The sequence below is a fragment of the Cricetulus griseus genome, chromosome 6 (assembly GCF_003668045.3).
Source record: "Cricetulus griseus strain 17A/GY chromosome 6, alternate assembly CriGri-PICRH-1.0, whole genome shotgun sequence".
NCBI classification, from domain to species: domain Eukaryota; kingdom Metazoa; phylum Chordata; class Mammalia; order Rodentia; family Cricetidae; genus Cricetulus; species Cricetulus griseus.
The window spans coordinates 96,374,187-96,446,275 of NC_048599.1; the positions used below are offsets into that span (position 1 = coordinate 96,374,187).

General features: G+C 38.6%; 1 protein-coding gene across 1 annotated transcript; it reads left to right on the forward strand.

Moving 5' to 3' along the window:
- The first annotated feature begins 37,370 nt into the window (after positions 1-37,370).
- Positions 37,371-55,126, forward strand: LOC100763768 (ribose-5-phosphate isomerase-like). Its single transcript, XM_027420402.1, is given in 5 exon segments — positions 37,371-37,452; positions 39,178-39,260; positions 54,129-54,275; positions 54,277-54,423; positions 54,596-55,126. Coding segments are annotated over 5 exon segments (990 nt in total).
- Positions 55,127-72,089: the final 16,963 nt, after the last annotated feature.

The following is a 72,089-nucleotide window of genomic DNA, read 5'->3' on the forward strand; positions in this document are numbered from 1 at the left end:
TAACATAAATGGAGGTGTCTGATCTAAGTTCACCTATGTGGTATCTCTTATTGAAAGACCCCCGAAGAGGCACTTTCGTAGAGGGAGACCCACACACCCAGGAATCAGCGAGGCCACGAACTGGATGCAAAAAACAAGAGGCTTTATTGGAGACGCGGGTACCCGGGGCGACCTAGCCTTTGTGTGGCTAAGCGCCCCGAGCCAAGGGAAAGGGGTCCCTATATAGGGAAAAAGGCGCAAGCTAGGAGCAGGGATTCTATTGGATAATTCTAATGAGGCATTATACAGAGCTATTCCCATTGGTCAATGTATATGAGGCGCTATACAGGGTTATTCAAATAAGGCAAAGTACAGAGTTATTCAAATGAGGTGAAACACAGAGTCTTTCAAATGAGGCGAAATACAGAATCATTTCTATTGGATGGTTCAAATAAGACATAGAGCCATTCCAGATCAGCATATTCTCAAGGTCTGGTGTCTGGTGTCTGGTACAGCAGACTCAATTCCCCCCCCCCTTCCTGATGGCTGACCTTGGGGGCGGAGACCTTGGGACGGAGTGTTTCTCTTCGGGCGGGGCGGGGGCTCAGGGGCAGGGCTCCAGGCCGGCTCACTCGGTGTTTGTTCTCGTGCTGACCCACCTGGTGCTCGCCCTCGTGCCGGCCCACCCGGTGCTCGTTCTCGGGCTGGCCCACCTGGTGCTCATTCTCGGGCCGGCCCACCTGGTGCTCATTCTCGGGCCGGCCCCACCTGGTGCTCATTCTCGGGCTGGCCCCACCTGGTGCTCATTCTCGGGCCGGCCCCACCTGGTGCTCATTCTCGGGCCGGCCCCACCCGGTGCTTGTTCTCGGGCCGGGCGGGGAAAGGCCACCGGGGGTGGGGATCGGGGAAGCCGCCGACAGGAGGAAGAGGAGACAAACTTGAGAAAGAAAGGGCTAAGGGACAGGGGTCTTTCATTATTACTATTCTACCAACTTGTACCAATTGTTTTTATTCTTTTGCTTTGCATTTCAACTTGTTTATATTATTTCAAGTTCCAAATTTTCTTGGATTTTTCTGAAAGGAAGAGCATATTGCCATGTGAAGAGATAATGGATTTGTGCATCTGCAAAGCACTCTCGTTCTCACGCAGCATCTTATGTACCAGGAAAATAATTCATCATAAAGTCTGTGCTTTTCTTCCCACCATTTCCCTCATTTGTCATATTTCTTTAAATCTAGCTTTATAGAAACATCTAGCAATGAATAAGGTGATTTTAGGAGGCTTTCAAATAAATTTCACAATTCTTTGTGAAACATTAAAAGTTTGCATGACAGGTGATAACTGCTTATGAGAACACTCATGTAGTGGCACTAATGGGCTTCTCTAGAATGACAGCAGCACCTCCACTAGTAAGCAATATGTGTATATTACATGTGTTCATGTTTCTGAAAAGACATTTTAAATGATATCATATATGTAAAAGAGAAAGGTGAGGTTATAAAAGTATGCCCTCTATGAACTCTGGATATAGAGACTTTGCAGATGAGTGTTACTTGACAGAGACAGATTTCAAACACCTGATGGCTGTCATTAGTGCTTAGTACAGCTTTCAATACAGAGTGAGAAACAACAACTGAAACTCCTTGTTTGCTTGGAATTTTATGTTTTTTTTTAATTTTCAAAATTATCATACAAAGGTATTAGATACACAAGGAAAGTGTGTTTTGGTAGATTCTTCTCATCTCTACAGCCCTCTGTGCTGACACTGATGCCCCTTGTGTCTTCCCTTCTTTCATTTCCCATGTTTCCTCATTCCCACAAACCTACCTGCTATCTCTGATGTTGCTTGTGTCTTCCCTGTCTCCTTTCCTCTGTCACGTTTCATGTTTCCATTTTCCTATCCCACTCTCTCACTTCAGCACCTATTACCACCGTTTCTTTTCCTCTTTTCTAGTGGTTTAACCTTTACACACACACACACACACACACACACACACACACACACACACACAAAAAAAAACCTGAGTAATATCCACATGTGTGAGAGAAAATGTAGTTGATAGACCAGATTTCTTCCACAGGCAGAAGAGGACAACAGTGGATATACATGTGACTCGACATTGTAAACTTTCCTAATGCATGGTTTCATTCTGGTGGTTATATAGTATTTGATATAATTTGGGGAGGTCTAAATACCCAGAGTTCACTAGATCTATGAAGGTGACTGGACACTAATAGTTTATACCTAATTGCAATCAAACAAACATGAGTATATGATATTTTTGTGCAAGACTCATATTGTGGTATTGAATATGTACAATTCAGTTAGATCCTGGGTTCCTACCATTCTTTTCATAGTCTTTGGAAGTAGTTAAATCTAACAACAAAGAAGCTAGTATGGCATGCTGATTTCCTGTTTTTTTTTTTTTTTTTTTTTCTTTTTGATTGCAAACTTTTTGTTTTACTTTTTAAATTTAAATTACAAACAATCTTATTTTACATATCAATCCCAGGTCCCTCTCCCTCCCATCCTCTGATGCCACCCACCAAACCCCATTCTATCCCTCTTCTGCTCCATAGAAAGGGTGAGACCTTCCATGGGGGATCTTCAAAGTCTGTCACATCATTTGGGGCAGTGTCTAGGCCCTCTTCTGTGTGTCTAGGCTAAGAGAGTATCCCTCTATGGGGATGGGCTCCCAATGTCCATTCATACACTAGGGATAAATACTGTTCCACTACCGGAGCCCCATAGACTACTTAGGCTTCCTAACTGACAACCACATACAAGGGGCCTGGTTCCATCCTATGCTGGTTTCCAAGCTGTCAGTCTGGCATCTGTGAGCTTCCCCTTGTTCAGGTCAGCTGTTTCTGTGGGTTATCCCAGCCTCGTATTGACACCTTTGCTCATCACTCCTCCCTCTCTGCAACTGGATTCTAGGAATTTTGCTCAGTGCTTAGCTGTGAGTCTCTGCCTCTGCTTACATCACCCACTGGATGAAGGCTCTAGGATGCCATATAAGGTAGTCATCAATCTCTTTATAGGGAAAGGGTATTTAAGATAGCCTCTACCCTATTGCTTAGATTCTTAGTTTGGGTCATCCTTGTAGATCTCTGGACATTTCCCTACAGCCAAATTTCTCTTTAAAACTATAATGGATCCCTCTACTATGGTATCTCTTTTCTTGCTCTCCTCTATTCTTCCCCAACTCAATCTTCCTGCTCACTCATGTCCTCCTATCCCCTCCTCTTCTCCCTCTCTCTTTCTCCCAACTCCCTCTTCCCTCTACCTGTGCTCCCAATTTGCTCAGGAAATCTTGTCCCTTTCCCCTTCTCTAGGGGACCATGTATGTCTCCCCTAAGGTCCTTGTTTCCTAGCTTCTATGGGAGGTGTGGATTGTAGGCTGGTAATCCTTTGGTCTAGGTCTAAATCCATATGTGAATGAGTACATACCATGTTTGTCTTTTTGCGACAGGGCTACCTCTCTCAGAATAGTTTCTTCTAGTTCCATCCATTTGCCTGTGAATTTCAAGATTCCATTGTTTTTTTTTCCCCTCTGAGTAATATTCCATTGTCTAAATATACCACATTTTCTCCATCCATTCCTCAGTTGAGGGGCATCTAGGTTGCTTCCAGGTTCTGGCTATTACAAATAATGCTGCTATGAACATGATTGAACAGATGTCCTTGTTGTATGAAAGTGCATCCTTTGGGTATATGCCTAAGAGTGGAATTGCTGGGTCTTGTGGTAGACTTATTCCCATTTTTCTGAGGAAGGGCCATATTGATTTCCAAAGTGGCTGTATGAGTTGGCACTCCCACCAGCAGTGGAGGAGTGTTCCCCTTTCTCCACATTCTCTCTAGCATAAACTGTCATGGTGTTTTTGATTTTAGCCATTCAGACAGGAACAAAATGATATCTCAGAGTTGTTTTATTTTGCATTTCCATGATGGCTAAGGATGTTGAGCACTTTGTTAAGTGTCTTTCAGCTATTATAGAGTCCTCTATTGAGAATTCTCTATTTAGTTCTACACTCCACTTTTAAATTAATTATTTGGTGCTTTGGTTACTAATTCTTGAGTTCTTTGTATATTTTGGAAATCAGACCTCTGTCAGATGTGGGATTGGTTTATATCTTTTCCCATTCTGTGGGCCACCATTTTGTTTTGTCGACTGTGTCTTTTGCCTTACAGAAGCGTCTCAGTTTTAGGAGGTCCCATTTATTAATTTTTGATCTCAGTGTCTGTGCTAATGGTGTTATGTACAGGAAGCAGTCTCTTGTACCAATTTGTTCAAGGGTACCTCCCACTTCCTTTTCTAAGAGGTTCAGTGTGGCTGGATTAATTTTAAGGTCTTTGATCCATTTAGATTTAAGTTTTCTGCATGGTGATAGATGTGGATCTATCTTCAGTCTTCTACATGTCAGTATCCAGTTATGCCAGCACCATTTGTTGAAGATGCTTTCTTTTTTCCATTGTATAGTTTTAGCTTCTTAGTCAAAAATTAGGTGTTCATAGGTGTGTGGGTTAATTTCAGGGTTATCAGTTTGATTTCATTGGTCTACCTGTCTATTTTTGTGCCAATACCAAGATGTTTTCAGGACTATAACTCTATAATGGAGCTTGAAGTCAGTGATGGTGGTGCCTCTGGAAGTTCCTTTATTCTACAAGGTTATTTTGTCTATCCTGGGTCTTTTGTTTTTCCATATAAGTTGGGTACTGTTCTTTCAAGGACAGTGAAGAATTGTGTTGGGATTTTTATGGGAATTGCATTGAATTTGTAGATTGCTTTTTGGCAAGATTGCCCATCTAAGAGCATGGGAGATATTTTCATTTTCTGGTATCTCCTTTGATTTCTTTCTTTAAAGACTCAAAGTTCTTGTTATATAGGTCTTTCACTTGTTTGATTAGTGTTACTCCAAGATATTTTATGTGGATTGTGGCTATTGTAAAGGGTGATGTTTCTTTGATTTCTTTCTCTGCCCATTCATTTTCTGTATATAGTAGGGCTACTGAGTTTCTTTTTCTTTAGTTAATCTTGTATCCTGCCACTTTGCTGAATGTATTTATCAGCGGTAGGAGTTCCCTGGTAGAGTTTCTGGGGACACTTATGTAAACTATCATCTCTTCTACAAATAGTGAAAATTTGACTTCTTCTTTTCCAATTTGTATCCCCTTAATCTCCTTTTCTTGTCTTATTGCTTTAGCTAGAACTTCAAGTACAATATTGAAGAGATATGGAGAGAGTAGACAGCCTTATCTTGCTCTTGATTTTAGAGGAATCATGTTGAGTTTCTCTCCATTTAGTTTCATGTTGGCTGTCTGGTTTACTGTATATTGCTTTTATTATGTTTAGACATGTTCCTGTTATCCCTGATCTCTCCAAGACCTCTTTTTTTTTTGTGTGTGTGTAGGGGTGTTGGATTTTGTCACAGGCTTTTTCAGCATCTGGTGAGATGATCATGTGGTTTTTCTTTTGAAGTTTTTTATATGGTTTATATGGATTACATTGATGGATTTTCATGTGTTGAAGCATCCCTGCATCACTGGGATGAAGCCGACTTGATCATGGTGGACAATTTTCCCGATGTGTTCTTGGATTCGATTTGTCAGTATGTTATTGAGTATTTTTGCATCAATGTTTATGAGGAGATTGGTCTATAGTTCTCTTTCTTAGTTGTGTCTTTGTATAGTTTTGGTACCAAGGTATTGTAAAAAGAGTTTGGCAATGACCATTCTGCATCTATTGTGTGGAATACTTTGAGGAGTATTGATATTAGCTCTTCATTGAATTTCTGGTAGAATTCTGCACTGAAACCATTTGGCTCTGGGCTTTTTTTTTTTTTTTTTGGTTGGTGGGAGACTTTTAATGACAACTTCTATTTCATTAGGGGTTTTAGATCAATTTAAATTGCTTATCTGTTCTTTGTTTAATTTTGGTAATTGATATCTATCCAGAAAATGCTACATTTCCTTTAAAATTTCCAATTTTGTGCAGTACAGGTTTTCAAAGTATGACCTGATGATTCTCTGGATTTCCTCAGTATCTGTTGTTATGTCCCACTTTTCATTTCTGATTTTGTTAATTTGCATGCTCTCTCTCTGCCTTTTGGTAAGTTTAGATAACGGTTTGTCTATCTTGTTGATTTTCTTGAAGAACCAACTCTTTGTTTCATTGAGTCTTTGTGTTGTTCTCTTTGTTTCTACTTTATTGTTTTTAGCCCTCAATTTGATTATTTCCTGGCATCTACTTTTCCAGGGTGAGTTTGTTTTATGTTTTTTTTTTCTAGAGATTTCAGTTGTGCTGTTAATTCTCTAGTGTGACTATTCTCCAGTTTCTTCATTTGGGCATTTAGCACTATGAATTTTCCTTTTAGCACTGCTTTCAAATTGTCCCATAAGTTTGGGTATGTTGTGTCTTGATTCTCAATGAATTCTAGGAAGTCTTTAATTTCTTTTTTATTTCTTCTTTGACCCAGGAATAATGAAGTTGCACATTGTTCAATTTCCATGAGTTTGTAGAGTTTCTGCAACTGTGTTGTTGTTGAATTCTAACTTTAAACCATGGTGATTCAATAAGGAATAATGCAGTTGCACATTGTTCAATTTCCATGAGTTTGTAGAGTTTCTGCAACTGTGTTGTTGTTGAATTCTAACTTTAAACCATGGTGATTCAATAAGGTATCGGGGCTTAGTCAAAATTTTTTGTACCTATTGAGGTTTGCTGTGTTGCTGAGTATGTAGTTGATTTTACAGAAGATTCCATGTGGTGCTGAGCAGAAGGTATATTCTTTTGTGTTTAGATGGAATGTTCTATAGATGTCTGTTAAACCCAACTGGATCATAACTTCTGTTAGTTCCTTTGTTTCTTTGTTATGTTTCTGTCTGGTGGTCCTCTCTAGTGCTGAGAATGGGGTGTTGAAATCTTCCACTATAAGTGTGTGAGGCTTTATGTGTGATTTGAGTTTTAGTAATGTTGCTTTTATGAATGTGGATGCCTTTGAATTTTGGGTATAGATATTCAGAATTGAGACTTCATCTTGATGGCTTTTTCCTGTGATGATAATGAAATGACCTTCTTCATCTCTTTTTATTGATTTTAGTTTGAAATCTAATTTGGCAGATATTAGAATTGCTATACCATCTTGTTTCTGGGGTACATTTGATTGGAAAATCTTTTCTTAACCCCTTACTCTGAGGTAATGTCTGTCTTTAATTGTTTTCCTCTTTTTTCATAAGATTTTACATGCTGAATGATCATGTCAAACTTTTGCCTTACCATAAATAAAGTCTTCAAGCATTTCTATGCAGACGTTGTAGCATCTGGTATTGGACATTTAGTAAAACTATGAAGTTATGTGCTCCTGGTCAGTGTCTTATGCCAGGATGAGACTTGCCTGGAAGAAGATGTTTAAAACCCAATACACCTACTATCCCAGAAATAATTGTGAAATCAGTAGAGTGACAATAACATTCTAATTTGCCTAATGCATTTCAGGAGAAATGAACAGAAAACTGTATTTTCTTTCTTATGGGTGGATATTGTGTGTAATGTATGTGTTTCATTATGCTTTACATTGTTTATTTTTACTTAGTTTTAGTTTGGTCAAGCTTGGCACTAATTGTGGAGTGGGAGCCACTGTAGAAATCCAAAAGGGAAGCATATTAAGTAGGTAGGTGTAAATGCTATAACTACTGGACAAGTGAAAGATTAAAGATATCAAGAAGTTGAAACTGTAGAAAGAAGCCAGCCCTGGTTAAGAGGGAAAAGACATTCAAACCTGTACTGGGACAATCCTGCTGCCTGCTGCTAGGAGAAGGATGTCTCTACTGTAGGCCTGCCAGAGTTGCTGTCACTTATACAGAAGGCCTCAAAGATCCCTGAACTCTGTTCCCATATTTTTTTTTGCACCACAAAATCCAGTCAACCAAGCAAAACAAAACACCTGAGAGGGGATGTAATGTCTCTCTCCAGTGTCCCTTATTGCCAGCCCTGGGACTGACCAAAAGGCCAAAAAAGAAATGTAGTCAGCAAAGGGCAGCCTGGTACCACAAGGCAGAACAAAAGGATTATGTGGAGTTGAGGGTCAATAAATAATAATCAGCACCAGCCTGTTCATCAGTGCTATCTCTTTCTGGCACAGTATCCCACAAATCAACAAACTCATAATAAAGCTTTGTAAATGTGTGTCAAGTTTTAGATATCATGAGTGATTTTGAAGATGGATGTTTAAAAAACTAAATACTGTTTGTTACTCTTCATCACGGAATCAAATAATATGAGCACAGGATAGTTTTTCAGATGTTACAATGCCTATGCTCACAGTGTCCATAGTATACAGCATCATGCCTACTGTTTGAAGGACTCTGGCTGTTGTAGGCATAATTTTCCTGTCCTGCAACCACTTTCAACTAATCTCTCAGAGGCTCAATATTAATTACAAATGCTCAACCAACAGCTCAGAATAACAACTTACTAGCTCTTACATTTTAAGTTAACCCATATCCCTTACTTATACTCTGCCACATGGTGGTTCCTTTATTAGCATGGCATGTTCATCTCCTACTCCCTTGGCGTCTGGCTGGCATCTCTCCTGACTGACACTTCCTTTCTTCATCCCAGCATCCTTAGTTTGGTTGTCCCACCTATACTTTTTGCCTGGCTATTGGCCAATCAGGGTTTTATTAAACCAATATGAGCAACAAATATTTACAGTGTACAAGAGGATTATCCCAGAGCAGGCTGGAGCTCAGTATTTGCATTCTCTTAGAATACTGCTAACACTTAGGGTTGATTACCACTGATGAGTCACTTTATGACCTACAAACTTCAAATTTTGAACTGTTTCTTTTTACCCGATGTCAACATCTTCATTTCTTTAAAAAACAAATCCTAAGGGAACTAGTCTAGATGCCCATCAACGGATTAATGGAAACTAAGAATGCAATACATGTAGTCAATGGAATCTTATTTAGCTAAAAGGAAAAAATAAAATTTGCAAGAAAATAGGTCTATCTGGTAAATGTAATATTGAGTCAAACTCAGAAGGACGGAAAACTGTATTTTCCTTCTCATATGTTGATATTAGTCTGTAATGTATGTGTGTTTGTGTGTGTGTGTGTGTGTGTGTGTGTGTGTGTGTGTGTGTGTGTCATTGTGCAAGTGTGTGTAAATGAAGTAAAGCCTAAACACTAGAAAGGAGAGCAAGAGAGGGTAAAAAGTGCTGAAGAAGATGCTCGGGTAAGACATAAAAGAGGAAAGACTGTGTAGGGAGGGTACAAGGGTGATCAGGGTTAGCAGGGAGGTTTGTGGAGACAAGAGAGGAATGTACTAAAACACACTTTGTAAAAAAAAAAAATACCATACTGGGCTGGACATTGGTGGTGCACACCTTTAATTCCAGAACCTGGGAGGCAGAGGCAGGTGGATCTTTGATTTTCAGGCAAGCTTGGTCTACAGAAAAAGTTACAGGATAGCTATGACTACATGGAGAAACCCTGTCTCAAAAACACTAAGGGGAAAAAAGCCATAATGATAATTAATACCTCATATGCTAATTTAAAAACTTTTATACAATTTAAATATCAAAACAAAACAATAGTTTTATTTTCTGTTGATCCTCAGTCTGTACTGAAAACTTTGTGCTAAGCACTAATTACAGCTGGCAAGTATTTGAATTTTTTTTTTTTATCTTGTCTTCATTAAGCAACCGTTATAAGGTTGTATATCCAGGGCTCAATGAAGGCGTGCTCCTCTTTTCTTTATACCACCTTACAACAAGAACAAAAGAACAAAAATCTAATACAAACAAGTAAATGAAAAAGCAACCAACCAGCCCCCGCCCCCCCCCCAAATCAACATGATTGCATTCCTTTTGCGGTTTGGCAACCCTCATCATATTCTGATGTTTAAAAAAATTAGGTTTCTTTCTTTCTTTTCTTTTTTTTTTCTTTTTTTTTTTTTTTGGTTTTTCGAGACAGGGTTTCTCTGTGTAGCTTTGGAGCCTATCCTGGCACTCGCTCTAGAGACCAGGCTGGCCTCGAACTCACAGAGATCTGCCTGCCTCTGCCTCTGCCTCTGCCTCTGAGTGCTGGGATTAAAGGCGGCGTGCGTGTACCACCAACGCCCAGCAGGTTCTTTCTTTTTTAAAGTATCAACTTTCATTGAATTGTTTTGATCTATGAAAAAAATATAGTAAGTGTACCAAGCATAAAAGTGTGCTAAAACACCCCCACTTCCCATCAGACAGCCCTCCAGAGGGTGAGGGGGAAGAATAGTAGGAATGGAATATTTCTCCGGCTCTCCCAAGCCTCTTAAATTAAAACATTGGCCTTGGGAATCAGAGAAGACAACACTCACCTCTGACTACGAAGACCAAAGTGAAAGCTGGATGTTAAGTTGAAGTACTTTTAAATTATTCTTTCCCTTTATATATTTATATATTTATCCCCTTCATATTGCCTGATATAAGCATGAACCATGCCAGGAAAGAATTCATTGTTTATAACGTGACATTTGCAATGGTTGCTGCTTTCCTTACTCTTCCTGGTCTAGACTCTGAGTCCTGGTTGAAATTGGTAGAAAGACATATTCAGGAAGCAATAGGATCTATGCAGACACTTGAGCATGTAGTTTTGAAGACAAGAAAGTGATTCCCTTAAAAATAATTCATATCTATCTCTGTGGTTCCTGTTTCCACGGAGGGCTATGGAGATACCTGGGTTTGGGCCAGCCACTTAAGACCATGTTGGTGTCTGGAGGGCCATAAATGCCTTCAGGGTCATACTGACCTGGGTGATCTGCCACCAGGGCTATGGTCATGTCTAGGGTGAGATGCTATTAAGTGCCATATCTGGGTCCTGCTGCATCTGGGGTCTGTGTTGATCTTCATGGCCCATGTTACCACAGGGGGCAATAGGAATCACGGGTATTGAAATCCAAGTGCCGTATTGAGTTACCCTTCAATGGTAACTGGGAAAGCTGGCCTTGGCATTCGCTGGCCACTGCAGCAGAAGAGCTGATCCCACCTCTCACAGGGGAGATGGCCCCACCACTTATCTTGACCATGGGAGAGCTGCACCCATGGTCTGGGTGTAGAAGAGTTGGCTCTGCCCTTTGCCAGAGGGGGCCTGTCCCACCGGCCAGGACTGATCAGGTCAGCTACCACCCAGATACACATGCAAGGCTTTGAGTTGGCCCACCCCAACAGCTGCCCCATCTATGACCTGCTGGAGTGCTTAAAGGGACTAGTCCTGTGGAACCACCATAGCCCTCCATGACTCACGGCAACAGCAGGATATCTAAGAGGTTTGTGAGGGTACAGTATTGATCTTGTAACAGAAACCATAGGCCTTGAACCAGACCAATAACTCATTGCAATGAACACTGGCCAGTAAAGCTGAGTGGACAAAAGGGTATGCTCTGTGACACACTGAAGCTTCTGATAGCACTAAGACAAGTGAAGAGGTATTGGAGAGGCAGGAAAGACAGAGGAGGGAAGTGGTTTATTTGTTTGTTTTGTTTTTAATTAATATTTTTAAAAATTTTATCATGTCGAAGATGCTACGGGGGTGAGGGGCAGGTATGGAGAGACTGGGAAATGAGTGGGATTGGGCTGCATAATGTGAAATTCCTAAAGAATCAATAAAAATTATGTTAAAATAAATAAATAAATAATTCATATACAAAATATATTTTATTATGTGTAATTATTATATAAATGGATGAAATATTACTTTGCCACATACAAAGTTTAGTGTAAATGCAACATCAATATGTGGGATTTTCTTTTCCCAGAATGTTCTTTCCTTAATCATCTGCTTGATTAATTTTTTTCACATCCTTTTAATCTGTGTCCAGATTTCCCCTTTCAATGTGGTCTGGATTGAACAACTGTTTACAAACTGTCCCTGTCCCTTCTCTTAGTCCCACTGTTCTTTCAGAGCACAAAGATTGACATTTAATATCACTTACACATCTATTACCTCAAAGGCTTTATGATAATCCTTTCTCTCCTCATCCTCTTGCCCTCTGCAAAGGAAGTTCCTTGAGAGTAGACAGTTCTGTCTCCTTGGATCTATGCTTCATGGATCTAACACAATAAGTCTGAGCTAGGTGAACATCAGTTTCAGTTCCTTCTACAAGTTAGTGGTCAGTATGGTAGAGGGCATTTCTTAGTTCACATACTGAGTTTTTGCAGCTTCTCTTCTGTTGCAAACACCAGCATTGTTATTTTTACAGGATTGTGTCTCATTACTTGGGCTCTTCTGAAGCTCGGCAAACTTAAAGTATAGGCTGACCAAACTGGAGGCTTTTGATGCCACTGAGATGCCAATGATTGGACTAGGAGGATTCTCTGCTCAACAGCCTCTTATATCTAAGCCAACCGGGGATGTGAAGACACATTGACAAGTCATCAAATATACAATATAAACAATGAACATAAATAAGTTGGTACCTACTTGATGTGTTCCAATGTTTATTAAAGACTGGTACAACATATCTCTATCACTGTTCTGTTTAAAAATGTGTTAGCAATGTGTCCTTGATAGCAAATCCAGGTAAGGATATTCCAATTCAGCCATCCACATTCATGACTCTGACTCCTTAACATCAAACTTATCGACTTTTATGATGTCACCACAGAAATGTGATAGGCTACACCATTGCTTCTTCATAGGGTATCTGTTTTAAATAGAACAGTCTATAATTTAAACAGAAAAAGTGACTAAAGGGGAATACATTCAATACAGAAACTTCTTGAAGTTTCCATATGCTAAGTAGTCTTACAACATTATATGTTGTCAAATAACTTATAGTAGAAACTACATAGTAATTTATGTTTAGCAAAGTAATAGTAATGAGATGTACTGCAACTATAAATGCATTATATTTTTTAACATTTATCTTCTTTATCCTATCGAGGCATTCAGCACGGTCATTTCTTTCCATTTTCAGATAGGGGTGTGGAGAGCTGCAATGCGCCATGCCAGAAGATGGCGCCGGTTTCTGCCTTCCACCATCCCAAGGGTGAGCGCTCTCTGGAATAAACAACTCCTTATTTGGCTTGGTCTAAGATTCAAACTTGCATCAGCAAATGCGAGCCTATCCGCCTTAGCCACGTGGCGTTCTGAGGTTGGCTGGCAAGAGTGCTTTTATGCTCTGGGGGGCCTTTCCCCCGGGGTAAGAAGATTGTTTCAGTTTCCTGAGTAAACTGCTTAAGGAAGAGTCTCAGCATTGGGTCTTCCTTGCTGGTCGAGGCAGTTGAGACATAGGAGGACTGTTTAGTGGTTAGATAACTTAAGTCAGAAATCAGATGAAGCAGACTAGTGTAAAAATCATTGACTATGACCACTTTGCCTGATCCCTCCTGGGAACTCTTCTAATGATGACATTGTGATACTGTAAGCAAAAGGTTTCAAAACTAACATTAAATAATTTTGGCAGATTATTGCTATTTCACTTCCTCCTTTTCCTAAATGTGAAGTTACAAATCTCTAATTGAAGATAGCAGGAAGTTGATTTCCCCATGCTTTGTGAGCATTATCCACATTCCCCTTTAATGTTTGAGCTGGAGCTTGGACAGATAGTATGATGCAGAGCCATCTTTGCAGGCCTGTGTTCCTCACTAGCTTCCATTTGGTTCTCTTCACTCAAGGTCTTCTCTGTGGTCAAGAAGCCAGGTGGGAGCATCCATAAGTCATGTGCTGTCATGGGGCTGCGTCATTTTTATTGGCATTCCCTGGAGGTATTTACAGTTCACCAACACTGAAAGTGGGATTTCCAAGGTAATTATACCTGACAGATAACCAAAAATGTGAGACAGACATTGAAAAATCACAATAACATGAAACTCAGAGCAAATATCCCATCAGTTCATTCTGTGATTAGTTTAGCTTGACACTTTTCAAAGCACAAATCTAAGTTCTTGAAGTAATTTGTGCTTCGTTTTAGTTTGGAAATGCTCATTTTTCCCTAGAAAGTCTCTAAGCTTTGTCTTGATTGACAGCCAGTTGAGTTTTGTACTAGAAAAAGGGAGACAATGAAATAAATTATAGTTTCATCTATCTGCATTGAGGATCAAACATTGGTGACTGAACTGAGTTCTGGTCTAGTAACAGTTTTTGATGAAATGGTTAAATTTTGGGTAAGTTGATTTTGTTTTTTTAACTTGGTGCTAACTAATATGAATAATGAGTTCTCAAAGACTAAGGAAACTTGTATGGACTGTTATCACAGTTAAAATCATTTTTGGAAACCCTCTTTTTTGTACTGCCAGCCTTTGGGAGAAGGGATCACCAGTTGAATAAGCAGAAAGCTATAGGTACCCAAGTGGAAGAGTGGAGAGGAATGATGTGAAAGTCTAAACAGGTGGGCCTCGAGGATGCATATCATGTATTGCATTAAGCCTGGAAGCTATTCTGTTCTTATCCCATAGGAGATACAAAACTCCAGTACATTAAGTCTCAGAAGAAGTTGCACAAAACTATAAATATTGGGGAAGCTCATCCCTGGGAGATTTGCAATTGCAGTAGTCAATTTACTCAGTTACCATCCTTTTAGATTAAAGCTCAAAATGAAATAAAAGAGGAAAGTGTGTGGATTCTTTTGTCTTTGTTTAAATTAGAGTGGCTGAGATTTCTTTATGAAAACAATTCCAACAAATTATCACAGCTGTACCTACACAGTTCATCAAACATGGAAATGTTGAGCTGGTGCCTATATAGAGCTTCACCCCTATATTCCAATGTCTTTGGTAAAGGAAGGCACTCTGCACACTACCAAAAGAGAAACATAAACACCAACACAGCCGCAAGCACTTTGATCTACAATGGTGTCTTGCCTGCCAGATTTGTTAGGGCAATGGTAGCCCAGAGTTTGATATGTTAGGGCAATGGTGGTCCAGAGTTTGTGGGAGTAACCAGCCAATATCTGAGTTGATTTAAGGCCCACTACAGAGATGGGACCCATATATGACATTGCTCAGGTGACCAAGAGCATAAGACTAGATAGCCCAGGAATCAGTGTAAAACCAAATACTACTTGTCCTTAAAGATATAAAAAAGTAGCAATGAAATGACTCCTAATGGCATTCTGCTACACTCATAGATCAGTTCCTTGTTTAACCATCATTAGCAAAACTTCTTTCTGCAGTGGATGGGAACAAATAGAGAGACCTAAGCCAGACAACAGCAGAGAGTGAGAGGCCTCAGTACAATCAGCCCTAAATAGGATGTCTCCAACAAACCTCTCTCCTCAGGGCTCAGGGAACCCTGCTTAAAAGGAGGCAGAAGGAATATAAGAGCCAGAGGCATTGGAGGAAACAAAGAAAACCAGGCCCTCTAAATAAAAATGATCAAAGCTCCTATGAACAGAGACTGAGGCAGCATGCACAGGGCCCCCAAGAGTCTGCATCAGATCCTGCAATATATATTATGGCTTCTAGTTCAGGGTTTTTATGGGATTCTTAAGTGTGTGAAAGAGTGGAGCTCTGTTTCATATGCTTTCTCTTACAGTCTTTTACTTATGTTTGTTTTGTCTAAATTCACAGTGTTACTCTTTATTTATGATGTTTTATCACATTACAATATATAATATGTCATTATTCCTTAAAAATCATCACATTGATTTTTGTTCTCAGAGACACATTTGATGAGGAATTGTTCTGAAAGAATGGACTTGAAACAGACTCAGAAAGGAAAGTAAGACAATTCCTTATTTAATATCAGAGTACATTGAAGCTGGTGGAGATTGGATGCAAATGAGGATCATCCACAGGCAAACAAAAGGGATGTGAGATGTCAGTGTGAGCTCATCATAGACATGGTTGCTCCACAGGGGCCAAGGATCTCACAGCATCCCAAGGAGGATGGGTGGACTCACCAATAAACACCAGAACATTATTGTTCATTGTTTGTTCATTTTATTGCATTGCATTTACATATTAAATAAAAATACATAATATTCAGTTTATTCATTCTCAATGAATATTTAAGGTGTTTATTGATTTAAAATTTAGTTTCATAGTTCCAAGTTACGTGTGAAAATACATAAAGAAGCTTAAGTATTGGCATATTAACAACCTTTATAAAAGTTAATCCATTTTAGACAATAGGAGGCATCATTAATGATACATATCTAAATTGCATGACCTCTACTTGGTACTCAATGGAGGAAAAATAGATATTTGCCTACATGCTGCAGAAGAGTAGGGAACAAAATCTGTTGCTATCTTCTGTGTTACAAGTTACCCAAGTGGTCACTGTGTTTTGGGGTTCACTGTTAGAACAGAACAGCTTGGCTGCTTTACAGAATGCAAACCACGCCAGCAGTTGTTCAAGGGAGCTGCTGAACCACCTGTCTCTTCCTATATAACAAAACAGCACAGTACTAAATTGGTGCTAACACAGGCATGCATCTTCCTTTCGGACACAAAAATGGCTCTATAAAGAATTACATTTGCAGATATTTAAAAAAAAAAGTGTAAAGAAGGAAGACATGGCATTTTGGAGTATGGTCTTTGCAGAACCATTTGTACAATATGTGATGAAATACATGAACAGAACATGATAAAAATAAAAATAATTGCATTATTTACATATTGAAATATCAAACTATGAGACACATGTATCTTGCCTCATGGTAAGAGCAGTTAAAGGCACCGCTAACTACATTTGGACAATTAGATCAAAATAGAATTTTCTCAGTCAGAACCCCATAGTGCCTCTATGGCAGATAGTGCTTTATTTACTCTAGCTGTCAGAACTGAAATGCTAAACTGAAGGGATCGTTGATGTGGCACTTTATAAATAGCATAAATCAAATGAAGAATGAATTACTCATGACTTGTGACCAAAATAAAATAACAATGATAAACCTATCACAAAACTGTCTAGAAATAGGAAAAACTGTCTCAGGGGAAAATACTGGAATCAGATTATGCAAAAGGGAAGCTATGACTTTGGAAGGAGAAAACTCAACTCTTGCATGAAATATTACCTCTAAAGCTATCCTAAAGTTTGGCATGTTGAGGGCTTTGTGCCTCTCAAAATAAAGCACACATTAGGTATTTTTACTTTTAACACCTAGTTCTTCATATAGTAAACTCTGGGTGTGGTGGTATAATCTATTGGATGACTATTTTTATTCTAAGATAATTCAAAAGCATGTTTTTGTCTTTTATTTAAACTGTTTTGAAACAATATTCTCCTAAAAATTTGAACCCATAATACTTAAGAATTCTAAATGTTAAAGAATGAGCTTTGTTAAAATTTGTGAGTGTGCATGTGTGGTGTGCATACGTGTGTGTGTGTGTGTGTGTGTGTGTGTGTGTGTGTGTGTGTGTGTGTGTGTGTGTGTGTGCATATGTGCATGTGTGTGTATGACTTTATCTGGGTGAATCCTGGCATGTGTGTGCCACAGAAAGTGTATTTTTAGAAGATACCCTTGGTGTGGGTTCTTACCTCTATCTTTTGGAGACAAGGTTTCCTTGTTGCTTTTCTCCAGTGTATGCCACATTAGCTGATCTGTGAGCTCCTGGGAGTCCTCCTGTGTCTACCTCTCATCTCCCTATAGAGCAGTGGTTCACAAACTGTGGGTTTTGACCATGTTGGGGGTCACATATCAGATATCCTGGATGTCAGATATTTACATTATGATTCATAACAATAGCAAAATTATAGTTATGAAATAATAACAAAATAGTTTTATGGTTGGGGGTCACTATAACATGAGGAACTGGATTAAAGGGTTGCAGGGTTAGGAAGATTGAGAACCACTGATGTAGAGGTTCTGGGGCTACAGATGCTCACAATGCATGTCTGTCATTTACTTGGCTTCTAGGGATTTGAAATTTGAATCTCATACTTGTGCTGCAAGTGCTTTTACTCACTGAGTCATCTTCCTGCACCCAAAGAATAAGCTTCTTTGTTAAATATTACAAAAAGTGTTCCCTATATTGGGTTACAGGTACCCCTTCATTTTTCTAATTATTCAGTTATAGTTATAAATTTACAATATTGGGAGAACAAACAAGACCCAAACCATATGATAATTCATCCTTTTGGAATGAGGTGATTTTATTGTTAAGAAAAGAAAATATCCTGGAGTCATGCAGGCAGCCAGTCAGAGGCCACAGCTCTATTACTCTGTTTTCTGAAATTAGAGCTCCAGTTGTTACATATCACCATCTCACTGTACTTTTGGTAAGCTATCAGCAGATGTTCAGTGTGCATTGGTATTTGTATTAGTAGCTACATTACTCTGTCTGACCCTTTGTTCTCTCCTAACTCTGTCAGGCTGGCTCAGGGATTTTGTTCTCAGTAAGTCATGTCTATCAGGACCTCCTAAGGTTGTGGATGATTGAGTATCTCATTTATATAGTTAGTCCTGGGTCACACTAGATCCTGTCCCATTATCCCCAAACAGTCAAATCACTAATATTTCAGCCCCTACTCAAGTATCTGCATGTTGTAGGTTTATTCTTGCATCCTTCTAGTGTCCTACACAATGCCAGCAATATAATATGCACCCAGTAAATACATTCTAAAAGTCACAAACAATAATTCAGCTAGGTAGAGTTAGGAACTCATTGTTTAGGCAAAACTTTGGGTTTTCCTCTATTCTTGTTGCCCATTAAACTGCTCAGAGCATACATATGAGCTAGCTGCCTTGATGGCTCTGCCTCGACACTCCATTTCCAGCTCATCTGAGTGATGTCAGTGGTGGGCTTACAGTTGCCTCTTAGCCACAAAAGGCAAGATAGAAAAGCAGATACCCTTTGCATTGTTGATGGAGCCCTCTCTCTTTCCTCTTTATGGCTTTGTCTCCCAACATTCCTCTGGAACTTTGGGAAGCAGGTTCTGCAAGAAAAGTGTCAGTGGGTGCTCTGTGGTCTCACCCATTGGGTTCTGTCATAGGTACCCTCTATTAATATTTAGCTTCTACCTGGGGCTCAGCATGGTTTTATCTGTTCAAAGGAAGTTGACTCATTTAATATTGCAGCTGATACCACACTTCCTCCCCTGGCTCAGTCTTCACCTGTCAATAGAGTTGCTGGTCTGGCTCCTTTTTACCTCTAGAGTAGCTGTGAAGGGTTGTCTCAGCTCTCAGCTCCCTGTAAAGCCTGGCTATTATCTCTTTTCATTTTAATTCCTATATTGGTCCATTCATGATCTCTTCACTATCTTGTGAATATTGTTTTCATAAGCAAACTGCCATCCCCCAATCTGTTCTATACAGTTTTTCATCTCACATGGAACTTAGATTAAAACAAAACAAATAAAAAGTATGTTGTTGTGGTCAATTTAAGGCTAGTTTAGCTGATCTTACCTAGATTTTACTACTTAGTCTTTATGTTTATTATGAAAATCACATTAGCATTTGCAGACTTTTCATTCAGACAATATGTATGCATGCTTTTAAAAACAAACCAGTACTGCAGGATTTACAATGACAACACAATGCCCTGTCCCTTCACTCTCAAAAGCTCGGGATGGCAATTTCATGAATTTTTAAACTGCTGTGGTTATTTATTGACATCCCACCCTAAAGGATTAGGGACTAGATTTCTTCTGCATCCTCTTCCATATTCTTTCCCATTATTCTCCCATTAGCTCCAGAGAAATGAATAGTTACTGTGTAGGCTATCGCAGGAGTCTCATAATAATCTTTATTGTCAAATTGCAGACTTCTTCTGGCTTTTGCTTCGCTTTCCTTACTTTTGTTTTTCCTTTGAGGTTGATCATTTCATTTTGTTCCAAAATTGGTTTGTTGCAAAATTGCTAAATGATCAATTCCTAAATACCTCTCAGTATGGCAAAACCCACTGTCCCTCCTTGGCAACAGCTGACATCTGTCTTCCACTTCTCTTTCCTGTTTACTTTCCCTTCCCCCTTCTCCTCTTTCCCTCTCTTGCCCTTCTTTTCCTTCCCAGGGGAAGTTCTGTTGTTTAGACTGGTCTGGAATTTGTGAGCCCATGTGAACCTCCCATCCTAGTCTGTCCAGTAACTGTAGCTACAGGCATACACTACTATCTCCGGAAATGACATTTTTGTAGCTGTAGCTACAGGCACACACTATCATCTCCGGAAATGAAATTTTTGTAGCTGTAGCTACAGGCACACACTACTATCTCTGGAAATGACTTTTTGTATTTATTTGAGTGTCTTTCTTCCCCAGCATAACTTCTTTTGAAAAATCTTATTTATTCCTGAGGTTTTAAATTTTAATAATGAGATACATGTTGTAGGCCAGTTTTAATTTATTGGGGTTTGAGGACCTCTCAGAATTCATTCAACTTTAAATTTATATGGTTCAGTTTTTTTAAATGTTGGCATTACTTTTATTCTGTAACTGTGTATCCTATATAATCTGAAATGATCATCTCATTTAAAATATTTGCAATTTTGAGAATTTCATGATTTTGATCAAGTCCATCCTCCCTATTCCTTCCCCCAAATTCCCTTCTAATCTCATTTCCTCCTCCTCTTCTTCAATAAAACAAAAGAAAACTGAGTCCACTCAGTGCTTCAAGTATGTATATAGTGGAGAATGGGTAGCCTTTCAGGGGCCTCATCCCTAAAGAAAACTGGTCCTTTTCCCAGGAGCCACAAATAGCCAATTGCTCCTCAGCTAGGGGTGGGATTTGATGCCAAACTTCCTAAGCCATGCTTGGATTTTTGTCTGGCTTGATTTTATGCAAGATTTGTGCATGCTGTTGCAATTGTGAGTTAACATGAGCAACTGCCCTGTTGTGTCAATTAACCTGTTTCATTGCTGTCATCCTTTGCCTGTTGCTGTTATGATCTTATTCTCGCATATTCTGTAATGCGCCTTGGATGGAAGGGGTGTTGTATACATGTCCCATTTAGGGCTAAGTACTCTGAAGTCTCTAACTCTTTGCATGTTGACCTGTTCCATATATCTACTGAAAGAAGAAGCATCTCCCATAAGGGCTAAACAATGCACTAATCTATGGGTATAATAAGCCCTTAGGAGTTGGTTTACTATTATCCCACTTGGCAGGGTAATAGTAATTAAGGTTCTCCTCTGGAACTCTAACATATTTAGCTACAGATTCTTGGCCCCAGTGAGATTGTTAGACATAGATTCTGTCTTGTGGGTCTGGCCTTAAATCCAATCATAAAGTGGTTGATTACCCTGGTAACATTTGCCCCACTGTTGCACAGTGAGCATATCGTGCCAGCCTGGTATTATTGTAGTTCACCAGCTTCGTAGCTGGGCATGACTGATGATGACTTTTCTCCTCTGGTAGCATGCATAGAACCTTCCAACACTGTGAAAGCTAGCCAGTGGGGAAGAAGCTTGCTCTAGTATTTTCTTTGTCTTTGCCAGTGTTTTTATTAATTTGTTTTACTCTATAGGTAATTAATTTAACTTTGTGTTTCAAGTTAAGTTGGTTAATTTGTTTAATTGTATTTTAATGTTTATGGTTTATTTTGTCCTCTGACTGTCCCCCTACTCTTTAAAAGATAGCATCCTGTTTTTCCTTGCCAATGCCACTCTGTCTCTGTAGAGAAAGCAATTATATTTGCTGGGAGTTTTCCATGGCTTCTCACCTTGTCTTTGCTTCCTACAATGTTCTTACATTTGCTTTGTTCTGATCCTAGAAGTGAGATTCCATCTTTGCAAGTCTGGTGATCTTGGGTATCCATTCACATAAACACATAGACAAAGAAAGACAATTGTGTTTTCTTTGTGAACTGGTGGAACTGCCTCACTGTGGAGGATGCATATGCAGGCATGCCTCTCTTAATCCCCATTGTAATTATCAATAGATGCTTTCTTTTAGATTCTTCAGCGAGGGAGGCTTTTAATCAATCCACCTGTCTTCAGCCTTGCCTTATATACTTGATGCCAAAGACAGCTGGTACCTCCTCTTCCAGTTTTTTGTGGAATTCAGTCCAAAGTTTCAATCAGATTATTTTTTCACTACTCATTCCCACAGTCCCCAGCAATTGCCTCTCTTCTCTGCCCAGGCACACAGCAGATAAGAGGAGGCTAAAACCTCAACTGGTTTCCAATATTTATTTTTCCTTTTTATCAAATTTGTTAATTTATATTATATATTATAATTTTCAAAATTTTGTGTGTGTGTGTGTGTGTGTGTGTGTGTGTGTGTGTGTGTGTGTGTGTGTAATATGAACATTGATAAAGAGTGTGAACACTCACACACATGCAGAAGCCAGAGAAGAGTCTTGGGTGTCCTGCTCTATTATGCTCCACCTTATACACTGAGACACTACAAACATGGAGTGGGCCTGGTGGCTAGAAAACCACAGAGATCCTCCTGTCTCCAATCCCCCTCCACTTTCTTCTTTCCAATCCTAGGATTACAGTGTGTGATCACACAGGCTTTTTCTCTGGGTTCTGTAGACTTGAACTCAGGTTCTCATGCTTTCAGCAAGATCATACCTCCTAATAATGCCACTCCCTATGGGTCAAGCATTCAAAAACAAGAGTCTACCTGGCCAATCCTTTTCAAACCACCACATAAGTCTATCAAGAGAACTCAAATGAATTGAGTCAAATTGTGGCAGGATCATCTGAGTTTAATCAACCTTAAATGAGAAGAGATAAAATCAGAGCAGTTAAGTAAACAAGGTCCCCAAATAAATAGCATTAATACTTAGATTACTATATATACAAACTGTTCCCACCATAAAAACATATCAGTTCCAAATCTATTCATTAAAAGGCATGAGTGTCTGAGCTAGAATTTTGGTCACTTCTAGGCAGCATTGGAAAAGGAGAAAAAATAAGAGACAACACTACAAAATAGAGTTGCTATTATAGTCAGTTTTGTCTGTCAACTTGATACAACCAATGGTCACCTTGGGAGAGGAAATCTCCATTGGGTAACTACCATGATATGATTTTTCTGTTGCCAAGTCTGTGAGATGTTTTGAAATTGATAATTAACATAGGATTTATTTATTTGCCATCTCATGAGGATGGTTTCACTGCTGGGCAGGAAGACCTGGACTGTATAAAAAAGGCACATGAGTAAGCCAGAGCTATCCAGCCAGTATGCAGCTTTCCTCCATGCTCTCTCCTTCAGTTCCTGCCTCCAGGGTCCTGCCTGAGCTCCTTCCCTGGCTTCCCTCAATGATGGACTATAACTTATATACTGAACTAAATCCCTTCTCTAACATACACAGACATAAGGACACACACACACACACACACACACACACACAGAGAGAGAGAGAGAGAGAGAGAGAGAGAGAGAGAGAGAGAGAGAGAGAGAGGGAGAGGGAGAGGTAGAGGGAGAGGTAGAGGGAGAGGGAGAGAGTATTTGTTAAGTCGAAGAAGAGCAAATTATTTTGATGAAGCATGGATGTAATTTAACTAAAATAACCTCAAACCATAAATTACTTCATAATTATAGGACTCTTTGTCAAGGTTCATGTCTTTCAGAACAGTAGAACTTCATGGGGTACCATGGTGAACTTAGCTCAGAGGCACTCTGATGTGAGTATATTTGAAATGAACATGTTGAAATAGAAGAACACTTCACAGCTTTGGGGGGCTGGGTAGGGGAGGATGGGATGGAGAAGGAAACTGGGATTGTCATGTAAAACAATCCTGTTCCTAATTCAAATAAAAAAAGTTGAGAAAAAAAGCAGTTCACATTTAGGAGAGAATTTGCAGATATGGGTAGTAGCTTGGTAAATGATTAAACATTGACTTGAACATCATTTATATAATATATTAAAGAAAACTATTGATTAAAGAAAGAAAGCATTATTTTTACAAGTTTTATTTTCATAATTATATTTATTCACCATCAATTTTATCAACTCTCAGAACACTATTTTCACATGACAGTATTCTCAAAGTCAGAAAGTTAACTTTGTAATATTTTTCTTTGGTAATTAGCAATTTAAAAACTGGAGATGAAAATCACAAGATAGTCTCACATGATGAATAGGGAACGACATTTTAAAAGCTGTAAGTTGTACTACTCTCTGGGGAAATTATATAGAGCCTATTTTTAGGGAGATGAGGTTTGAAGTGACATATAGATAACTCATCAGTGTAAAAACTCAGTTACTTGATAGCTTTCATATGTTGTGTATGTCTTCAAAAATTACAAAATTGCATCTACAGAGTTAGCCCAACACATGCCATATTTGCAGAAACATATGGCCTGGCATACAGTAGTAATCACCAAGGTCTCTGCTGGTGCTTTCAGACAAAGTGAGACATTGACCCTGTGTTGGAGCAATGTCAGTAAATAAAAGCAAAATCTCAACTTATGCTACCAATTTTTGTTCACTTTTTAATGTTTAAGCCATAACCTTAATAAAATGTTTGGTACTCTTTTTTCTTCTCTCCCTCCCTCTTCCAACCCCACTATATGCACACATAATCACACAGTATTTTCTCTACTATAGCTGAGTAAGTGAGTATTAAATGGTTCTGTTTTGATTTTGATAAGTTAATCTCACCTTAATAGTTATTTTGTAGAGATTAAGCTATGATTTTCTCTTTGTTGACTTTAGGCATTAAATTGATTTATTATTGGCTAAATGAGTTTTATTTACTAAGTAATATTTGATGAAACTGTATAAATTTTGTTTTTAGTTATTTGATTCTTACTAAAACTCATGAATTCTTCACACTGGAATATAAACTAAAGAAAATGATCGAATTTACAAACTCTAACAGCATATCTAAAATAATAGGGCAATACGTAAACTGGATGTTTTCATTCCTCATTTATTCATTGCCCCAGTTTAGTATATATTTGTGTGAGTATAGTTTAGTGTTGACAGCTTCCCACTCCCTATTAATGTGCAAGGTGGGCCCTATTAATAAAATATAGGCTGTAATTCTCCCCTCCCCAGAAAGCAGAAAGGGACAAGGGTAAGTACAAAACTTGAGTATCACTAACTTCTAGGATAAAGAGTTCTTATATTCTTTACCATGTGACATTGTGGAAAATGTCACTACTATATAGGATGCTTTACTTCACTCTGTATCTTAAATACTTTTAACTTGGCTCCATGTATTGACCACAAGTTTTTAAATTAACTGTGCATTCTTGTTACTCTCTATCACTATATTCTTGTCATATACTGTCATTTTATTGGGGAAGATATATATTAAACAGAATTATTAAGAAACATCTACAGAGACTTATTTGAAGTTACAATATTAAAGAATAAAAAAGTAGGGAAGGAACATACATGATTTAGCAGTGAGAGTAGCTGTCAGATATTAAAGGACATTGTTCTGAAGAGAACAGTTGGGGGAAAGCAGTGTGGACACGAACACTTCAGATAGAGAGGCAAGAATCCAAAGCCCTAAAATGGGAGTAGCCTGTTATCACAGGATGTGCCCAATCTTGATATAAACCAGTGTCTTCCAGGACAGCAATTAGTGATGAGGCCTGAGGGTTCAAGAATACGAATGAAAAAGGAAGCAAATTGAAGGTTTGTTGCTGTGAAATAATCCTTTTGTACACTGTGAATATGTATTACTCTCATTGGTTTAATAAAGAGCCAACTGACCAATACCTATGCAGGAAGAAGTTAGGCAGGAGAGCCAGACTGAGAGGATGCTGTGAGGAAGAAGGGCAGAATCACAGGAGTTACCAGCCAGATTCAGAAGAAGCAGATGAGTATACCATGCTGAAAAAAGAAAACACTATGTGGTAGAGCATAAATATGAAATATAAGTTAACTTACGTTGAAAGAGCTAGTTAGCAACAAGTCTAAAGTAATGGCTGAGCATTTATAACTAATAAAAATTCTCTGTGTGGTTATCTGGGAGAAGGCTGGCAGAACAGAGCTGACTGGTGGCACAGAAAAGCCCCACCTACAGTGTGTGCTCTGGATGAAGCCAGAAGCTGCTTACATGCTTTGAGAATAGGCAGAGTGTGGTCTTATATGTTTTTACAGCATTATGTTGACTGCTAGGAGGATGGAATGAAAAGACAAAGGGCAGAGGAAGAGAATAGATTGAAGACTAAGTGTTACATTTTTGTTTAAATTAAAGAAGAAGAAAGGGCACAAGATAAGACACAGGATGAGGCGTATTAGACATATTAACCACTTTATTAAAGGCCTGGCAGAGTAGGGAGACTAAAAAGAGAAGAGAATCAGGGTTAATGGCTGACTGCCATGGCCGTTCACAATAGAGAGAGAGAGAGAGAGAGAGCAGAAGAGAGAGAGAGAGAGAGAGAGAGAGAGAGAGAGAGAAGAGAAGCAGACAGAGAAGAGGAGAAGAATAGAGAGTGTAGAGAGCAAAGTGTAGAGAGAGCAGAGAGAGTGTAATTGGGCAGGGATTAAAGGGGTCCTTTGTACCTGTGTGCAGACTTAGTTCCCATGGAACCCTGGGCTGACCAGGGTACTGCCAGTTCCACCAGGTAACAAGGGCAGGCCAGCATAATGCCTGAACCTTTCAATCCCACCTTTACTTATTATTAAAAAAAATGGGGTGTTAGACATGGCAGAATAAGGAATAAGGGCGTCGAATTCTCAAGACTGCTTCCTGCTGATGTGGGGGGCATTGACTATCTTTGGGGGAGCTGAGAAGGTTGGGGTACTGCCATGTCCTGGGGTAGCTGGCTGTTTCATCACAGTCTAGGCTGTATGGAACTCCCTGGGGCCTCTTAAACCTGGCAAGATGTTGGCAGAGCAGAGGACAAGGTTAAGTTTAGAAAAATTTTTTTCTTAGGTCCTGTCACTTGAGGGGAAGATTATAAGATGAGGGAGGGTTTCCCGAGGAGTCCCAACATGAGGAAAGGGAGTCCTGGGACCAGGGAAAAATTGAATAACTGGAGTGAATCTCACCTGTTTGTTTGGATCCAATTCAGCTCCCTGGAACTTACAAGAATCCTTAGAGTTTGTGGAAACATAAGTATTAGACACATTAGCAGCATATTCATGTTAGAAGCAACTTGGCTAAAAACACTAACATTTTAAAATTGACAGATATTTTTTAGGACAATGAAAAGCATCTTAATTTTGACCTTGTAGTTATGATCCTATAGTGGTATTGTAGAACTTAACTATGAACAGTAGCATGCGAAATAGAGAAATCCGGAACATATTTCATTCTTCTTAATGTCTCAACTCACTTTATCATCACTTAAGCCTTTTTATCCTCAGACCTTCATAATTTTAATTCATTCACCTTACATTACCATCTTAGACCTTCCATTTTCAGACCTTCATACCTTCCATTCTCAGACCTTCATAATTTGCATTTATCTACCGTGTTAGACCTTTCCATCCTCAGACCTTTGTAACTACATTCCCAGACCTTCATACATCTTACACTTTCGTATCTTCACATATATAGACCCCAAAATACCTGTTCCTGAGATCTGTTTGCTTTAAGCTGGCAAGACTACCAGTCGTCAAACGCATCAGAGTTCTTGAGAAGGATAAGATTTTACCTGAATTAATGATAAAAGAATAACAGAGACTTGCCAGCAGGCTGCATGGACAGCCACCCACAAGGTCCTCCATCCATAGTAGCAGGCTCCAGGACACCTGCCTTCTTGCTGATACCATGTGACCTGTGGATTACAGACTACAGGAAGGCTCACATACCATTGGCCCAAGCAACGCAGGGAAAGTCTATTCCATTGTCCTCTTTTCCACTGTCTGGAGTATTTTGTAGCAGTTGTGGTGAAAAGCAGGGTTGCTCAGTGACCAGCATTGTCACTGACTTGAGATGAAGTTTCTTCAGTGCCCATCAGTCTTCTTGGAGGAAATGGGGTGGCGCCAGCAGCTGGCTTGTCTCTCTGTTACAAAAAGCTTTTTAAGAAAACATTTTAAACGCCATGTACTCTAGATCTCTGAGCATTTGAGGGCTGTCTATCTGTTTAGTATCTCAGCAGTCAAAAATTTGCCTTTAGTTAGAGAAAAATTCCTTTTTGTAATAAAAAAGCTATACCTTTGTAAACAGCTTACAGGATGAACTGAGTGGTATAAATATTTTATTAATTTGAAATAGACCTTTATGATTTTAAACTTTCATCATCATTTAAAGATACATGACTTAAATTTAAGTTGTATAGAGTTAGTTTATATTTTAAATATAGTTAAATTAGACCTTTATGACTTTAAATGTTTTCCTTCATTTAAAGATACATAGCAATTTAGAAATATGAGACTTAGCACAGTTTAATTTATGTTGTATATAGTTAGATAGGTATAAAGTTAAATTACAGGTACAGAGACAAGCAGGACTGGATAAGAGTAAAAGGAGGAACCAGAATGCAATCTCTGATACATACATGGTAAAAGACAGACAGGAGATTTAAAGGGACAGAGTAGACTTAAACAGAGAGCCCTGGAAAGACATAGTATTCTGTAAACAAGCCATGAGCAACAGAGCCTGTGAAAGAAGAAATCACAGACAAAAAAACAAAATAAAAAGCAAAAAAGATCTGGCAGCCAGGTTTGCTGGCACAGCCCGCTGGAGTGGGTGTACCTACAGGTCGGTCATATGGTCAAGATGGCAGGCCCCAGGTGAGAAACCACATGGCCAAGATGGTGGAGACCATAAGCCCTTGTTTTGTCTGTTTACCAGCCTGTTGGCTGCAACCAGAAAGGTTCCTCTATGCATTTCCCATGGGTGAGGCAAACGGAAAAACCGGCATAAAACTTCTCTCCAGATGCCTGTTGGCCTGTGGGAGTTGCCAGAGGTCTGGCCCCGAAGGGGACACAGCTGTCCTGAAACTGAAAAGGACCCAGGGTCTGAACTGAAAAAGCAAAAAAGCACTGCTCCTGGAGCGGGATTCCAAACCTGACCCATGAGAAATTCAAGGGATGTCTTACCGGATTGTAGCGAACAGGCAGATCAGTGGGTTCCAAAGATGCTTAGTTGGAAAAGTGGCGAGTTGAAGTGTACAGAGTTCCGGCATCTCACACTGCTGCAGCAGGTGGAAGTGCCAGGAAAAACCGAGATGGAAAGTGGGTTATGAGTTCAGATTTTAGGATCCCCGAAATTTCCCGTGCCCCTGGCAGAAGAAGTTACAGATAAAGCCTATCCTGCCAGCAAGCTGCGAGAGAGCTTACAGAGACAGCCTAAACCGAGTTGGGTGCCAAACGTTAGATTTTTGTTTAAATTAAAAATAAAGAAGAGGAAGAAGGGGCGCAAGATGAGACACAGGATGAGGCATATTAGACATATTAACCACTTTATTAAAGACCTGGCAGAGTAGGGAGACTAAAGAGAGAAGAGAATCAGGGTTAATGGCTGACTGCCATGGCCGTTCACAATAGAGAGAGAGAGAAGAGAAGCAGAAGCAGAAGCAGACAGAGAAGAGGAGAAGAATAGAGAGTGTAGAGAGCAAAGTGTAGAGAGAGCAGAGAGAGCATAAATGGGCAGGGATTAAAGGGGTCCTCTGCACCTGTGTGCAGACTTAGTTCCCATGCAACCCTGAGCTGACCAGGGTACTGCCTGTTCCACAAGGTAACAGGGACAGGTCAGTGTAATGCCTGAACCTTTCACTAAGAATGAATCCAGAGGAAGACTGGTGACACTAACCTTGACGAAATCAAAATCAGTAGAGATTCTGGCCTGAGGCTAGCCTTTGAAGACAGAGCAAAGAATGCATGCCAATAAATGGTTGCTAGATGTGACAAAAATGGGGAGATGGGGAATGATGGTTAGTTTTGGCTTGAGCAACTAGTAGCCCTACTAACATAGGTGGGATGGGCCTTCCCCGGTGGCTTCCTTGGGCAGATCGTGAGGGTATAGTTGTAGTGTGGGCCATTTTAGGTTAACAAGTCAACACTCACGTGAAGAGCCTGGGAGGGAAGTTGGCTGCCCAAGTCTGTAGCTCAGAAGGGGGCAGGGCCAGGTTATTTGGGAGCCATCAAGACACACATGCTGTCTGAACCTCGAAACTGAGGATGCATGCCATGCAGACTGTGACAGTTTTGTGCCATTTCTAGGAGAGTTTGGGCTGTCAGACTTTAAAAGTAATGCATTTTTTAAGACATTGCTCTTTTAAGGCCAAAGTCATTAGGATTTGCAGGACTTAATAAAGTTTCCAAACTTAGAAGGACTGCAGTCACAAATGTTTTACATAAAATATAAACGCTTAAGTTCAAATGACAAATACAAGGATATGCAGAATTGTGACATCATATATTCAAAATCATGTCAATATCTTTGGCAAGATGTGAGTGAACACAAGTTTGTTTTTTTTTTTTTTTTGTAATGATTTTGTGAGGTATTCGGAATATGGGTAAAATTCTCCAAGTTTTTAGACTTTTTCTTACTCTCCATTTTTTTCCATTCAAATATAAATTATTGAGGTTCTTTTTTGAGACAAGATCTTATATGGAAGCCCAGGCTTCCTTGGTAGTCACTATGTGGTTAGGCTGATAGCAATCCCCTTGCCTCAGCCCTTTGAGTGCTGGAGTTACAGATGGAGCTAACTTACCCAGCTATGAAAGTCTCTTTTGCAGCAGGAAAAAAAAAAAAAAAAAAAACTGGGGATAAATTTTATCTTCTGAAAACTATGCATAATTTTTTAATTTCCTCTTGTGAAACATTAAAACTTGGATGTATAATGGAACCCCAAAGTAGCTGCACTGTATTTTCTTTCTGAGTGTGTCAATTATGGTAACAGGTGGGACCATGAGAACCAAATGTGCAGATAAATGGCACTCACCAGCCCCGTGTGTACACCATGTAAAACACTATCAGTCTGGGAGGAAGCCAAGAGGAAGACAGGCCCCATATTCATCTCACTCCATGACTCTCACTACGGTCAGGCTCCCCATTATTTTCAATTCAGATTGAAGCAATTCTAGCTCTCTTTCTGAGCTCTGATCTCCTTCTCTAGCACAAGGCTCCCTTTGGGATTTCTTTTTTAGCACAAACTTTCACCATGGGATTTTTCCACCTTGTTCTTCCAGACACTGAAGGGTTTTGATTCTTCAAGGTTTATTTCAAAGCACTTGAAAGAGAAACCTCCTGCAGGGAGGCAAAATAGATTTAACAATACCAACCTACCTCATAAGGCCGCTGTGAGGAATAGCAATATAAAGGACTACAAAGCACTTTGTAAATATAAAGTTCTATACAAATGCTTAATAATAATTACTCTGTACAGTGCAGTGCAGTCTCTTGTGCATTTATAGAAGTACCAATGAGGATAGGCTTCCCTCCTCCAGCCATTCTTCCATTTTTATAATCAAAGTGTTTCATTTTTAACTCACCTACGGAACATCCTCATGCTCCAGGCCTTGGATATGTTCCCAAGTCAGAAGTGAAACAATGTCAGGCTGTGGGAAGAAAGCTCTGTGTCCTGGGTGCAGCTATCTTCATGTTTGAAGCTGCTTTGGCACAGCAGGGAGGCAGGGATGGGTAGAGCTGCGCTATTTCTTTTCTCTGAACAGGGCGGCCTATGTGCTGTCCTTGGCAGTACATTTGTTGTGTGCAGAGCCCTGATTTCAGAGCAATGTCAAGCGCTGCTTAAATTGACAATGCTTTGAATTCTAAATTAAGCAGTTTCATATTTGCTGCTGCTGTGTGTGTGTGTGTGCACATGCGCATGTGTTTTTGTCTCTCTGTGTATGCGTGTGTGTGTGTGTGTGTGTGTGTGTGTGTGTGTGTGTGTGTGTGTGTGTGTGTGCATGTGCATGTATGCATGTGTGTATATATATCTCGCTTAGTTCACTAGAGATTTACAGAAATGGCCTCTTGGTTTGTTCTCTCAGCAGCAGCCCCAAATTCCCTGCATAATATTCAGTATCCATAGCACCCATGGCCACTTAAGAAACTGTCTTCTTGGGTACTAGTTAAGTGTTCTCATAAATTATCTTTCCTGATTATAATAGTTAAGCAGTTTAAGTCATCTTATAATTTTTATGGTCTGAGTTGCCTTAGATAGGCACTGGTGGTATTAGCCTTAGGGGTGACCTGACTGCCTTTTCCAAATTATGAGATCAATGTCCCTAAAAATTCACAGAAGCCAGAAGGATGCTGTTTCTACTTTATGTAAAAAAAACAAAAACAAAAACAAAAACAAAAAACAAAAAAACTAGTCTTTGGTATATAGAAGAGTGGGGGACTGCCCACTCTTCTTACCCCCTTAAGAGGAAAGATTCCTATCTGATGAGGCATTCATTATTTAGCAAATATTTATTGAGCTCCTCAGTTTAAAATACTGTGTGTAATGATGGGGAAAGGTTAATGATAAATAAGGTATAATCACTGGCCCTTGCTGATCAAAACCTGATGCTTGAGTCACGCCTGTTGACATGAAATCTGATTAAGTTGGTGTGCCACAGGAGCATCACATAAACTGAAGTAGCAATTGAGAGGATGGACAGCCTTTCCTGGAGTCAAGTGTGAACTCAGGCAACCTTTGATCTGGCATATAAGTAAGCATTGTGTAAGTATTTGATGAGTTTGGGGAATGGTAAGTGATAAATGGGCGAATAGGACATAATTGACAAATGATCAGCAGTTCAGAATGGTTGGAGAATTGCCTGGAAGTGGTTGGGTGAGAAATGGAAGCAGAATGGCTGGGGCTATGTTAAGAAAAGCCACAAAAGTTATGACAAAGTCCGAGACTCTTCTATGGGCAGTGGGTAAGTTAGTTGAAGTTATTAGAATCACATTTGTGTTCTAGAGCAGTGGTTCCCAACCTTCCTAATGCTGTGACCCTTAATACAGATCCTCATGTTGTGGTGACCACCCACCATAAAATTATTTTTCCTGTTATTTCATACTGTAATTTGCTACTGTTATGAATCATAATGTAAATGTAAATACATTCCAATGGTCTTAGGTGACACCCTTGTGAAAGGGTCATTCAACCCCAGGGGTCACGACCCACAGGTTGAGAACCATTGTTCTAGGGTGATACCTTTGATAGTGTACAGAAACCAGGCTAATTAAAGTAACCACTGAAACAATTCTTTAGTTTTAGACAATGTATAACATTGCCTGCTGAATGTAAGCTTGTAAATCCTTCTGTGTAAAGCTCAGACTCTCCTATCTGAATATTTTAGGTGCGTCAGCTGGCCCCCTTTAGTCAGTATCGTTAGTATGGTCTACTAATATCTCAATATTGGTCTATGGTTTCTTTCTGGATAAGACACCATTAACAGTAGCCAAAAGCCAAGTAAAACCTTTGGTCATTACAGAAGCATGGTGAGCAGCATGTATCTCCAAGACTGATAGGACTTTTGTAGTTTTTGTTTAATTGTGCTAATAACTCTTTCTTCCAAATGGAGAATTGTCCTTAGAGTTTACATGACAGATTATTTTTACACTTTTCAATTAGTTTAATCATACTACAATTTCACTTGACTACAATTAAGGCAACAGCAATTGTATTTTATGTTAATTGCTAATTGCCTGTAAGCTAAGGATTACTTACTTTTGTAAACTGCTACCTCAGGTTCATAAGGCATTGTATGTTTGATCCATAATGGTGCCCATGAATAGCATGAATCTCAATTTCTCTTCATAATATGATAGACGAATTAGCTATTTCTGCAAGGCTTTTTTTTTCTACTTATGTTATTGCCTAAGATACGTGGATTTTCATGCATTGCTTTCTCATTCAAATATTCTGCTTTATTTTTAAAATCAACTTTACTGAGAAGTCATTTATGTAAAGCAAAAGACATACAATTTAAAGTATACCATTAAGGGTATCACAAATACACACATACAATGTATATATAAACACACACATAATATATATGTATATATATATATACATATATGATGCATATCTAAATAAACACACATTTAATGTACACATAAACACATACATATATAATGTGCACATAAACACACACATACACATAAACACACATATAATTATATATAAACATAAATATATAATGCATATATAAATAAAATATAATATATAAATGTGCTGAGCAGTAGTGGCACATACCTTTATTCCCAGAACTTGGAAGGCAGAGGCAGGAGGATCTCTGTGAATTTGAGACTAGCCTGGTCTACAAGAGCTAGTTCCAGGACAGCCTCCAAAGCCACAGAGAAACCATGTTGGGAAAAAACAAAAAACAGAAACAACAACAAAATATATAAATACACAATGTATTGCATATATAAACACATACATCATATATAAACACATATTATATATAAACACATAATGTATACATGAACATACACATAATATATAAACACACACATATAATGCATATATAAATGCACATAAAATATAAATATGACCACAGTATAATGTGTATACACACCTATATATAATGTATATATAAATACACACATTTTTAAATTGTTATCATTAGCTGTTCCTCCTCTCCTATCAATCTTCTTTTGAGATGGATTCTAACTGTTGTGTGACAGTAATTTAAACTTTCCTTTGATAATTTTTGGAAAATCATGAATACACCACAATTTGCTCACAGATATCCAAATTATTTCTAGTTTTATTTATTATTGATTGAATTGCTGTAAATAGAAATATAAAAAGTCTTTCCTAAAGATTTGTATATGTGCATTTGTGGACATTAGTATGTTTGTGGTTGCTGATTCTCTAGAGCTGTCCACTTGGATTTTTGGCTTGTTTTATTAGAATCTATGTCTCAGTTTCCATGGTTTTGTTAGCTTTCTGTTGTTTCTGTTTTTCAAATGCAGCTTTTATTTTTTATTTAATTAATTTAGAATCAATCTTATTTTATGTATCAATTCCAGTTCCCTCTCTCTCCCACTCTCCCATGCCCCTCACTGACCGCCCCCATCTAATGCAGCTTCAATCCCGGGTGGTCTGATAGGATGCAGGGTGTTATTTCAATTTTCTTGCATCTTCTGAGACTTGCTTTGTGACCTAGAATGTGGTCAATTTTGGAGAATGTTCCATGAGATGCTGAGGAGAAGAAAGTATATTCTTTTGTCTTTGCATGAAATGTTCTGTAGTTTTTAAATAACCTTTTAGGTCCATTTGGTTCATTACGTCTGTTAGCTTTTAGTTTAGTTTTGTCTGAATGACCTGTATATTGGTGAGAGTGGGACATTAAAGTCTTGCCCTATCAGTGTGTGAGGGTCAATGTGTGATTTAAGCTTTAGTAATGTTTCATTTACAAATGTGGGTGACCTTTCATTCAGGACATAGATGTTAAGAATTCACACATCATCTTGGTGGATTTTTCCTTTAGTGAGTATGAAGTGTCCTTTCCCATCTCTTTTGATTAATTTTGGTTTGAAGTCTATTTTGTTAGATATTAGAATTGCTACACCAGCTTGCTTCTTAGGTCCATTTGCTTGGAAAATCCTTTTCTAATCCTTTACTCCAAGGTAATGTCTGTTTTTGATGTTGAGGTGTGTTTCTTGTATGCAGCAGAAGGATAGGTATTGTTTTCTTATCCATTCTTTTGATCTGTGTCTTCCTATTAGGGAATTGAGCCCATTGATATTAAGAGATATTAATGCCCAGTGATTGTTAATTCTTGTTATTTTTTGGTTTTGGTGGTGGTGGTGGTGGTGGTGGTGGTGGTAGTGGTGGTGGTGGTGGTGGTGGTGGTGGTGGTGGTGGTAGTGGTGGTGGTGTGGTGGTGGTGGTGTGTGTGTGTGTGTGTGTGTGTGTGTGTGTGTGTGTGTGTGTGTGTGTGTGTGTGTGTGTGTGTGTTTCCCTTCTTTGGGTTTGCTGGTATTAGATTATTTACTGCTTGTATTTTCATGGGTGTAGTTAACCTTCTTGCATTGGAGTTTTCTTTCTAGTATCTTCCATAGGACTGGGTTTACAGATAGATATTGTTTAAATTTGACTTTGTCATAAAGTATCTTGTTTTCTCCATCTATGATAATTGAAAGTTTTGCTGGGTATAGTATAGTAGTCTTGGCTGGCATTTGTGATCACTTCTGTCCAGGCGCATCTGGATTTTAGAATCTCCACTGAGAAGTTGTGTTATTCTACTAGATCTACTTTTATAAGTTACTTGCCCTTCTCCCATTGTAGCTTTTAATATTCCTTCTTTGTTCTGTATGCTTAGTGTTTTGATTATTATGTGGTAATTGGATTTCCTTTACTGGTCTAATATACTTAGTGTTCTGTATGCTTCTTGTAACTTTATTGGCTTCTCATCCTTTAGGTTAGGAAAATTTTCTTCTATGATTTGTTGAAAATGTTTTCTGGTTTTTGAGCTGGCATTCTTTTCCTTTTTCTATTCCTAATATTCTTAGGTTTAGTCTTTATATAGTGTACAGATTTCCTCGATGTTTTGTGTCTGTAATTTTTTAGATTCATCATTTTCTTGGATCAATGTATCTCTTGTATTCTTTTTGTGATGTTTGTGTTTATAGTTCCTGTTTGCTTACCTAGATTTTCCATTTCCAGAATTCCCCATTTGTTTTCTTTATTGCTTCTATATCCATTTTCAGGTCTTGAATATTTTATTCATTTCCTTCAACTGTTTGTTTTTTCTTGGCTTTCTTTAAGGGATTTACTCATTTCCGCCAATTTTTGTCTTTCCCCTAATTTCTTTAAGGGATTTCTTCACTTCATCTTTAAGGACCTCTGTCATATTCATAAAGTTGGTTTTAAGTTCTTTCTTGTGCTTCAGCTGTGTTGCAATATTATGGGCTTGCTGCAGTAGGATAACTGTGCTCTGGTGGTAACATATTGCCCTGTCACTTTTTCCCTGTGTTCTTATGCTGCCATCTAGACATCCAGGTTTGGGATGATTATAGGTCTAGGTGCCAATTTCTGGGTTTGTCGTTATTCTATGAGCATTTAGTTTCTTGGTTGCTGTTTCCTCTCTGGTATTTTGACCTGTGTTTGAGGAGGGGGTCTCCACTGGAGTTAGAGGCTGGTACACTAAGACTAGGAGGAGAGAGCGTCTAGGGACAGTGTTGGGGGAGGGGTCACAGAGAAAGTAGATTGATCTGCAGGCAGACAGCCTACCTGGAGTTTTGGTGGCAGGTGGCCTCTGGTCTGGCGGGGAGTCTTGACTGGAATTGGGGGCTGGGATATGTAGATGAGGAGAGGAGGGAGTTTGCAGATTGGGTTGGCTGTATCAGGAGAGTGGAGGTCTCCAGAAGGCCAGTCCACCTGGTCTTCTGGCAGGCATGGCCAATGGTTAGGCAGGGGATGTCTGCCTGAGGGAAGTGAACAGAGTGCTATCTCGTAATAGCACCCAGGGATCTATGAAGCTAGCCCCTATGAAGCTAGACTGGCTGGCTCATCAGCAAGTCACACCCAGCCCCAGGGATCTGTGGGTCTCTGCTTCTCCAGGTTGGGATCACATTTACCAACTTAGCCATTTCTCTGATTCTCTCGAGGCTTTTGAGAACATGCATTCCTGTTTTCTTAAAAAAAAATACCACGTTGGGATGTGGGTATCATACCCCTCCCCAGGAGACTGAGGGAGCTATGCAGAAGAAAAGGTAGAATGACTGCAAGAGCCAGAGGTGATCCAGAGGTGATGGATGACTCTGAGGCAACATTGTTCAGACACAATAGGGATGATGCATGTAACAACTCACAGGAATCATGACAGCATGCACCAGACCTGCATAGGTTCAAACCAGACAAAAGCCCAGCACAGAGAAGGGGAAGCAAGCTCAAAAGGAAGGAAGGAAGGAAGGAAGGAAGGAAGGAAGGAAGGAAGGAAGGAAGGAAGGAAGGAAGGAACAAAGGAACGAAGGAACGAAGGAAGGAAAGAAGGAAAAAGAAATGAGTACTGGCTGCTCTTGCACAAGATCCAAGTTTTATTCCCAGCTCCCATATGGCAGCTGACTACCATTTGTAACTTCAGCTCCAGAGAGACTCAAAGCCCTCTTCTCATCTCTATAGGCACTGCACACAGATGACACACAGACATACATGCAGGTAAAACACACACATAAAATAAAAATAAAAAATTCTTAAAAACAAAGAAAAACACCAAGTAATAAAATGGATAGTTCAGTATATATTTTTTTCTACATTTAGAATGGCTGAATTATTTTTGAAGCGGTTGTATCATTTTATGTATTCATTACCAATGTGTAAGTTCTGCCTTTACATCCTGTTACTGTTTTAACATCTTGGTTGCTCTGATGAATGGGTTATGGCATTGCACTGTGATCTCCTTGATAACTAATGATGTTAAACATCTGTGCACTTGTTCATTGCCTATTCATAAATTCACAGACTTTGGACCTGTCTTTGAAACAAATTATTATTTAGCTTAAGAATACTTTACCCTGGATATAAGCCTTTCATCATATATACAATATATAGTATAGGAATATATAATAGTTCCTTCTGGTTGAAGCACTTAGTTCTTATTTTTTTTAAATAGTGTCATTCAACTAGAAGAGTTAACATTTGATTTTGTCCAAATTATCAATTTTTCTTTTCTGGCTTGTGTTTTTCCCCTACACTCTGTTGAGGAAATAATCCATGTGTGTAAACATGTTCCCCAGTGTTTTGCTGTAAATGATTTATAGTTTTGTTTATACATGTAGACTTAGAACCCATTTAGAATTAAGATTTGTTTATACTTATGAGGTTCTTCCTTGTGATACTTTTCTTTCCTTAATGAGTTCACTTGGCAATCCACTGGACATCAGAAGGTGATGTGTTTGGTTCTATTCCAAAACTATTCTGATCCTTTGCTCTCTAAATCTATCTCTACATTGATGGAATACTGTCAATTGATTTTTGTCCTAAGTAAACACAAAGTAGTGTAAGTTCTCCAACTTATTACATTTTCAAAACTAGTTTGGTAATTCTAGGCCATTTGTGTTTTCATATGTATTTTAGAATTGACTTGCCAAAATGCTCCAAATTCCTACTGGAATTATATTGGAATTGCATTTGGGAATAGTACACATCTTTAATATGGTATTACTTCTTCATGCTCATTTAAAAATATGTCATGACAAATCCTTTGTAATTCTTAGTATAGATTATTATATATCTTCTATTAACTAATGTCTATGTATTTTTTTATTTTGAGGTGATATTAATCATGTACTTAAAAAGTCTCATTTCCAATTAATTTTCCTAACATATACTAATACAATTGACTTTTGGGTATTAAGCTTTTATCTTGAAACTTACATTTTGTGTGTGTATATTTGTGGTGTATGTATACATTCGTGGGGGTGTCTGAGTTGTCCACATGTGTGCATGCTCATCTGGAGCCAGAGATTGACAGCCATTTTCTTCTTCAGTTGCTTTAAATTCTCAATCTTTTTTTTTCTGGACAGGGTCTTTCACTGAACCTAAAGCTTATCAGTTTGGCTCTGTTGACTGGATAATGGGCTCTAAGAATGAGTCTGTTCCACTGCAGGTCACTAGCAATGGGATTGCAGACACACGTTTCCATTCCTGGCATTTACGTGGGAACTTGAATGCAGACCTTCATGTTACCACAGCATGCACTTTACTGACTGAGCCCCCAAACCTATCTTGCAACTTTGAGAAACTATCTCATTGACAAGCAATAGTTTTAATTTTTTATGACTATATCATTTGAAAATAGAGTAAACCTTTCTTCTTTTCAATCTGCAGACATTTTTTTCATGATTGTATTAACCTGCTACAATATCCAGCATTACATGAAACAAAAATGTTCAGAAAAGACACTCTTGTTTTCTCTTCAGTGCTATGAAAAGATTCAAACTTTATTATGACATCTGTTACTTGAATTTTTTGCTGATGTTTTTCCTTCTAAGGGGAGGGTTGAGTATAGATTCAGTTTTTTTAGAAGAGTCAAAACTATTCATAATTTAATTTTTCCTTTAGTTCTTGTATTAGTTTTCCAAGAAATTTGGAATTTTATAAAATATTTCATGTTTTCACTCTTCTAATATTTCCTTAATACCTCTGAGATCTACAGTGGTGGCTGCTGATTATTTATTTACTTATTCATTTTGACAGAGTGTCATTCTTATTTCTGAGCTGAAAACATTTTATTTTGGTATGTTCTGGAAGGTCTTTGTCTTTAAACTTTTACTGATTCTTCCCCCACTAAACTTTCAGTCTCTGTCTGCTCTCCAGCTTTTCTTCTATGTGTTCTTGGAATATTGATTGACATGTTTCAGGAGTGTTTGCCTTGAGTTTATTTAGTTTCCAGATTAACTGCACTCCTTTAATCCATAAGAAGTATTTTTTTTCAAAAGAATTGGAACATTTTCTCCAAATCTCTACTACAATTCTCTAGCTGTTACATGAATGTGGCTTTACCTGCAAGCAGGTACCTAAGGAAATAACTAAGTAAATGGTGATGTTGGGGAAGCAGAAGACAATCTCTAACTGTAATGTACTGCTACATGGTCAATTTCAGAATATGTCAAAATGTAAGGAGATTAGATATTAGGTATCTTGGTAGAACTTAGGGAAAGAAAGATGGCCATGTGAAATATTTTAGAAGCAACAAAAAAGAATAAAAATCCAAATATAATTTACTGTAATCTGTTATCTACAATAAAATGAAGCATCTCTTTGTGGTTCTAACACATGAGTTTTGAGATGGGGAATCAGTCTGGGTTATGGTTGGGTTCTCAGCTACCATACTTAATTTGAAAAATGGTTAAATAAACAGGGGTGCTTGTTGCAGGAAAAGTGTAAAGAATGATTCTAAATAAGACAGTTCTCCAGTAGCATCTGTGGTCAGATAAGGCAAGAAAGGATACTGGGGCTGGAGACCTGCCTCAGTGTTTTAGAGTACTGCCTGCCCTTCTAGATGTCCTGGGTTCAATTTCCAGCATCCACATTGCAACTGACAACCAGCTGTAACTCTAGTTACAGGGGATTTAATGCCCTATTCTGGCTTTCTCAGTACGAGGCACACAAGAAGTACACAGACATGATGTAGACAAGGCACTCATTCAAACGTAAAATAATAAAGTTAAAACTTTAAAAGGATCCACAAAGAAAACAGTATGAGAAATCCCAGAGTGCTACTCAGATGAGAAGACAACACGAGAAAAATGTAGTTCCTAGAAACCAGGAATGCAGAGGCTCGGCTGGAGAGGGTTCCCGTTAGGACCTACACATTCAGATGGAGGGAACACAAGATTTGTGGTATAAATATGATGACTTTTCTCTCTCCCTTCCTTTTGATCCTAGCCACTTCTCTTCATTAGGTCCACCTAGTCCAATAGGAAGGTATTACATTCACCCAGGTTGATCTTCTTGGGAAGAGAGCAGGCTGGAGAGAGTTGAAATGTCTACAGAAGACAGTGAGAGTTTTTTCTGTGCTTCAAGAAAGAGGAAACTAATTCTTTACATCTATATAATATATGAGCTATATAATGCTACATATAGGCCCCACTTTAATCATTCTATATAATTATTCCATATATTATAATGATTAAAAGCAAACCTTTTGTAGAGGAGTTGACGTTCTCAAGGTCACCCAGCTAGGAAGTGCAAAGAACACAGTCTGGTCTTGGTTCTTATCAAGTCATGGAAGCTGTGCATTACTGAACTTTAACAAGTGTATTCTTTTGTTCTGGTGGACTAAGTGGCCATGATATGACAGATACATTAATCTTCCCTTTGTTTCTGAAACAAGGAAGGTACTCCATAGTGGCTTTCATAGGGATGATGAAAAATGATGACCAACTTTAAAATTTCTGTTAGGACAAGACTTAAACCACTCCCAGTTCTTCAGGCTGCACAGAACAGCAAAATTAATTTTACCTGGCTTTATTCATTAAGAGGACTCAGCTTTGAGTTAGGGTCCTGCTTAGTATTTTTGTTACACAGGCACGGGTTATGAGAGGAGGGTTAAACCTAAGTATGTGAGTCTCTATTCTGGCTCAGAACTAGATACTGTACAGTTTAGAAAAACATTCCTGGATATTTCTTCCTTTCTAATTAGTATTCTTGGGATAAAGTCATAAATGAAACCTGATTAAATTAGAAATACAGGGAAGAGAAAGAAAAAAGTAAAGTCAAAATTGCTTTTCAAGGAAAAATGGCTAAATTAATCTGACAAATGTTGAACATTCAGTCAAATGTTTATGGAAATAGGACATTTTTAAGTTTTCAAGGAAAGGTTTAGCACAGCACTGTAGGGCCTGCATGGCAAATGGCAGAAACACACTTTCTACTGGGCTTTGTAACAGCCATCCGATTATAAACACATCCTTGCTCTGAGCTGTGGCTCTCCTGTGTATCTTTTCTTCCTCTGGGTGTTTTTACCTTCGCTGCTGTTAAGAGGCTCTAGCAAGGACTATGTAGCAAGATCTTCTTTTGAGCATTATTTTATTGGCACCCTGAGATGCAGTAGCATAACCTATGCCTACTTTTCCCACATGAATATGTCACCTTTGAAATCTTTGGAACAATAATTTACACTCATTGGGCTATGAAATACCAAGGATTCACAAAACAGTCATAAAGTAGTTTCACAAGATTCAGAAATGGGGCATTAAAAGAATATTCATAAGGACAATGAGGTGAAAAATCAATATAGAGTGAACCAAGATTTTATCTCTCACCAGAGTACCAAGGGCACATTGCCACAGAAGTGAATGCATATGGTTCTTAACCACTTTTAATGTACAGAGTTATCGCCATAGTTTTCCAGAGATTTAAGGGCATTTCAACTCTGCTGAGAAATGCTTAGACCGCATATAAGGTGGTGTGTCTTGTTACCACTATACGGGTATTTTGTCTGAAGTCAACAGGTACTTTGAGTAAACAGTCAATCATGAGTCTAGAACAAACATTTCTAGGGACCAGAAGTGCAGAGGAATCATACACTTAAAGCAAGTGGGGACTGAAGCTCAATGGGCAGGTGGAAGAAAACACAACAGAGTCTCTAGGAATGGGTATGAGGCTGGATGAAGTGCCATTGGTCTCACAATTGAGAGAAAGGGCAAGAATTCTGCATGGAAGATATTAGAAGTTAGAAATAAAATACAGAGAGGGAGAGGGAAGGTTCTGGAAGGGATTCTCTTGCCTGCACACTGGGCTCAGAAACATTTTCATACCTTGGTCTTAGTGGGACTGAGCAGTTGGCTCTGACCACAAGAGAAGGCAGAACTACTTCAGGAAACCAGTCTTGCAAGTCACTGAAATATGTGAACCTGAACCAGACAATTTGTAAGGAATAATCACCAGCCAAGTGCAGAGATGATCAGTAGTCTGGCACCTAATATAGTGCTATCTCTCATGTCTCCGTACTACCACAGTCCAGGCATGATTATGGAGAAGGTCACAAACAGTGCATTGTGGAGGGCATAGTGGGAGACATCTCATCAAATCCTTGCCCTGGCAGGACTGACATTTTAATTATCTAAGGATCAATTACAGAAAAACAAATATAGACACAAAATAAGACATATAATAAGTGTAGTGAAAAAACAATCAAATAGCACACAGACAAGGGAGGCTATTTTATGAAGAGTAGCTGGAGAGTGCTTCACTCATGAATTAATGTTTCAATGGAGCCCTAAAAGGAATGGTCAAGCCACAGATTTACGGAGAAAGCATACCAGGCAGAGGGTGTATTTAGGTGGTGTGTTCTGAATCAAAGGCTTCATCAGTTAAGAGGTAGCAGGGGAAAGTGGTAAAGAAAATGAACTGTTCTGCTGAGTCTATGTATGGCAGCTGATGAAGGGCAACGGGGCTTCTGTTAGGAACTTGGGGTTTGGGCTCCAGTAACATGCCATGATTTGGAAGGAGACAACTACAGGAGGATCAGAAAGAAGGCTGGAGCAATTTGGTCATGGTGAAAAACTTAAGTGAATGCTAGATCATTTCTTCCAGGATTTAAGAAATTAATCAAGAGTGTTCATGTAGGAGCCTAATAGACACATGAACATCAGAAAAACCGTAAGAGGAAAACATCAACACAGTATATCACTAATCGCCAAGAAACAGTTGCTATAACTTAATGCATTTCTATAGAACATATATATATGTATATATATATATATATATATATATATATATATATATATATATAATTTATATATAAATCCCTGTAAGCCAGTTGAACTCCATACAGGACAGCAATCAAAATCTTATACAAATATTTAATGGAAAACAAATTAGACCCATAAAAATATTTAGTGGAAAATGGTTTAGAGGCATTTGATTGAAGTCAGCACAAAATGTATATTGTCAGCACTATTAACATTTTACTGAAGAACCAGGCTGCTTCATCAAAACCAGGAACAATTTAAAAATAGCATAAAGAATGGAAAAGAAAATACAAAGTAATTTTGATTTATAGCTGATAGGATATATCCATTAAGTTAAAGAAACCTGCAGATAAGTAAGAGAGTATAAAAGGATTCTTGAATACAAAAAATGAAAATAATTCAATGCATCAGTAATAAACAAATATGAGATTTATAGCTAGCAGATAGCACCAGGAACAGAAACACATGAACTAAACTTTAAAAAGATATATAAGAATTTTATGAAAGAATATACAAAATATATTTGAAGAACATAAAAAATGTGAAAATTTGCCATGGTGAAGGATAGCAGACACAAAACTAGAGAGGTATCAGTTTTTCTCTGTTAACCCTCAAGGGTAATGCAATTCAAATAAAATTCTTAATAGTATTGTTACATGGTAGAAGAAAAACTGCTTTTGAAATCTAAATGAGGAATAATAATCCAAAAGATTGAGCAAAATATTTCTGAAAAACTAAGGCAAGAAATGGGCTGTGTCCTAGCATCTTGGTGTGAACTCACAATAGTTAAGATGATATAAGTGTAGATCATGAAAAAGAAGTCATTTGAATTCAGTTGGAGATGAATCTATTTGTAAATAAATGCTACTAGAAAACTTGTTTTCCAGAGAGAATAAAGGATTAGCTATGACATATAACAGTCACTTTCATTTATATTTAGTAATACATTAGAAATAGTTTCTAAAATATATTCCATTTTGTCTTCTTAACCATATCCATTCTGTACCAGAAATTTCCCTGAGGTCTTATACTCCTATTTAACCAGAGTTTTTAAAATCAGAATTCTATCAGCAGTAAGATATAATTACTACTACAGGGTGTCTGACTTAATAAAAGGGAGTAGCAGCTTTGGAAAGAATTAGATTAGGCAAAACATATTCCAATTTTCATATCAATTTAACATAATTCCACCGTTGATCTGTCTTTTGATGCTCTGTGTACTTTCCTCTGGTCATCTGGTCATAAGAAATATTGATAGTTGAAAACAGAAGAGAAATATTTTTCATATAGCAAAGTAATTTATTTCAAAAGTTAAATCCAAAGCAGATCCACTTTTGACAAATTATCAATAAAAAATGGAAACATTCAAAGTGTACATTATATATGATTCACAGGACCTTAGACACAGACCTATTCATTAGAACTTCATAAACAAATTATGTTAATCAGTTTATGCCACAGGATTCAAAGAACGCTGGAGGCAGCCTCTGCAGGGCACAGCCAGTGGTTCCTCCTCGGAATGTGCCAAAAAATAACTTTGGAAGGCTGTTAAAATGAAGATTCCATCCTCTATCCTAGGAGACCCCAGGTACAAGGTCTAGAAGGGAGCCTGGAGCTCTTCATTGGTAACAAGTCCCCTTGTGACTCTTAGACCACATTTTGTGAAAGGTCGGTAAGAGAAGGGGAGGTCCTCTTAAAAACTTACATTATATCTTCATTATTCTCATGTTTTTGCTTGATAATTCAAAAGAAGTTGAAATGAGTATTCACAAGCTAGGTCATGGAGAAAAATACCAATGTGTTTACATCCTTAATCCTAAAACTATTTAAGCTATGTTTGACTACTGGCTTGAGGTTCTTTGCTATTTTGTGGATAATCTTCAAACATGATCTAAATTATGAATCCAGCCCCTGTAAGTTGGCTTTCTATTATATATGAAGTAATGACAGAAAATGGAATAGCACAAGAAATAGAAGTATGACATAATACAAAACCATACCTTCATTACAAGACTTTATTTAGTAAATACAATGCAAGTATTTTCAAGATGAGCATCCATTTTTTGTATATGGACAGCTTTTATTACTTTGTTATACTGCAATGTTCCTGAACAAAGGGAAACATTACTGTAAGTTTCAATGAGATTGTGAATTTGAATCTTTACCCCTGTAATTGTTCATTTTCTCATGACAATGAACAAAATACTTGACACAGATTAAAGGGGGAAAGTTTATTTGAGGTTATAGTTTTGGTTCATCATGGATGGGAAGGCATGGTGGAGTCCACAGTGGCAAAATAGGCAGAAGCATCATTGTAGCAGAGCTTGCTAAATCTTGGTGGATCAAGAACCAGAGCCTACACCAAGACCATAGGTGGGCCGTGTTCTTAAAAGGCCTGCTCCTCATGACTATGTATGACAGCCCAGGTTCACCTCTTGAAGGTTCCACGGCCTCTTACAAGAAATTTGTCAGCTGGAGACCATGCTTTAAATATATGAGGAACATTTCACCTTCATAAATAACAACCATGAATAGTTGTATTCACAGACCTTTGTTTGAAGATAAAAAAATATATCTAAACCCAAACTACACCAAACCAAAACAATAACAAAAAACCATCACACATTCCCAGCCAGAACGACAATAGGATAAGAACATTCCTATTTCTTGAGGCATGAATTGACCTCTCCTCTATCCCCATTATCTATGTAAGACATAAGAGTTCAAGTTTCAGTTGCCCTGATTCCGAAGGCTTGCTCATAAACACGGAAGTCAGTGCTTCTTCTAAAGATAAAGTGGTGTGTAATGGGTCATTCTGATCAGTGTCAAGGGTGTTAACTTGGGCTTTTTGTTTGTTTCCATCAGTGAATGCTGCTATTGTCAGTTGCTCCTTGGCACACAAGAATCATCGTTTTCTCTTCAGTTGTGAAATCTGTTACAGGGGAAGCATTGAGTGGCTGCCATATTTATAATCCAGGCTATAACTTTTCAAAGTCAGATTCATCAACAAAACATGTATCTGGTGCCTCAATGATGAGGCAAATAGACTGGAATGGGTTTCCTGTCTTAGTCACACAATCATGAACTTCTTACACCTGGTCTTAAGTTGCTTCATGATACTGTCCCCTGTGGTCCTTGGGATCCACTTTGGCCAATGAATTGCAGTGTAAATAACTCAAATACTGAGCACAAAGAGTGTCCTCGTCTCTTTTCTGGTGCTGTAATTGATCAGAATTAATTGGTTGAGGAATAAATATCCACATGGCTCATAGTTCTACAAGCTAGGAAGCTCCAGATAGTCTGTCAGCTGCACCTAATAAGGTCTTTCTTGCAGTTGAGAACTGCTGTGGAGTCCCAGGGCAGCACATAATGAGAAATAATGTCATAATTCAGGTCTTGTCCTCTCTTATAAAGCCACAGTCCAATATGATTTTAGCCTGATTCTGGTGTCTTTGTTTAATTTTAATTGTCTTCCATAGGTTGCATTCCAAGTATAATAGTCAAATCATGATTAAACTTTTTGATAGATGATCATATGTATCCCAACTCGATCTTTAATTTGTTACATAGCCTAGGAGGATGATCTTGAACTTCTTATCTTGCTGATTTGAACTTTTAGATTAATGGCATATGTCACTGTGTCAGGTTTAAATCATATTGAGGACTGAACCCAAAGCTTCATGCATGCTAGGTAAGCATTGTATCAACTGAGTCATAACTCTAGACCCATGTTTAAATTCTAACATGTGATAGTATTTAAATAATACCACGAAATAAGTCAAATTAAAAAAATCTTCCATTTTAATGATAAACTCATGCATTTTTGCACGTGTGTGCATGCTTATGTATTTTTGTGTGCAGGTGCATGTATGTATGGGTGTGTGTAGAGGCCAGAGGCCAGCCTCAAGAATACCATCAGTCCCCTTTGATTCAGGGTCTTTCACTGGCATTGAGATCAGCAATTAGGCTAATGAGCCATGGGCATCCTTTTGCTGCCACCTCCCTAGTAGTAAGACTACAGCCCTTGTGCTGAACTATTGTGCTGGTTTTCACATGGTTTCTGGGACTAACACTGGATTCCTTATGCATGGGAAATAAACTCTTTACTGACTTAGCTATCCTCTCAGTTTTAAAATCTCTTTTTCTTCCTCTGTTGGAAGGTTGTATATAGTGGCAACACATGATGAAGCAAAATTGTTCACATGATGAACCAAGGGGCAAACAGAGAAGAAAAAATGCCAGGGAATATCCCATCTGGGCAAAGGTTCTGGGCACCCCAGGAATCAAACATTTAACATGTGGACTATGGGAGTCACAGAAATCCAGTTCCAGCAGCATCCAAGAACTATTATGAGATTACAATTTGGGATCTTATGTGCTTTTAAAATGGAGTATGTATTTGTTTTCTTTATTTTGCCCACTCTCCCCTGCTACCTTAGAGTTGAACAGTTCCTAACACATGGATATATTTTGTCACTTCAAACATTTGCCTGCACACATGTTCTTAAATAATGTAAGTTTGACTTTTTTTTTGCTTGATACACAAATACAGCCATTACTAGTGTATTCACATATCAAGAGTTTTACTATGTCAAATGTCACCTAAGAATGGTGGTATATTTTAAACTTATTAACAACAATCCAGAAATATAAAAAATTGAACAAAGCACCATGCTTTCAGATTCAGTTTTTCAAAAATTGGTTTCTTTCCACTAGAAATATTTTCCAGCTTGTAAAATAGTCATGAACCCTACAAAAATAATAGTTCATTTGATTCTGGCCACCATCAGAAGTGTAAAACCAAGGTCATTTTCATTTTAATTTATACTTTTCTGTACAGACAAGGGTTATTTCAAGTAAGAAGTCATATATAAATGATTGTGAGCTGAAATCTCAGCACACTGGAAAATGTGAAGATTGAATCTGTTTTATATCTCAATCATGAGGCAAAGGCGTGACCCCATTGGCTCTCCATTTCTCTTCTATGGATAGTGAATATCATGGTTCTTACTGATTTTGTGTACATAAAAGGAGAAAAATACAATTTCATGGTACACTGTTGAACACCCAAACTTATAAAATTGTGTGCTAACTGTCTTCTTTCTTTCCAAGCTGAATTAAAAATGAAGCAAGAAAGATATTTTTGGCAAATATATAGTGATTATTTTATGGATGCTATCATCATTCTTAATGCTTTTAGCCCTAGGTTAAGGATTAATACATAATTTTCCTAGTAGGACAAATATTTATCCACATATAAAAATCCTTTCCCCGAATGTGAAATAAATCCATAAAACTTTAGCACACTCTCTTTTATTATAAAATTCAAAGTTCTGAGCAAATTTCCTATTATACAATTTCATAAGTAGATTAGTTGGCAACACAATAATCCATTTTTTCCTCTTGTTAGTCTGTCAAGTATTTAGGGAAACAAATTTCAGGTTTAAAAAGTTAAAATTCAGAAAACCTGGAGTAATTTGAAATGTTGACCTGAAGGTGGAGAAAAATAATTAGGGGGCAATTAAGAATTAATATTAATATGTTAATTAGAATCCCAAGTTGAAGGCAATGCTAAAAACTTTTATCAAGATATTTGATAAAATATTAATATAAAATAAAACATTAGTGCCATTTATAGATTAACAAAACAACATCATCACACTTGGCATTCTTTGAAAGATCAGTGTGAAGTAGTACATGTTCTCATCCATGAGCTGGAATAGCTGACTACTTATTGGTATGTCATTGTAACATATATACTGAGTTAGGTTACTGTAGGTCACGTTCATATCCTACTCAGGACCTCCACCAAATCCATACATCACCATTAGAAGAAAAGAAGGAAATACTTTTGAAAAGGTGGTAAGTATTTGTAGTTAAATTACACATATCTGATCTTGGTTCCTTGGTGTTTCAGTAGCTCATACTGGCTTATTCAAGTTGGATGATTTTGAATTTTTATCTGCAGGTATATAGCCCCACCAACCTGGCTCATGAGAATTCAAAATCAATAAAAATAAGGGACAATTTCTATTGTTACAGTCAAGAAAAAACATTTATCGAGTCATAAATTAATGCACACTTTAGCTTCTCTAGATTGTCCTGCTCATGTGAGGCACATAACATTCTATGGTGACACAAAGTCTCTTTTAAACAACTGAGAAGGGGAAAGTTTTGCTTTGATAGTCTTAAAATAGCTTCCTCTAACATTTTTGTCTGACTCGCATATATCATTCTTTGTTTTGATTCTTAAAGCTTTTGACATACATAACTGTACCCTTGAAAATACGGCATGGGCCTATGTTTAGTGACTTGAAGTATAGCCCCCATAATAAAAATACCATTAGTTCAATTGCTTTTGTTCTTCTACTGGGTTTGTAGGACAAATATTATTCTGTCTTTTGTAAACATACAAAATGACATTGCTTAGTTTTCTAGGTCTTTCAAGTGGTTATTTTGGGAGAAAATAGTTATCCTACTGTAGCTGTTGTACAAAATGACAAAAGTGAAAAGGAACAACTGTTTGTCCCAAAGGCACCTCTGTCTACATTCACAGTGAATGTCATTCCAGGAATCAATTACATGTTGAGAAAGAAACCACTTAAGGCACTAGGCTGTGTTTTCAAAAATGAGAAAGAGGAATCTCCAGGTTATTCGTCTTTTACTAGAGGAGAAAAGCCTAGATTTATTCTCTTCTCCTTATCCTAGATAACTTCAATCTCACAAATACACAAGCACATTGCTGTATGTTTCCATTTTCCCCAGTGGAAAACTCCATGGCAGCTCACGCAAAGCAACATCTGGACAAAATGACACTCATCCCTAATTCGCTTGTCTAGTTCTATTTGCCTTAGTGGGCAATAGAAATGATTTTATAAAGAAAAAATGTAAACCACCCATTAAGACAAATCCTGTATATGTTTCTATCAGTGCTATTAAATGCTGTACTGGCATTAGCATTTCATTTTGTCCTGTTTGTATGGTCTAATTTTTTTTGGTGGAGAATGTTCACAATTGTTTACCGGGGATCAGATATGTAGGTGCTACATTCTGTTGAAGGGGAATAGAACAAAATCTGAGACAGACACCAACTGACATAAATGTGAAAATTGGAGTCAAGATTATGTGTCAAATGTGTTATTATGGCTAGGATGCTTACACAAGACCTTAGACTCTTAGACTCCTAACTTGATATTTTGCAAAGGAGTACTGTTTACTAAGTTCATCAGTGCCCAAGAGCCACTGCAGGACTCTGAAAGGAGGTTTACCAGGATGGATTGGTGTTAGCCTAGTGGGCTGAGGAGTATCAGCTCTCAATTAGTAACAGTAGTTATAAAATATGTTTTACTACAGCAGAAATGATTGAGAATTGTCCTGTCAAGAGAGAGCGATATGTTAGAGCTCACCAAAGATACCTTCTATTACATGTGATCACTTGAATCAATGTTATCTTCCTTAAGAAAGTCATTCTCTTTACATCAGAGACATGGAAGACATGAAATCTTTCTAAAAGAACACTTAGTAAAAATTGTTGGTAAAAATCTACTTAGTGGGGCAGGTGTTTCGTAGATATATTACTGCACCTGGCATTTTAAAATCCAAGAGTGTAAATGAGTGACAATTGGCTCAGCTTCATGAAGCAGCCTTAGCCAATTTCACACACTGTGTTAGTGCTCTTAATACACATGTAGTGGTGGCTTGACACTATATGAATAGATTCCAATGGTCTATTACTAGCTCAGTTCTGTATTTTAGAATATTTTGCAGGTTTTCTCTGGACGACTGGCTGAATCTAAATGGGTTGTTAAAACATTTTAACAGCCTGCTGTTTCTTTCTTGTCCATTGGTTTCTCCCACTCAACACAAAAATAATCATTGCATTTGAGTGTGTTCCAATTCCATTTAACACCAACCCATCTCCAGTTGCTTAATTTTTAAGCTGATGCTTTTAATATTCCTGCAATTTGAGGAGGGGTTATAATATTTCTGCTAATTTGTAGGAAGATAGTGATGTTAAATAACATTTTGTTTGCATCCCACTTCACTTGATTATTTGATAATTGTTTATAGGTGTGTTCTCTCTACAGGAAGTGATGAATAGAATTTGAAATGCCATGGGGAAAGCCTGTGTTAAAGCATTGCATGGTATACCAGTTACTTTTCTAGTTGTGACAACCAAATACCTGATAATAAGCAACTTGAGAGAATGGTTTACTGTAGCTTACAGTTGAGAGGATTATATCAGAGACAGCATTGCAGCAGTGGCATCAAGAGACAGTTCTCACATTGTATCTGTATTCGGGAAACACAAAGAGAAGAGGAAATGAGACTGTGCTTTCCAGCCACAAGGACCACCCTCAAGGAATCACTTCCTTCAGTGAGGCTCAACCTCCTGAAGACTTCACAACCTTCCAAAATTTTTCATGTATACACTTTACATATGATGGGAAATTTGTTATTTTATTTTAAGTAGTTGAGATTATAATATAATTACATGATTCCCCACTTCCATTGCTTCACTCCAAACCTTACCATGTACCCTTCAATCCCCACTCTCTTTAAAATTCATGACCTTCTTTCTTTTCTTTTTTAAATTTTTATATTTTAATTAGAAAGAAGATTATTTTACATGTCAATCCCAGGTCTCTCTCCCTCCCCTCCTCCCCTGCCCCCCTAACTAACACTCTACCAATCCCATAACATTTCTGCTCCCCAGGGATGGTGAGGCCTTCCATAGGGTGTCTTCAGAGTCTGTCATATCCTTTGGGATAGGGCCTAGGCCCACCCTCTTGTGTCTAGGCTCAGGGAGTATCCCTCCATGTGGGATGAGCTCCCAAAGTCCATTCCTATGCTAGGGATAAGTAGGGATAGATCCACTACAAGAGGCCCCATAGTTTTATGAGGTCTCCTCACTGACACCCACATTCAGGGCATCTGAATCAGTCCTATGCTGGTTTCCCAGCTATCAGTCTGGGGACCAAGAGTTCTCCCTTGTTCATGTCAGCTGCTTCTGTGGGTTTCCCCAACCTGGTATGGACACGTTTGCTCATCAGTATTCCTTCTGTGCAACTGGATTTCAGTTCAGTTCAAGGTTTAGTTGTGGGTGTCTGCTTCTACTTCCACCTGCTGCTGGATGAAGGCTATAGGATGGCATATAAATTAGTCATCAATCTCATTATCAGGGGAGGGCATTTAAGGTAGCCTCTCCTCTGTTGCTTAGATTGCTAGTTGGTGTCATCTTTGTAGCTCTTCAGACATTTCCCTAGTGCCTGATTTCTCTTTAAACCTATAATGGCTCCCTCTTATGGAATCTCTTATCTTGCTCTCCTCTATTCTTCCCCCAACTCAACCTTCCTGCTCCTTCATGTCCTCCCCACCCCATCTCTTCTCCCCTTTTCATTCTCCTAGTTCCTCTCCCCTCCCTGCATGCTCCTAAATTTCTCAGGAGATCTTGTCCCTTTTCCCTTCTCCAAGGGACCATGTATGTCTCTCTTAGGGTCCTCCTTGTTTACTAGTTTCTCTGGCAGTGTGGATTTTAGGCTGGTAATCCCTTTTCAGTGAGTACATACCATGTTTGTCTTTTTGTGACTAGGTTACCTTGCTCAGCATGGTTTCTTCTAGTTCCATCCATTTGCCTGCGAATTTCAAGATTCCATTGTTTTTTGTTTTTTGTTTTTCCCCAGTTGAGCAGTACTCCATTGTGTAAACATACCACATTTTCTATATCCAGTCTTCAGTTGAGGGGCATCTAGGTTGCTTCTAGGTTCTGGCTATTACAAATTGTGCTGAGATGAACATTGTTGAACAGACGTCCTTGTTGTATGAATGTGCTTCTTTTAGGTATATGCCTAAGAGTGGAATTGCTGGAATTTTGAGTCATTAAAGAAAGAAATTAAAGAACATACCAGAAAATGGAAGGATCTCCCATGTTCTTGGATGGGTAGGATCAACATAGTAAAAATGGCAATTTTGCCAAAAGCAATCTACAGATTAAATGCAATCCCCATCAAAATCCAAGCACAATTCTTCACAAATTTAGAAAAACAATTCTCAACTTTATATGGAAAAACAAAAGACCCAGGATAGCAAAACAACCCTGTACAATAAAAGAACTTCTGGAGGCATCACCATCCCTGATTTCAAGCTCTACTGTAGAGCTATATTCCTCAAAACAGCTTGGTATTGGCATAAAAATAGACAGGTAGATCAATGGAATCGAGTTGAAAACCCTGATATTAACCTGCACACCTATGAACACCTGACTTTTTACAAAGCAGCTAAAGCTTTACAATGGAATAAGAAAGCATCTTCAGTCAGTGCACAGTCTGAGACCCACTGCCAGCAAGGGAGGCTCCAGCGCGGGCTGCCCAGCCCCCTCCACGATGTCCAAGGCAGAGGAGTCTAAGAAGCTGGCGAGCCACACGGGTACTGGAGAACAACGTGAAGAATAACGAAGTGCTGGGAATTGGAAGTGGTTCTACAATTGTCCATGCTGTTCAGCGAATAGCTGAAAGAGTGAAGCAAGAGAATCTGGACCTCATCTGCATCCCCGAGTCTTTCCAGGGTTTCTCAGTGTAGCTTTGGAGCCTATCCTGGCACTTGCTCTGGAGACCAGGTTGGCCTCGAACTCACAGAGATCCGCCTGCCTCTGCCTCCCGAGTGCTGGGATTAAATGCGTGCACCACCAACGCCCGGCCTACAAGTGGATTTATAAGAAAAGAAGTTGGAAAAAAAAAAAAAAAAGGCCAGACAGCTTATTTTGCAGTGTGGCTTAACCCTCAGCGACCTGGCTCAACACCCAGAGACTGATCTTGCCATCAATGGTGCTGATCAAGTGGATGCCGAGCTCAATCTCTTTAAGGGCGGTGGAGGCTGCCTGACCCAGGAGAAGATTGTAGCTGGTTTAGCCAGTCGTTTCATTGTGATCGCGGATTTCAGGAAAGATTTAAAGAACCTTGATGATCCGTGGCACAAGGGGATCCCTATCCAGGTCATCCCAATGGCTTATGTCCCAGTGAGCCGAGCTGTGACCCAGAAGTTTGGGCGCGAGGTAGAACTTCGAATGGCTGTCAACAAGGCAGGGCCTGCGGTGACAGATAATGGGAATTTTATCCTGGACTGGAAGTTTGACCGGATGCACAAGTGGACTGAAGTGAACACAGCTATCAAAATGACTCCAGGTATGGTGGACACCTGCCTGTTCATCAACATGGCAGAGAGAGTTTACCTTGGGATGCAGGATGGCTCAGTGACTGCGAGGGAAAAGCCCTTCTGACCCTGTGAGGTGCAGGGCACACACCTTGAGTTTCCAGTCCAGGCACAGTGGACATGCTTCTCTAGGAGCCTTTGCCTTAACGTACCTTAATGTAGCTGTCCACAGTGCCGGAGTGGACAGCTGGCCAAGGGTGGGTGGGTGAGGGGGTGAGAGGGTGGTTAAATTCAGTCTTATGAAGTATTGATATGTATCTTTTTTAAAAAGAAATTTAAATATATATATCTTTACTATTAAAATATTCAGTTTTTTAAATAAAATAGAACTTGATTTTATGTTTTATATGAAACATTTACCAAAAACAAAAAAAAATGTATATATAAAAACAGGAGGTCAGGACTGTCTCCGAATGCTTTGACTCGACCTGTTGGTTAAGTTTGTGAGGTTTTAGATTTGCTGAGAAATAACAACATGGCATTTCCTTAAGCCAGCCAGCGTCGAGTGCTTCCTGATGCCTTATGGGAAACCTTGTTTACTTTCTTGCTTTACTTTGTTTTGTTTTAGGTTGTTTTCATTATACCACTCCCAAATCCTAGTTACATCTTAAGATCAGGTTTACAGAAGTCTGAGTGGAGCAGTGGGATTTGTGGTGACTTGGGCCTAAACTCCCAGGTGAGAATGCACCTTCTCTGGGACTCTGGCTTGCTTGGGTCCTGCTGTGGGAGGCACGAGGTGGGAAGCTTTTGCCTGCTGGCAGCACACGCACAATATGGCCTTCGTGAGATGTGAAGCACTTACTTTTTGTTGTTGAATGACTTTCTTTGTTTTTGTTTTTTTCTCTAATAACACTTGTATGATTTGGCATCAGAAGCTGTCACTTCTTTGTGCTGTTTGAAGGTTGAAATAAACATTGTTGTGCCATTTTTGAAAAAAAAAGCGTCTTCAACAAATGGTGCTGGCATAACTTTATTGCTGGCATGTAGAAGACTGTAGATAGACCCATGTATATTGCCATGTACAAACCTAAATCACAATGGATCAAAGACCTCAACTTAAATCCAGCCACACTGAACTTATTAAAAGAGAAAGTAGGAAATACCCTTGAACGAATCGGTACAGGAGACAGCTTCCTGAACATTACACCAGTAGCACAGACACTGTTCCTACTTCTGAGTGTGGAACAGTTCCTACTCTGCAGCAGTCTTGCCTGTCTTGAAGGTTGTAGGCTTTGTGTCAGCTTGATGCTGTTTCATCCCACATATGCATTTAGGATCAAGAGATTATCCTTAAATGCATATGTGGTATATACAAGCATAGGTACACATGTACTTGAATATATTTACATTTATTTACACTTTCTAGTAATTGAGATGAAAGTAAAGTAGGTTGTACATCCAACTTTCAAAGGCAATGATTCATTAGTAAATATTTAATTTGTTCGAAGCATTATTATGCTGGCACTATTGAGAATCCAAAGCTGAATGTGTGGCAATGCCTATCTATAAGAATTAAAATCCTACAGGGCATATATCTATATTGTTTTTCATCCACTAAAATTTAATAATTCATATGCACAATGATAGCTTCAAATCATTGAGTCAAAAATCTCTGTATTCTATTTAATTTAGCAGAGACATACTTGTTGCTTGAAAATGTTTGAAATCACCTGTGTGTTTTAGTTAGCAGTACGTTAGAGTTTAGCTGAAATAGACGCAAACATAAGGTTTAGGGGGCTTAAGCCAGAAGAATAGGCCATGTTTCCATACACAGTTTATGATAAAGAGTTGTTCTGGCTGTGCTGCAATGTCAGGACCCAAGTCACTCACATCCCTGGTCTCACCTTCCTGAACAGTAGATTGGCACTCCAGCTTTTTGTACTGTCATCTCACACCAAATCAAAGGCAGGAAGGGAGAGATGGGTGGCACACAGAGATTTCTCCAGGAGCTCCTCACAGCCACCTCTTTCATCCAATGAACAGTCTCTTTATTGGAAACCTTAGCACACAGAAGTCTACTGAAGCATCACTAGCCTGGTGTTGGCTAATCTTAGTTTGTCTGGGGCTAAGTTAGTCAGTCCCAGGAGAAAAATCAAAATTCTTAACAAAAAGCTACCCAGGGAGAAGCTATTGGTCACTGAACAAAATTTATAGAATTTCATTTCACTAGTGTTCCCAAATGTAATTATTCCTTTTTCCAAGTGGCAAAATTATGTAGATTAAAATTTAAAAGCCACAGAAGAATGTGTAGTGACTATTGAGCTTTCCTGCTAGCCTGTCCTTCAGCTATCCAGTTCTCGGGTCAGCTGACCTGATCTAACTCTTCATCTCTCCTGTTTTAATCAAGGTTGATTAGCAGGGTACTTGTTATATAATTACACAAGAATGGCCTTTAACCTCACTAGGTATGTTGTTTTTACAAAGTTATTCAGTATGTTTAGCATCTCGTGACCAATATCTTTGTTCCTTTGGAATGCCATTTTTTACTTACTGTAATATTTAACATGGTGTAGCTTTTATTTATCTGTTTAATTAATTTTTTATTTTTGACATCTCGACCACAGTTTCTCCTCCCTCCTCTTCTCTTAATCCTACCACCACCACCACCATCCATCCATCCACTCCTTTTCCTCTACTTCTCTCCAGAAAATGTCAGACCTCCTATGGATATCAACCAGCCATAATATATCAAGTTGTAATGAGAGAAGGCACTTCCTCTACTATTAAGGCTGGATGAGGCAACCCAGCAGGAGAAAAGGGTCCCCAAACACAGTCAGAGATAGCCTCTGCTTCCACTGTTAGGAGTGCCACAAGAAGACCAGGCTACATAAGTGTAACACATACACAGAGGGCCTAGGTCAGTCCTATGTAGGCTCCCTGGGTTTAGGTTCAGTCCCTGTGAGCCACTATGAGGCCAGGTTAGCTGATTATGTGTGTCCTTTTGTGATGTCTTTGACTCTTCTGGATCCTACAATCAACAAGGCATATCTTTTTTGTTGGTTATAAACCATATATTTTCTTTTTGTGATTTACTTTTGTCCTTCAAAGCAATAGGCTGAATAGTCTGTGGAGAAACATGGGAGTGCTCTGGTCCTCCAAAGCCCAGCCTAGTATGTCTGAGTCTAAGAAAACTGTTGTGATCTCACAGAACTGTCACCTTCACAAGAGTTTTCTTGGCCAACTGAACTCCTGTGCATGTGAGACTCTCAGAAGACTCTAAATTCAGAGACTTCTCTAACCAGGGATGGAATCTTTTCTGATTTGTTTTATATCTTTTTTACATGTTGAAATAACATTGAATAAGAACAATGTTATAGCTGACTGGCTGTGATACTTTCTTTTCATTTTTTAAAATGCTATGTCCCAGTTAGGTGGATTCTAATGGCCAGTAATCAATAGCTCCCTGAGACTAGAAAACTCTGCCCAGTAACACCAAGGACAAACCAAAGGCATTCCTTCTGTCCCTCAGAGAACTTGTTACCATGCCATGTATGTAGCAGTGAGATGCTGTGAAGTAGATTTTGCTTTTATTTTTTAAGTAATAATGATCACTAATATTCAGTTTAATTCAGTTATACTTGCTTGAAAAAACATTACTTGGTTTCATTTGTCGGATTGCTGCTGTGGCATAAACAGTTACAGTGAGTGACTCTTAGGCCAGGTGCAGTCTGGATATGCTCTGGGGATCTCTACTGAATCACTGTCTTTTTTATTTGCAATCCAATGATACTTTTTGCCAGTTTTTCTTACTCTGGGATTTTACTTTTACTCATGTATACCTCTTTACAAGATTACACAAAGCTTGCCTTGGCCCCAAACTGGGCTGCCTCCTTATCTCCTTACAGGTAGCTTGCTTATCCTTTCCTTTCCTCCCTTCCTGTATGAATAACACAGTGAAGTCACAATATTATAATTTGCCCCTAGGCATATTTAACACATGATTAAATCCATGTAGGAAAAAAATCCTCCAGTTTCAGACTTTGCTTTACTTAGAAAAATATTTTCTGTGATTTAAAAATTTTAAAGTTTATGTAGATGAGAACTTCAACACATATATGTTTAAAATATTTAATTCCCAAGTATAAACTTTTAAAGTCAAGGCTTTCCAAAGTTATTAGCACTCACAGTAGATCTCTGTCCAGTGGAACAGATGTTGCCTGTATCTACAAATATTTCAAAAACAGATTGAAGGCATGCCACATGCAATTCCTCTTGGCACAATTCAAGTACATTTTGCCAGAAAACATTTGAACAGATTTTAAATCTTTCTGCTCATTATCTTTGAAAAAAATATACAAACTCACACACATTTTTTTGCAAGGTGTCTGTTACAAGTTCTATGCTGTGAGTGGTACCTTTTACCCAATCTGCTTCTTCGCATCAAAAAAATGTGATTCTGCAAAACATGGAAAGATGAAGAAAAGGTCATGTGTACAGTAATTATTAAAAGCAGAAGCAGACAAGTGTATGCTAATAAAAATATTTAGCTTGATAGGGTTCATAAAATTAAACTTGAGAAAATTCAACAGCATTGACATTCCAACATGCTCAAGAGGCATTGCTTTGTTAAGAATGTAACTATGAGAAATCAGCTTCTCCTGTCTTGTCATGCAGTTGTCACTGGAGCTTGGCTAAGTGCATCTTTTCACATTTCTGGATCCTCTCAGCTCTCTTCAAAGGGTTTGTTCTACCTGGGATGTTCTTCCCCACTTGTTTCTGTTATTGATCATTGATTCATAACCTGTTAGTCAAGACCTCTTTAGTGATCAAATGACCCTTTCACCCAAGACCATCAGAAAACACAGACATTTACATCACAACTCACAACAGTTGCAAAATTACAGTTATGAAGTAGCAATAAAATAATTTAATGGTTGGGGGTCACCACCGTACAGCTGTATTAAAGGGTATCAGATTAGGAAGGTTGAGAAGCACTGGTTTAGATGGTATGAATGTGGCACCTGCATCGTGTAGTTTGGTGTAACAGGAGGGAAAAGGTGGGAAGGTGGACTGGAGTCAGATAATTGAAGAGAATTTCTTACTGTGCTAATTTTAGAAGTTTGCAATTAGCATTTCAGATTTGATGGAAGCAGGGAAGGGTTTAAACCGAGAGGACTAACAGCAGGATTGGAATTTCATTTTATATAATAGAGTGGAGGTTATCTCATAGAAAATGAATCTCAAAGAGCAAACTAGAAACAGGGTGGCCAGGTAGGAGTTTGTTACTATACTTGAGACATACATTGTTTATAATTACATCAGTGAGTTCCACCATGCTTACACTCCTCATCTTTTTGGTGACTGCTTAAAATTAAAAGGCAGGCCACAAGTGTTGGTTTCCACAGTCTGATCTTCCCATGCACTGGCTTTCCCTCTGCCTCACCGTACCCCTTCCCACCATGTCTGACCATCCTCTTCCATGCCTGTTTTATTTGATCTGTTTCTCTAGAGTACTCACACTCTGCCTGGACTATCTCATGTCTTAGCCTTCCCTGAAAACTGACGTCTCTGGCTACTGACTTATGCTGGTGATGACTTTTTTTCTCACCAAGTTGAGAGGGTCAGAAACCTCATACTTCAGTGCCACATCTATCCACAGAACTGCTCATCTTCCCTTTCTTCCTCTGAAACTGGTGGCTCTTTTACAGCATCACCATATGTAGTGTTCTCACTCACATAAACTTTCTCGTCACTGTTCACAGTCATTTGTACCTTAGCACTTTCTGAATCTTTCTTTCTATCCTTACGCTTGTTACTATCTGAGGTCACACCATCCATTCTTCACACTCCCAGATAAAACACTAGCTTCTCTATGGCATGTTTCCTAGAGACGGAAACATTCCATTCTTGCAGGGCTTAAGATAGAAAGGTAAATGACTCAAATTAGCTACAGGAAGTCCCTAAAATGGACCAGATTCACTAGGCCCCCTCTTTCCTAATAGTAAATAATAAAGACCAAGAAAGTCACTCTCAGACAAGCCAAGATGCAAAAAAGGTTCTGAGACCAGTAGAGCTTTATTTCCAGAGCCATTTAATTTTATCCAAAAAATTCTTGTCTGTGCCCAGATATTGTAGTGTTTGTCCCATGTTTTCTTTTAGCAGTGCCTTGCTCCTGTTCTCCATGTACCCTAGGAATAGAGGCCCTCCTGTCTGTCTTCTCCTTCCGATTGCACCCTATGTACCTCACTTTCTGTGACTCAGCTGTATTGGATTACTGGCATTCATTAAACAGGCTGTTCACTGTCTTGTCGACCTTCAAAAGATGATGAGACAGTTTTATACGTGTCTAGAATGTTCTTCATTCTCACCTTGACCTTGTATGAGTTTGTTTCAATTATAGCATCTGTTCTGGGAAGTAGTTCCTGACAATCCAAGTCTGGGCAGATGCCTCTCTGTTGTACATCCAGGAAACAGGGCAATTTTCTCGGCTTTAGCACATCAGAGTGTGTTGTCAGCATGATTGACGGTTTGCTGCATTAAGTACAAACGATGGGAGGGCAGGACTTGTGTTTACCTTTGAACCTTTAGTGTACGGCACTCTGAGTAGCGTTTATCAAGGGAGCCACAAATATTTATGGGATTAATGAATTAATAACTGTCTAGAAGTGTCATGCTGATAAAAGGCAGCCATCTGTTTTGCTCCGCAACTGATAATCTCTGCCAGAACAACTTCATTAAGGTTGAACAGGTTAGGAATGAGTAGGGAATAGGGAGACAGAGAAAAGGTTAGATTTATCTGTTGAGAAAATTAAATATTAAACAATTTTTATTCATAAAAGCAATAATACAGAACCCTCAGAGTCACAGTTCTCAAAAGTTAAAAAGCTTGATGGGGGTTAGCAGAGGTATGTGAAAGAAGAGTTAAATAAATGACTAGAAATATCATATTTCTAGCTAAGAAGCAAAATTGTAAGATGTAATTAATTTTTAAATTATAGTTTTAATGAAAGTTAACATAAATACTCCCTTGAATGTTTAGTTAATTTTTTTTTTGCCGTAAAAGTGCTTCACAGTTGTGGAAATAGGCAACACAATCTTTCTTTCTCTTTTGCTGATATATATATATATATATATATATATATATGTATATATATATATATACATATATATATTTTTACATGAATATGTATTTATAAATATAATCATATATACCTCGTTTTATGCATATGGAGTCTCTTTGCATGTTAAGCAACCATTTTGTTTAACCTAGAAGTATAAGTATAATTTATGCATCATTCTGTACATTCTTTAACAATACATATGCAAATACTTTAAACCTTCATTTGTTTGTTTGTTTTATGGATTTGGTTTTTTTGAGACAGGGTTTCTCTGTGCAGTCCTAGCTATCCTGGAACTTGCTTTGCAGACCAGACTGGCCATGAACTCAAAAATCTGCCCTTTGTCTCCAGAGTGCTGTGGTTAAAGGTGTGCACCACCCTGCCCAGTTTCCACCAATATGCACGGCTGTACCTTGAACACTTAAAACCAAAAATCTATCATGCAGGGGCTGGGGAGATGGGTCAGTTGTAAAGTGTCTGCTGTACAAGCATGAAGGTTTGAGCTGGATCCCTACCTTAAGCAAAGTTCTGGGCATGGTGATGCACTCCTGTGGTCCTATTGCGGAGGAGGTGGGGCATAGGACCCCTAAGATTTCTGCCCAGCTATTCTTCTGTCATCAACAAAACATCCAAGTCATTCCCCCTCCTTCCCTTTCCCTGAATAGTCACTGTGATTTCTTTGGGCATCAATGACTCCTACTCATTTTAAAATTTTATGTAAATTCAATCATGCAGTGCTTTTACTGTGCTTGGTTTCTTGTACTCTGCATTTATCTGTGTCATTTTCTAGTCTGACTTTCTCTTCCATTGTGATGCTACATTATTACATGACTGTAAAACAATTTGTGTTTTTGCTTTTAGGAGATACATGAGTTGCTTCTGAGTGAGAATATTATAAACATAGCTGCCGGGAGCATTCTTGAGCATGCCTTTTTGAGAATATAGTCACATATTTCTGTTGGGTATTTACACAGAAGTAGAATTGCTGGGTAGCAAGAGAATTCACATATTTAACTTTAGTAGATATTGTCACAGAGATTTTCAGTAAGGTTATAGCAATTTATGTTCTTTAGTAGTATGTGTACCTATCCATTTAAAGACACAGCATATTCCTTATATTATCATTATATAAAAGATATTACCATTAATGTTGGTTATTTTCCACCTCATACTGATATAACCAACTAATAAACACTTTGAATCTATATTTGTTTCCTTATGTAAATATATATCTATAATCATATTATTAAAATAAAATAAAAATGAAACATAATTTTAAATTTTGCTTAAAAAGTATTTTCCCCAAATAGACAGTAGCATTATTTTTAAAAGGAAAATACGATAATCATTCTTTATAGATGCTACAATCATTAAATTGCATACCTGAGAGAGAACGAACACATACATAAATGAATAGGACCTACTTTATTTCAAACAGGAGAACTGAAATTAAATGGCTATTTAAAGTAGATGATGGGCTGCTCAGGTGAGAAGAGTAAGAGGTGTCACCACAGATAGCTGCTGTGCCTCTAGGCTGTACACATGAAGAGAGAGGAGGAGTCCCGGATCACAAGGCTCAGATATCTAAGAAGTATCTCAAAAGCATGGTCCACCTGTACATGTAGAGAAGAGCCTGGAGAAACACTGCTGTTGTCCAAGGAGCAAAATGTTAGCATGCCTCTCTCCACTCTTCCTCTCCTGGTACCTCCCACTGCAAGTGCTGGATCCTGTCAGATAGGAAACAACCTGCTGGAGACAGGGACAGAGCTACTGGGGGCAGGGATGCACCAGGAGAGAATATGATAAAGATGACACCCCAACCATAGTAGCCAGTGGTACTGGCTTAAGTACCACTATTTTTTTCAACTTTTTAAATTTGAATTAGAAACAGGATTGATTTACATGACAATCCCAGTTCCCTTCTCCCACCCGTCCTCCCCTACAACCACTCCAACTAAAACCCTGTCTATCACATATCCGTTCTGCTCCCCCTGGATGATGAGGCCTTCCATAGGGTGTCATCAGTGTCTATTATATCCTTTAGGATAGGGCCTAGGCCCACCCCCGTGTGTCTTGGCTCAGGGAGTATTCCTCTATTTGGAATGGGCTCCCAAAGTCCACACCTATGTTAGGGATAAGTACTGAACTTCTATAGGAGGTCCCGTAGATTTCCGAGGTTTCCTCACAGAAACCCATGTTCCTAGGGTCTGGATCAGTCCCATGCTGGTATTCCAGTTATCAGTCTGGGGAGCAAGAGTTCCTACTACTCAGTGGAAAAAGACAATGGAATCTTGAAATTTGCAGGAAAATAGATGGAACTAGAAGAAACCATTCTGAGCGAGGTAACTAAATCGCAAAAAGACAAACATGGCATGTACTCACTCATATACGGATTTTAGACATAGAGTAAAGGATGACTAGCCTACATTCCACTGCCAAAGAAGCTAATAAACAAGGAAGACCCTAAGGAAGACATACATGGTCCCCTGGAGAAGGGGAGAGGGTCAAGATATGCTGAGCAAAGTGGGAGCATGTGAAGAGGGGTGAGGGAGCTAGGAGAATGAGAAGGGGAGAAGAGGAGGGATGCAGAGCACATGAGGGAGCAGAAAGGTTGAGTCAGGGGATGAATAGATGATAACAAGAATGGAGATATCATAATAGAGGGAGACATTTTTGGTTTACAGAGAAATCAGGCACTAGGGAAATGTCTGAAGAGCTACAAAGATGACACCAACTAGCAATCTAAGCAACAGAGGAGAGGCTACCTTAAATGCCCTCCCCTGATAATGAGATTGATGACTGACTTATATGCCATCCTATAGCCTTCATCCAGCAGCTTGTGGAAGTAGAAGTAGACATCCACAACTAATCACTGAACTGAACTGAAACCCAGATTCAGAGAAGGACGAGTGAAGAGCACAGGGGTCCAGACCAGGCTGGTGAAACCCACAGAAACAGCTTAAGTACCACTATTGCAAAAACATGATATTAAATTGACTCTTCATATCACATTCTAAGAAAAAATTCACAAGAAAGATACAATCAAATGTCAATCAAAGCATATCTGAAGGACAAAATCATGTGAAAATTTTGGAAGAAGCACTTATAATGCATAAAAGCAACAAAATGAATCTAAATGAACTGCTGATGATCTAAATTGAAAATAATTGTATGTACAATAACATCCAAATTAAAGTACTCTTAAAAGTGAGACAGTTATTTGAATGTGTATAAAAAGACTAATTCTTTTGATATGGATGCATGATACTTCATAAAACATAAATAAAACAGCATGAAAACACATGTAAAGATATCTGACTTTTCAATGATCATAATAATTCAGATTTAATTCCTGATATTTATCCACTAAATAGACAAGTACTATGAAGTATTGTTTTAAACCATGTCACTATAGCAATAAACAGTGTGATACACAGCCATAAAAGGGTTCTGAGAAATATTGGTGCTTACTATAATATTTTTGATTGAGTAAAAGTAAAAACATCAGAATTTAAATTATGTTAAAAATTAATAACAAAATCAAGCAAGAAGATACTCAAATAAATGGTATGAAGTCCTAAAAATAATGTGTTAATATATTAAGAAGGTGGCCAAAATGATGATCAATGAACTGTAAGATTGAAGCAAATTTTATGTAAATATGTGTCTTCATTTTTACATATATTATGCAGGGAGCCCCTAAAATCATAACAAATAATTATTTACATAAGTGAAGTAATTTACTGGAGTAGAGCAGCACATAGCTCTGAATTGATTATTTACAAGGACAAAGATGTACACATTGCCAAGCACACTGGAGAAGAGCTAGCAATTGAAGATCAAAGGGATTAAAAATGGCTGGAGAAAGAAATCTTGGAGTCAGGCAAGCATGTGGAGAAAGCCGGGCTTGGGTAGATGAATACAAAAGAAACAGTTCAAGGAAGTACATGTGGACACTCAATCTTGAATGTGTTCTTGCTTCCAGACCCTGATTTTCACTCCATGTTTTTAGGCAGCAGCTAGCTTCTAAGATTGAGAAACAAGGTTGAATTGCATGCGCTCATGGAGAATAGTGAAAGACTGGGGCTGTGTACTTTGGAAATCAGTATGGTGATCCCTCAAGAAAATGGGAATCGGTCTACCACAGGATCCAGCAATTCCACTCTTCGGCATATACCCAAAAAAAGCACATTCATACAACAAGGACATCTGTTCGACGAGGTTCATAGCAGCATTATTTGTAATAGCCAGAACTTGGAAGCAACCTAGGTGTCCTCATCTGAAGAATGGATACAGAAAATGTGGTAAATTTACACAATGGAGTACTATTCAGCAGGGAATAAACAATGGAATCTTGAAATTCACAGGCAAATGGATGGAACTACAAGAAACCATCCTGAGTGAGGTAGCCCAATCACAAAAAGACAAACATGCTATGTACTCACTCATATGTGGAGTTTAGACATAGAGTGAAGGATTGCCAGCCTATAATCCACACTGCCAGAGAAGCTAGTACACAAGGAGGAACCAAAGAGAGACATACATGGTCCCCTGGAGAAGGGGAAAAGGACAAGATCTCCTGAGCAACTGGGGAGCATGGGGGGAGGGGAGAGGGAACTAGGAGAATGAAAAGGGCAGAAGAGGAGGGGTGAGGAGGACATGATGGATCAGGGAGGTTGAGTTGGGGAAGATCAGAAGAGAGCAAGAAAAAAGATACCATAATAAGAGGAGACATTATAGGTTTAAAGAGAAATCAGGCTCTAGGGAAATGTCTGGAGAGCTACAAAGATGACACCAACTAACAATCTAAGTAACAAAACAGAGGCTACCTTAAATGCCCTCCCCTGATAATGAGATTTATGACTAATTTATATGCCATCCTATAGCCTTCATCCAGTAGCTGGTGGAAGGAGAAGGAGACACCCAAAGCTAAACCTTGAACTGAATTGGAATCCAGTTGCAGAGAAGGAAGACTGATGAGCAAAGGGGTCCACACCAGGCTGGTGAAACCCACAGAAACAGCTGACATGTACAAGGGAGAACTCTTGGTCCCCAGAATGATAGCTGGGAAACCAGCATGGGACTGATCCAGATGCCCTGAATGTGGGTGTCAGTGAGGAGACCTAAGAAATCTCTGGAGCCCCTTGCAGTGGATTAGTACTTATCCCTAGCATAGGAATGGACTTTAGGAGCCCATCCCACATAGAGGGATACTCCCTAAGCCTAGACACAAGGGGGTGAGCCTAGGCCCTATCCCAAAGGATATGACAGACTCTGAAGACCACCTATGGGAGACCTCACCCTCCCTGGGGAGCAGAAAGAGTATGGGATAGGTAGGGTGTTAGTTGGGGGTGGGACAGGGGAGGAGGGGAGGGAAAGGGAACTGGGATTGACATGTACATGTAAAATAATCTTTCTAATGCAAATAAAAAATTATAAAAGAAAAAGACCCGGGGACTTTTCCCTGTGGACACAGGGAAAGACAGAAAGAATTGCTGAAGAAAGCTGAAAGGCTAGCCTGCTGTCTGGAAGGCAGATTGCTTATCTGGGATGGCAGGATAGTTCTCTGGTTGTGCAATAAGAGTACACACTTCTAGGAACAAAGCACTGATAGCTTAGGAGGCTACCCTGGACACTTCACCATGAGTGCATTAACATGAAATCAGGAGGTCCAAAGTTTGGAGACTGTGCTGGAAACTAGGCTGGGCAGGAAAGAGAGGAGCTCTGAGATATGGGAAGGAGGGGAGAGGACCCTGGAGGGTAAACTACAGTGATGGAGTGCAAGAGAAGTGGAAATATACTCTCTGTCTCCACTGTGCATCTATAGTCTCAGAATCCAACTTTTGTCATTCACTACACTCTGGCTTGTGTTTCAGGGTTGTTTGTTTGTTGTGTGTGAGTGGAAGGTAGCCATAATCTTGCTCATAGATACCACCACTGAGGCTACTATTTGAGAGCTTCAATCGGTACTGTTGGAAGAGTGGAGGCAACCCAGTGTGCTCATTTTTGGGATCACAGTGCATGCTTTTGCTAATTTTAGAACAAACTACTTCTCTGAAGACTGCAGTCAAAAGCATTGATTAAACTGTCAATAGCTTCTGTGAGCGACTTTAACATGGTGTTCCCTGGGCTGGAGAGCCAGTTGAAGGTGTTATTAGAACTGTTGTAGATCAGGGTGTCAAACTTAATTGTTGTTAAGAAGCCTCATCCTGTAGAGCTTTGAAGGAATGGTGGGCGGTGGCTGCTTACATGACCATCAGGGGTGCTCAGGAATGGAAATGGGTGCTTTCAGTTCAGTCCATAACTATTTGAGCCAGTGGCAGGGACTGGTCTCCTTCTTCACAAACATGTGAGGTCAGACAATAAGTCTTCTTGACACTGTGTCTCTAGGGCTTAGTCTTCTTAATTGGGGATGCCTGTAAATTTTCAGTAATTGAAATAGAATCCCATAATAGCTACACCCTTATTCCATGGAAAGTGTAAAGATGGAGAAATAGTTTCTGAGGATCATGAAGGGAAGAAAGGAGGAAACAAGAAAGAGTTATAGCTCTTTTATATACATTTGACTATTGTTTTAATCATAGATGGTTGCTTGCACACACACCTATACACTCTCATGCATACCAAGCATTCCACCATGGCTCCCTAGACACCTTACTTCTAGTTTTATCTTTGTAGTTAGATGTTCACATCCTAAATCTGGTTTTTGACTCTGTGGTATTTTCAAGGTCACTTTTTCATATATTCATGAATCTTGGTGGCCTCCTTCTGGTGAACTTTATTAATTATAGTTAATTGCCCCAAATTGGCTTCCTTTAATTTCAAGGCATTTGGCATTTTACTTTGCAAGATGAATTTGATGAGTGTCTTTTAGTGATTGATGCAAGTTCATTCTGAACATGTGAACAAAATTTTTATTACTCTCTAGAAATAAGTAACAGTGCAGAAAAATCTGTTTGATTTAATATTTCACTGCTAAAGATTAAATAGTTCTCCTAAATAAATTACAACGCTTGCAAACTCAAATTGTTTAGCTTCATTTTTACAGAAACTATTGGACTATTCCAGTTCCCTAGAGTGCAATTGTGCATTTTGGAGTTGGCTAGTCTAGAGATTGCCCTCATCTATGGTAATGTCTCTATAATGAGAGTGATCCAACTGTGTCATAACCTTTCAGGATGTAACCTCTTGCGTTTACATAACCCACCACTTCTCATGCTCACTAGTTTTTCCTTTGTAGAGTTACAGTGTCAGAACCCTGCTTTCTCTAACTATTCAACCTTGTCTATTGCAGACATGGATGGTTGTTCTTGCATGTTGAAACAATGCATTTCCACAACAGATCTGTTAATATTTGAGAGAAAAGCTACTATGGTAATAGTGGAAGTCCATCACAAGGATTTTAGCATCAGTAAAATGTTCTGCCTTTGGTGGGATTTTTTTTTTTTAAGCTGAGATCTTGCTATCTAACTCAAGTTGTCCTCCAACTCATGATCCTCCTGCTTTGGCTGACTAAGTGTTAGGATTGTAGACACACATCACTAAGCCTGGTTTACTGTTATGATTTTAAGAAATTAAACCCCACTATTTTTATTCTTAAAATGTCTTTATTAACTGTGGTAACATTTGAGGCTCAGATTATTAAGTAATTTACATACGTATTCAGTTTCCAGATTCAAAGAAGAAATTATATTTGTCAAATTAACAATATTTCAATGTATTTATATATGATACATTATTCTTCTAAACATGTTTAATAGTTAGATTATCTGTATATCATTTTAGAATTAGAGATTTATGTTTCTATAATTGTGACTAAGCCGTGGTTGTGTTTTACAGGTTCTAAATGCTGTAATAGTGACTATGTCTTTTCTTTATGGTGTGGCTTAGGTTCCCCACTCTTCCCTTTAGGTATTTTCTGAACTGGTATGTCACTAAAACATGAAAGTGCTAGTTTTATGCACATTATATTAGTACATTTTAAATTCTGCCTACTTATCATCTTTATGTTTTCTTTTGATTGAGCATACCTGTGGATTATTTTCAAATGCATCACTATTAACTTCACTGAGCCATGCCAGCTTAAATCATTTATCTGACGAAATACTATGTTATACAACCAATTTCTGCAAATCTGCTAGAGATTTCAACTAATTTGTTCTTCAGAAACTACGGCAGAATAATTATGCTTTGATTTTGTAAATTAGCCAAATGGAATATTGTTTATAATACAATTCAAATGAAAACTGCTATTACATCAGGTGGTGTTTCTTGGCTTCTTGTTTAATGGACCTTGGTTAATGTATTGTGCATGGGAAATGGCACAGCTTGATCCAAAGGGGTTTACACAGGCAGAAAAACCAGTCAATCTCCACTGATGTTTTCATTGTTCAGGAAATAACACGAGTCAAATTGATCTATTTCAACAGAAATTTAAATGTTACTTAAGGGTTTCTAAGATAGAGGCATGTTGTTTATGCATGCTTACACCAGTGAGAATTACAAATGTTCAACTGGCACCTCTGAGCTCTCTCCCCTAGCCAAGAAGCCCTGGGATTCCCTGGATGGATGAGACCACCATGCTTCTACATGCAAGCCACTCTAAGTCTTGAGCCCCATCCATAACTATTTCTTCTTTACAATCATAGTTTTCTGCCAAAAATCAGATTCTTACAATCCCATCACTATTTCTAATCACATTCTGATTTCATCAAGGTCTTGATCTTGTTAACCATTTTAATATCCCTCTACTATCTCATACAGTAACAACTGCACTGTAGTTTGCTAAGCATTTATGAACTCTACCCATATTATTGGTCATGGTTATTGCTCTGTTGCTATGAAGAAACATCATGACTATCTTATAAAAGAAAGCATTCAATTGTGGTCTTACTTGCAGTTTCAGTGGGGGCGGGGGGCCCATGACCATAGTAGTAGAGAGCATGGCAGCAGGCAGGCAGGTATGGCACTACAATAGAGGATCTGAAAGGTGGAGGTAGAGAGTCCCTGCCTGGCATGGACTTTTGAAAACTCAAAGCCTATCACCAATGACACATCTCCTCCAAAAAGGCCACACCTCTTAGTCCTTTCCAAAAACATTTCAACCGATTGGAAGGACCAAGTGTTCAAACGTTTGAGCCTATGGGACCATTCTCATTCAAGCCACCACAATATGCATTGTCTTACTTGAAACAATTCACATAAGGCAGCCATTGTTGTTCTATTTCACATCTGAGAAAACTGTTGTAACGAAGAGATTAAAAGAAACATTCGAGAAAAGTGAGGGGACCTGGAGCAATGGCTCCATGGTTAAGAACCCTGACAGCTCTTGCAGAGTACCTGCCTTTAATCCCTAGCAACCGCCTGGTGGTTCCTAATCATCTAACACTCCAGTCCTAAGGCAGTCCACTGCCATCTTCTAATCTCTGGGGTCACTGTGTGCTTGTGGTGCATAGGCATAAACAAAATAATAAAATATAACAATTAAAAAAGAAAAGAGGACAAATATTCAAATTCTAATCTAATTCCTGATCTCATACACTATACATTTCTTCTATACATAATCTTCAATGTGTAATGTCACAATTATTCTCCCCCTCCATGTTTAGATCTTTCTCTCTTGCTGGTTACATTCAGGTTGCTAAGGACCACTGGAGATATCACAGCATCATTAGATCTGGTGACATTATCCACTTGTCTCTAGTCCTAGCTTATCTGCAAGGTTGTCCACTATGTCCTTAATGGCTTTCCTTTTCTACTGCAAGCTTGGATTCCTTTATTTCCTGTCTCACCATTTCTGTTCATTGAACTAATTCAAAGTATTAGGTGTTAATAGCTTACCTTGCCATAGAATGCATATCAATAGGAAGGAAATGCCTGGGGATATTAAACCTAAATCATGGACTCTTGACAGTCTTGTATTTTAAGTTTTTCACTGTTTTAATTATTTTATTAGGTTTTCAACCATATGTA